The 66,438-nt window shown below is 33.8% G+C and overlaps 1 protein-coding gene across 1 annotated transcript; it reads left to right on the top strand.

The window, feature by feature from the left end:
- The first annotated feature begins 27,288 nt into the window (after positions 1-27,288).
- nAChRalpha2 (nicotinic acetylcholine receptor alpha2) lies at positions 27,289-59,824 on the top strand. The gene is made up of 8 exons (XM_068766372.1): positions 27,289-27,550; positions 38,270-38,314; positions 38,899-39,008; positions 54,057-54,237; positions 55,810-55,963; positions 58,043-58,613; positions 58,947-59,139; positions 59,627-59,824. The coding sequence occupies exons 1-8, from the start codon at positions 27,368-27,370 to the stop codon at positions 59,822-59,824; spliced, it is 1,635 nt and encodes a 544-aa protein (XP_068622473.1). The 5' UTR covers positions 27,289-27,367.
- Positions 59,825-66,438: the final 6,614 nt, after the last annotated feature.

Genomic DNA, 66,438 nt, shown 5'->3' on the forward strand with positions numbered 1-66,438 from the left:
AAAGTAATTGTTTTAAAAGTAAAACTAATACCTTATATGCATTTTGTACCAGTCATCCTGGAGTGATACAGGAATTAAAATATTTTTAATTTTAAATGATCTTAGTGTCAAAATAAGTAATATCTCATCACCGTACAATTTTAGTATTCCCCATAATAGCTAAGCATGTGAAGTATTAATAGATAAGCTAGGCTAAGAAAACATAATCACTTAATACACGTGTCAAAAAAACCTTACGAGAGGTGTCCCAAGAACAAGGTACATATAGGTTTTGATATACATTTACAATTTTTGTCACATAAAATTTGAAAGGGTGATGATAGTTGGTCTAGTGGAAGTTCTACCTAAATAAACTCTTCAAGGATTCATTTTTAAATACTTTGTAACACTAAATTTTTACGAATAGAATGTATTTCTTATACTGGTTAATACTAAATGTGACACGTCACTATGGTTTAAAAATTCTTACTACATCTAATTGTCATCATCAACGTTATCTCAGCTAAAGAACATCCACTTCTGGACATTGGCCTCTCCATAGATTTTCATAAGAACCTGTTGGAAGCGGCCTACTTCTACCTTCTTTTCAAGACCTTACCAAAGTTGTTTGGTCCACAGCCTTGACTCCAGCATCATAAGACCCCACGGACGGAGGCTCTATCCTGTCGTCTAAATAAGAAAAAAAATTTTAATTCAGCATAAGAGTTTTTATTACCACAAAGCGATCGATTCGAAAAATATCACAGAGAAGTAAACTATTTAGTCTAAAAGAATTAATTGTCTTATTCAACTACGAATATAATTAAAATAAACACTTTTGAATATAGATACAAACACACAGAAAGAAAAGATAAATCGGATCAGATAGGGCCATCATATTTTTGTAATTAAGGAAAGGACAAATATTTAGATTTAGAGTCAAGTGTTAAGTCACTCCGTGTTTGGCACTAATCGGTGTAACATAACTCCTGACGATGCTCCGTGGAGGGGTGAAACACGTGTTGAGTGATTTGACGGTGGCAGTTTTGTAATTCGCATTGTTTGCCGCATACGGATTTATCAGCGGGCTGCCGGGCGGTGCACTTTGTTGCACGACTACCAATGCATGTGCAGAAGTGGCTATATATTGGTCCTTTTCTTACTTAGGATGGACTTCCGCAAGGTAACGCCTGATACCATTAAAAACGTATTTTTGAGGTTTTACCACTATAGATTTTGTGAACAAAATCAGCAAAGTTTTAATTCTAAAAGTATAAAGACATGCACCTCTATCATACTTTCAGAAGAGACTTGTATTTTAAACAATAAGGACTAACACTCGATCAAACCTAAAGTGAAGGTCCTCTACTGCTAGACTACAATAATAACATGACTTCGTAAATGTATTGATAAGAAAATAATTAAAATGCTTTAAATCTATTAGTATATTAATTTATTTGCCAAATAATAATTTTAAACCAATACATTTCCGGGTCAACAGCTGTTGGCTTTCGTTAACGGTTGAAGTAAACTTGTTTACTTTTCTTACTTCCGGCAGTGTTTAATTTATGCGCTGTTTCAAAATACAAGTTGATATTTTAAATTTTTGATATTTCGAAATTCGAACTTTTTAAATTGTAAGCTTAGTTTATATATATTATAATGTACATTTTAAAATCATAATATTTACATTGAATGCTTATAATTTACTAAAACAATTTCCAGGTGTTCATCATCTCTATATTAACTATAAAAATATAATATGCAGACGAAGTCAATACAATTAAGTCGTAAATTAAGGCAAAAATAGAAACATTCCGGTCCACATGAGCGTAGTCGCTCCTAGGGACTTCCCCCGAAGCGATCTAAGATCTTGGCCACCTTCCAAATGGGTAAAATAGTATTATGTAGGGGCTCGAGCTAAGGCTCCCAGGGAGCCCTCGTGCGTCGCTACCTTTAAAAGGCTTAAAGCTATGCTATGTCTTCGACCTGCCACCTTTAACCCGCGGAATCTGCAAATGCGATTTGGGCAGAAGTGAGATACCGTTCGGAAAAAAAAAAAAACATTATTTACCAGTCATCATATCTTCAACCATATGGCCACTGCGTGCTTAGAGGTCTCTCCATGGATTTACGAAAAGTTTGAGCTGGTGGTATTGACATAAAGAATAGTCCCTATCCTCTCCTCCCGTGATTGTTGTGAGAAGATTAGGAAAAATTCTTCTCCACTATTAAATACCTTCTGAACATGTTATTTGACATCAAAAAACTGCACTAAAGCAACAAAAAGGCATAGACCTGTTAGACCTATTACAAATATTTTTGTCTAGAAATTTAATGTAATCATTAAAAAATACTCGAATTTAAGTACGTCTCGTAAGACGTCAAATGTAGACATAGTTTGAATCAAGACAGTATTAACCACAAATTAAAACACGTGGATATCTCAATCAAAAGCACTACGAAATGTCAAAAAAAATAAGTAATCAAAATTATCGACACATCGAATAATAACATATAAAGACACATCTGTTTGCCTGTTTCATAGAGTAGTTGTATTTATTGTTTTTGACCGTAAAATCCGGTTCACAATATAAAAAGAAATTTAAAGGCCAGCGCGTAACGCAATTGTAATGGTTAATTGAAAATTTTCGAACACGCCTCAAGTAACTCGTCTTGTAAATAAGAACTCGGAGGTGAAACATTGGAGGAAAGACAAGATGGATAACATTATATATTTTATAAATGAAGGTGTGTTTCGAGTCTTCTTCGACGGCGGCGTCTACTAAATTTTCGATATTTACTGACTGGAGAACATCACCAACGCTAATCTATAGAAACGTTTTTACGAGACCCAGATCCAAGAGTTCAAACTCTCTAAATGGAACTGGATAAGCAACATCCTCTGAAGGCTCAGGAGAAACTCCTGGGTAGACTAGAATTCCCAAGTAAAGCACAAACGTGAACTAAGCAGTCCCGGCAGTGGACCATAATTGCAGAGGCAGAATATAATGTACACTGTTCTTTAGTCGTTTGCTACAATAACATCTTCGTAGCGCAACGGTTTATTTATAACATAATGTGTCAACTTGCAGCTTGCGTTATTTATAGTACGAGATGATAGATGGAGGCAGTCAAGTAAATAAGTACATTACAATGATTAGCAGGGAATCCGTGGATTAAGTTAGTGTACAACCTCTGCCCCACCTGGGGAGACATAGGAACTAAAAAATAATTGCAAAAACTCTCGAAAATTCAGAAAAGATTATCCTGTGGGAGAAATTTAAAAAGTAAAACACCACGACGACTTGACCTTTTTAAATCTCAACTGTGACCAGTTTATTATTGCTCTAGTAAAAATCACTGGAAGAATAAAATATAGTGAAACATGAAAACAATTTACTAATGAAAAGAAGCAGTCATTTTAAACTAACCCACAGAAAATAAGTATCATAGCCATTATCATCATCATCACCGCCACCATCATCACTATCGTCATATATCAGCCACAGGGCGTACATTGCTGGATATATCCTCCTCCAAATATTATATATTTTCAATCGTTTTTTTTTTTTCACAAGGCAAATGTAAACGTGCATACGGCGCGTAAGCGGTCACTGTAGATTGCTGGAAACAACTGGCTTACTTATACGGAATTTAAATTATAGTGCTTGGATATTAAAGAGCAGTGAAATTTATTTTCTTGTATTTTTTTTTAAATTTACATTTTTAATATCTACATCACTTTTGCAATGATTTTTATTACAGTTTTAATTTTTAATATTTTTACTGTTTATATCTATATAAATAGTAGAAACTTTATGCTATACGTGATATAAAAAAATGTTCTGTACCTCTGTCAAAACTAATTATAAGATTTCATTATTTCAGCCGTAAAACATCCGCCGCTAAACATAGGCCTACCTCATAGATTTCTAATAATACCGGAAATATCAAAGATAAAAATTTTCGTATGTTTGTTATATCATTGTTTTAACGCCTTATATTTCATTTATTGGTTGCCTCATTGTTCAGCGGTAGAGAACTGAGTAGGTCGCAGATTCGATTCCTGAGATACAATCCTATGTTATTCACACTTTGTACATTATAAAGGATTGCTACTGCTCACGAAGAAGTTTTCAGAGGATGGGCAGCAGCGTCCTGTACATACCAGTACCGTAATAATATTGTGGTACTATGAACGCTAACCCGTCGGCCAAGCGTGGCGATTATGGTATATCACTCCGTAGATATCTTTGAGGGAAATCCTGTACCTTACAGAGGGCGTTATGGTCTAAAACGACGTTTGTGATCATTTATAAATAAAGAATTCGTTTTAAGATGTAATGTTAGAAATTTTCTACTTTTTAATTTTGTCTATGATTGTATATTAGCCAAAAGCTGGGTGTTTATTATCTACATTAATGATGAAACATGTACAATTGATCATCTAAGATTTTGAGCGATTAGAAATGTTCCAAATGGGCCACGGGTTCTTTAAGGTTATATGAAATACAGTAAAAAAAATGTATATGAAAATTTTAATCCATTAAAAATCAGCGAAGCTTTATAGTTAAATTCAAAGCTTGGCTAAGGGATATCTTTGAAATTTATCTACTGCTACCCGAATTTTGAAAGTACATTCTAACCTCAATTTTCTTCGGGGCAAAAAACTTGCGAATGGCATCGTTAATATTGTAAATGCCTTTTAAATTTGATTCCGAGGCCGCCCGCTGCGTCCCGCAGATTATGAAGGAATTGAATTAGTTTTATATATTGTTCTTTTAAGAACATTAACTTTTTTATTTTTTCATAACCTTAAATGCGATATAAGTGGAACAACAATTGGAGTAATGGTTGCGCAACGATAAAGGACCTATAGTCACTATCATAAGTTGCCAGTTCGATTCCCAGTGTACAATACTATGATATTTACACTCTGTGCTGTTATTATGTTATTGCCACTGCTTATAAACCAGTTGCCAGAGGATGGGCAGTAACATCCTCTGCGTACCATAACCACTTTGCGATCGCCATCCCGATTATGGTATATCTTCAATAGATATATTTAAGAGAAATGACGATAAAATAATATATATCAACACTGTTTGTTTATTTAGATATACTATGGGTCATATACTATCATTTACGCTGTGAATTAATATTTGGGTTTATTATATTATACAAAATGAACACAATGCTATTTATTTATCAATCCTTTTTACAATTTCTCTAATGACAGACTTAATGCTATATAAGCTCTGTCTGCAAGTCAACGTAGAATCGTGAAGAGGTAGAAGAATTAAAATATTTTTTACTTGTTAAGAATTAAAAAATCAAAATTAAATATTAGTTAGAACTAGCGTACAACTTCCCGAGTCGTCGATATTATATTTCATCTTCTTAATTCTTATTCATTCTCTATCGGTGAACCTAGAGTGATATAAGAATTAAATTATTTTTACTTTTAAATAATCTAATAGTCAAAATTAGTTTTAACTCACTAGCGTACATCTAGGTCTTTAGAGACATTATGTTAGCATAATGCTTGAACATCTGAAATATTGATATACCGGTATAGATAGGGGGCCGGAAAGTAATGTCGTATCTGTCGACATATTTTACTGAAAATACCGATTGATTTTTACCGCTCCCGCATTTATAATTTGTATACTAGATGGTAAAAGGTTGTTAATAACGAAAGTGAACATATTGTGAACTAAAAATAAGAAAAACTTTTTTAAAATGTAGTCGTGTGAATTTAACTTAAGAAGCGACATTACTTTCCGGTCTCCCTAACAGAAAAAGAAAGCACTATATTACAGAATACATGTGTCAAAATCAAACCATACAAAAAGCGTTCGAAGAACAAATTACGTATATCTTTTGATGTAGCTTTACAAACCTTTTTCACACAAATTTTCTGAGAAAAGCGTAGGGGTTGAAAATAGTGTAATAACGTGAAGAAGTAACATCTAAAGAAACTCAGTAATGTTTTGTTTTAAAAGTCCTTTGCAATTGAGATATTATAATTGAAACAGATTGTTTATTAATAACGATACATTCGCATGGAATATTTTTTTGAAATAAATTCGCAATATTTTTTTTTTATTGAAGAAACTAAAAGAATACATATATAACATTATAAAATAATAACATTCTACAAATATTGTAACAAGATACAATGGTTTTTTGCACAGAGAAAAGAATAAAAAATATACAGTAGTAAATACAGAAAGTCAGTTCCTGTAACTATATCTTAACGGGGAGGATCGGAGCAGGAATGAAGCTCTGTAGAACGAAAGAAAGTAACCAAGACGGCTCAGCGAATTGGCAATAGATATGCCACATAGCGCGAAGAATAGATAAGCGCAGAAGGTTTAAGTTTCTGGAACTGTTGGTTCTTCGGACTTCTCTGCATTCAACTACAGGTCAAAAATGTGAACCTTGAAAAAGTCAATCGTAATTTCAAAAGCCCAGGTATATTAGCCCAGGTTTATTAATTCTAATTTGTATTGCAAAAAAAAAATTGTAAACAAAACACTATTTTTTTCGCTTTTACTAAGCGCAGACAGTTGGGGCAGAAGTTGCCGCTATTTGACAAGGACCTTTATTCTCCCAGCTACGAGTAGAGACAGCGTTTTATTATTATTTTAAATTTTTGTTATGGATAAAGACAGTAAAAATTTATACAAATATACAATACAATTCAGAAGTTTTACTCAATTATATATGAATTGGTATATTATTTTATTTCAAGTCGCTACCCAAGACTATAGACCGTTAATTGCCTTGAGGTATAGGATAATGTACTGGGCCAACTGATCAAAAAATTCTGTCGCCCTATTTTTTCCTGATTATGATAGGCTTTTGCCCAATTGGTGTTAGGAGAACGCCATTATATGAAAACCAAAGTCTCTGCTTCTTATTATCCTATTAAAAAGAATAACTTAGTAAACGTTGCGGAATTTTATTGCTAGATTGGGAAAATCGATGGCAAAACCCTTTAACGAGACCTAATAAAAAAGATTTTATAATAAATTGGAATTATACGAATTAAGAATGAGGAAATTTATATACAAATTAATATAATCGACATAGCCTAGCTGATTAGAAAGTTGGAGTAAATGTGAGAAGCCAGATGTACTTGGATCTACAGGTTTTGGAGTGAAGACCATGAACAGCAAGAGCAGCGTATTCCTACAACAAGGACAGATGACCTTGTTAAAGCCTTAATATCTACATTATGTATTATAAAATAAGAGCTATGTATCCCACGTAAAGTATGAGAAAATATCACAGAAAATTTTCATTTCAAGTTTTCCTAGTTTATTTTTTAATAATATCTCACAAAGCCTTTCTTAAGATTAAATTAAAATCTCTATCCCTTTCCTACGAAACAGGAAAACAATTACGCGCCTCTGTCTCCAACACTCTTCAAGGTAAATGTATTACCGTATCTAATCTTTATCCAGCGTCTTAAGGTAAGCTTTAATTTCATGCACAGTTAACCCACACTATTAAAAAATCCCAGCAAACGTCAAAGCTCGCCTACAAAGAGATGATTTTTAAATTTGACTCCTAAAGATATTTTCAGGCTGAAAGAAAGTTGCTCTTAAATTTATTTTCTTCCTATGAAATTTGCTCATTTTCTGTATATGCAATTTTGAATATTGTAACTCGAAATGACTTGTTTATTAATGACTCATTGTTTTACTTCACAATGACTGGAGTAATTAAGATTTACTTGAAATTACTTTTACCAAGTGCACAAGCTGCCACATATTGCAAAAAAAAATATAAGCTATGAAGAACATATTTTAAAAGCAGAGACGTTTTACAAAGTAATTAGTTAGAGGTGTAAAAAATTTGATTGTGTGAACGCGTAGCTTATTTGTCTGCAAAACGCTTTGACACGTTTTTAACACCATTTATAAAGTAATGACTCTAAAATGTAACATTAATTTTTTATTGAAATGCGATAGGCATCTTCTGGTATTATAAAGTCTAAAGGGACAGATAGTAAACATAAAAGAACAGTCAGTTGTCAGATAATATTTCTTTAATATTTCTTTATTATTTAATATCTATTATTTAATATTATTTTAATATCTTTATTATTCGATAATATTTCGTTAATATCATATTCAAAAATGTAACTCGAGTACTGACTGTATATATTTTAATATGTAATTAATTATTTTCTTACACCATTTATTTTAGGACTGAGTATACCATATACTATTTGCCAGCAAAAAAACTATAGTTTTATCTCTCTAAAGCTCATCTATAACCAATCATTCTACCATATAAGGTATCAAATATTAGAAGATCCTTTAAATACAAGTATTGAGAATATGTTTGACAATATAATGTGATTTCTTTAAAAAAGTATTCGACCTTCTTTCATGGTTAGACCGTATTGATAGATAGATAGATCTATTATTGATTGTCCGGTTTACATAACATTTTAAAATGTAATCCTAATGTATTCATGTGTTATTAAAATTTATATATATATATATGTATCTTTATTGTATTTTCATTTTCGTAAACGAAATTGTATTTCAAGAATCTGGCTCGTGTACGACAAGTCGCGTACAGCGAATTTATAATTCACAATACAAAAACACGGTGTTCTCGCCGCAATGCAGATTTTAGAATACTAAAACTTGCTTCCAATTCCGTGTCTAGTTATCCTTTTGTCATTTGGAATAAGTAGAATGACACGAAATTTACATTTGCAACTTACAAGATTTTTATGAAACGATCATTATGTCGAATCTATAGTGATATGCTACTGTATCTGTTTAACTAAAACGACGACAATTACTTAACTAAATATAAAGTGTTAGTATTAAGTCACTATCTACACTATGCCATGACATGATAAAAAGATCCATAGACTAACGAAAATAATGAATATAGCCCAACTGATTGGCAGGTTGAAGTAGCGGTGGGTAAGACACATGGGCACAGATGAGATGGCCGTTGAAGCCTTAAGATTCTGGAGTGAAAACCACGGATCAAGAAAGCTTAGTGTATACGATCTTTGAAAGTCGTCGGAAAAGGTTGCTTCATACCAACCGATTCGAATCCGATTTGACCTATTTAAAATCAACGATACACATATCTAAGGCGCAAAATAGCAGTTTCGGTGACATTATAACATCGTTGCACAAATGAGTCTTGTTTTCTGGCAATGTCACTAACCATTTATATCTGTGTTTTAGCTTGATTTTTATGTCACTTATTTATCTTTTGATTCTCTAGGACACTCTCCGGCTTTCTCTCCGTTCCTCTTTGAAGTCTAACTATTGTAAAGGATATTTTTAATAATCTTTTGAAAATGGACACAAAATATAATCCCGCTTAGTTTGCTATAACCTCTTTTTTTAGATGAGACTGTTTTAAAGTGAAGATTGATACTAAAACAAATAATTAATGAATAAAATGATTGACGTACCTAACCTTGCTATATTGTTCACAGCACAGATGCTTAGAGTACACTTATATGTTTAAGCTCAAAAGGAGTCCCTCGTGTATCTGTGACCCAGGTACTGTCCCTTGTATGCAGGGTTTAGAGTGGCTTGTGAAATGTAAATGGGTAGAGCAATGCACACCATTTCCATTTCAAGCAATTCAAGCAATGGCTTGCGACAGCATCGCTTGCCTATTAGGGGAGAAAAAGAACCGCCACACTTTCTCGAGGTTCTTTTACAAGGTAAAAAGTGATGAAATTAAGCATAACAAAACCGTGTAACAAGAAATGTGGCGATGCTTGAATCTGATGTAAATTAATACTATAAGAATGATAGAAAATATGAAGAATGAAAGAGAAAAAAAAAGGAAATTTTAAAGAAAGAGAGAGAGAGAAAGTGACAACAGGAAGGTTTATATCGCTATCTCCAAAATTAGATTAAGGATGAGAGGCCACCGATATCATGTGCCATAAAAAATAAAAAAACCTATGCTACACTAAATTTCAAAATTGGAATCGAGGCCAAAATTAATTAAAAATATTTTCGACGGTCGTATTCGAGTGTTGTAGACTCTAGTGATCAGCGAGCAAAAGACAGTTAATGCAATCGAGAAGGCCTTAAGCGATACGGCTAAATTGCAAACGTAATAACATCGAAGCTGGTATCGTTGCAGAATCAGGGTAATTCAGTTAGGCGCAGGGCCGCACGGCGCATCAGGTGATAGAGATTTTCCTTTGCAGATGCCCGCCCATTTCATTACGTTTGAACGGTATTCTACATTTTAGCGCATGTAGATTTTTCTGGCCAAAGCACAAAGGCAGACTACGTTCTTTTTAATTTAAATTTATTGTGATTCTTGATTAATATTGCACAATTACTAGGCGAGCATCACACCATTTTCGCCATGAATTTTTATAACAACATTAACGATGACTTTAAGTTCTTAATAGACACAGAGTTATTATAAAATACCGTATTAGTAACGGCTTAATAAAATGAAAATGATATTTTATATTCATACTTATACACAAAACATTGCGAACCACACATTCATATACGTCTTGGGACTAATAATCGACTAAGCAATTAAAGTAAACATACGGATTTCTCTAAGAGATCTAATCATGGAAGAGTAGATCTTTAGACGGACGAAAGTAGCTGGTATAATTCAACGGGTTGGCAAGTATAAGTGTCAGTAAGTAAGCCTTAAGGCGTATAAACCACGGACCGGGAAACACAGCCTTAGTCGTTCATGCAGAAAGTAAACAGACAACCCTGCCAAGGTCATCATAAGAAGCAACGATCTTATCGGAAACCTTTAGGTGAGACCTAAACCAGTGGAACATCCAGCTATGTTGATGATGAAACTTAGTTCTCGTAATATCAAGCATAAATAAAACTCAGAGAAATAATTTTAGAAAAAGAACTCACTAGATAAAATAGCTTATAAAAAAATTGCCAGCGATTTATCGGCCTCCACGCTGTATTTCGAATTTCAACACTAACGTTACAGGCATAATCGATTTCGCACAATACAAAAACGTTAGCCCCCGATATACGGCCCTGAGCCGAAACGTTCAAAAGGCTCTTTACCATAATATTCGGCGATACAATCCGCCTGTCAAACAATACGCGATATTATTGAGTTCGGGGCCCCACATGTTTTATGTAACAATCTTAACATCTGCGCAAGCAACGAAACGAAGGACAGGAAAGAAATAACTTTCCATCAACAGTTCTCGTCCAAATTAATAGAGAAATGTATGTAGTATTAGGGAAAACTCTAATGAAGATTAAGGTTAGAGAGAGAACTATCCTTTTTACTCCATTTCATCACATCTGTTCAAAGGTCAAGTTTTTCCTTGGACGTTTTGATCTCCGGGTACTTATGACTATTCAATGATGAAGTCATTCAAAGTTAACTTCAAATTTAAAGCACATCGATCATCAACTTAAACTTATCTATATATCTTTCTATGTAACCTATACCTATATAAAGAAATATACAGTAATACCATAATTACCAAAGTCTTGCATTGTACGAAAAAACTTTTTTTTTTTTACAAAATCTAAATCAAAATATTTTTAATTCGAATAGTCTGTTACACGCACTTTCGAATTGTCAATCAATATAAAATGTGGGCATTATTGGCCCCAGAGAAAGCTACAGGCAATTCTGCTAAGAAAATCCAGTGCGAAACTCAATAGTTGCTCTTTACGAATATAGTTTTATAAAGGGTAGTTGACAATAATTATCTTCCTGAATGTGGATCACCAACATTAAATTCCACGCAATAACGTCAGTATAGTATTTTTGGGTAGAATAATGTACATTTTTCAGTAATTTGACGTGAATATTGGTTATAAATCTCTATTAAATTTATTTTTCATACATAATTGTTGCTATAAATGGTTTATTTAATTTTGAAGACCAAAATATGTCTAACTCTAAGCAATTATTATTAAAAGATTGAATAAATACCTAAAGTGATAAGTTTGAAAGACGCTTTATCTATTTATTTTTTGTAATAAATGGCGACCGGCCAATAATATTTGACAGTATGAAATCTTTCGAAGTAGTAGTAGTACCAAGAAATACAAAAGCAGTATTTTTTTTTAAATTTTAATATTAAAATTGAACAAATTGTTGTAAATTAGAAATTTTCAAATCTGAATCGTAACTTAATAAACTTTGAAGCTATACATTATATTTTAGTAGTCTGAAACTCGAAAAGCGTCGGCTATCAAAACTTCGTGAATTATTAAAACGACCCCCAGGTTTTTATTGTAAGAAAGTAAAATTGTATTCATGGATGCTAAGTTTCGTCATGCGATTATTGTACGCCCAAATTAAAAGACTATGACAAGAGGATTACTTGTTACTTTTTTTTTTAAATATTCAATGATTAAATATTTCGCTCTTGCAGCCGCCGCGGATATCCAAGGGTTGCAGTAATGACTCAGGAGGTCAAAAGACAGGAAGTCATCAGTCAGGATCTTTTCGGCCATGGGGCCAAGTGACGACCACGAACCTGTAGAAGCAACAAGCGTAGGCCTCCACTGGTTAGACCGACGATATGGTCAAGGTCGCGGGAAGTCGCTGGATACAGGCAGGACTATCTGCAGGTGAGGCCTATACTTTGCAGTAGGCATTTATCGTCGTTTCAGCCCATAGACTTCCACTGCAAGCCATAGGCCTCCCCCAAAGATATCTATGGGGGGACATACCATAATCCCCACGCTTAGCGGGAAGGTTGCCTATTGCAGTGTGGTAATATGGTACGCAGAGAATTCTACTGGCCATCCTCTGAAATTTTGTTTGCGAGCAGTTTTAACCCTATAAAATTAGGGCAAAAAGTTTGAAATATATAACATTGTATTTGAAAATCGAACCTTCGCCATACGATTACAGGTCTTAGTCCTCTACCGCTGGACTACCACTACTCAATCGGCTGACATGATGCTTTAAATTGAATAATAAAAGTGTGCGTAGGAGTCTGAGGTGTACTTGCCTGGGGCATGTGAACGGTTATGTAATTGCAATGGTATTTATAAAAAGGCGTTCTCTTAGAGGCCTTCCGTTTTTATTCACACAGTCAGCGTATAAAAATATCGAATCAACGGCCGATAGCCACAGTGCCCCTAAATTAAAAAACCCACCACTAGACAACAAAGTAACAGGGTTACTGTAGCAATACAAGATCATGTCCCGTTACCGGTCTCCCCTGGTTCGTTTCGTTAAATAATGAAATTATATGAAAATTTGCAAATATTTCTTTAACCAAATTAACACATATTATACTTATATTGTTAAAAGTTGAGATTTATTCTTTACGTTCATTCCTGTATAAATTAAAATAAAATAACACAGCACAATTATAATTTATGAAACAGACACTAACTACAATTAATTAATGTCAAACAAATTACGGAAATAAAACTATATTGTTCGAAGGATTATAAAATAGCCTATCTAGTAGATTATATTTTGTAATAGTCTCAGTTTTGGAATAATAAAAAAATGTCGATAGTCCCAGCGTTTTCGATTTCTCGATTGAGCTAAAGAAACCCACCGTCGGTATATTTGTCTGTAGGTCACGTTGATATTTTTTCTCGGCAACAAAAGTGTTAATGAAGCGACGGTAACGTTTAAATAAGGGCAACGTTAAATTATTCATACAACATCGAGCTTATCAAAGTACACAGTGAGCCCTGCGCTTATGTGAAATATTCAAATTTTATGCTAATAAATTGAACGGGAGCCGAAGTTCGCGCAAAGCACACAACACTGCCGCGTGTGAGAAGGTTGCGTCCCCGCCGGCGGTTCAGTTTTAAACTTTGAATAAATGTTTACGATAAACGTAATCTCTAAAGTTTTTTTTCATTTAAGAATGTAAAATTTTATTTAGTTAATGTAACAATAACACTTTGTTTCTTTTTTGCATTATGAAACTTTTTGTGATATTTTTTGATGAAATAACGGCAAACATTTATATAACAATACCGTGCATATTTAACACAAATCTAACAATGTGAAACATGTCAAATAAAATTGTGAAGTTAGAAATAGATGTATTTTTTGTTAAAGTATGGTCATATTCATTTAATTATCAAATAAGTATATAATGATTACAAGTTATTATTATATAATTATTTAATAATAACTGATATCCGCTGAGGCCAAAAGGACATTTTGCATTAGAAATAGCAATGATGAATACATTCGACTCAATTTTTTTTTAAATAACGCGCCGTGAACGCGGTGTGGGTATGCCCCCACTACCTAGAAGGACAACATAGTTAAGGTTGCGGGAAGTCGCTGAATGAAGACAGCCCAAGATCGGTCTTTAGGCTAAAAAGAAGGAGAAGAGACCACATAACGGAGGACCACAGATATCCTCTGGAAACTTAAGACTCTGAATAGAAGACCGCAAATATACAAACGCAATGTTGGATATACGTATAACGTTAGATGCAGGCCGTTTACAAACGGAAATCTATAAGGGAAGGAACGTTACTAATACACTAAAATTAAAGTTATTTTAAATAAAACGCTACGTCATATTACTGGCCATCATCATGAAAAAACAAACGAAATAATAGTGACCAGTTATATTGTTAAAAAATATGTAAAGAAAACAGGGCTGTATATACCTGGATGTTCTCCTGCAAATAATAAAACAATAAATATCATTCGCGTTAGTATATTTCAAGAGCTGTCAATAGTTCGTACAATTTAAATTTATAGCGACATTCAAAAATGTATGAAACAAAGAGTAGTAATATCAAGACTTGAATTATATAGGTGAAGGTATGTCGTAAATCAAGTCACTGTAAGTATATGTAGCATTCATGTCCTCTTTGTATTGAATGAACTTTGTAATGAATGGTCTTTTTTGACTCTTTCTTATTTAATAAACTTTATTGAAAATCTTGAAAGGTTCAACTTTAAGTTACCGCAAAGGCTGTATAACAGAACTAAATCAGTTGAGTAATATGTACGGTTTTTTCGAACCGGACAGAAACTGCTGTTCAAATGTCATTTGCAGATCCCGTGAGTTAATTTTATTTTTTTTTGGTTTATAAAGGCCCCCTTTTTGGGGACGCCTCGTTCTCTCCCTGCCTTGTATGGGTCAGGGATATTACAACTAAGTAAAGTATTATTTTCAGTTTATTCTCTTATCTCTCTTTCTCCTTTTAATTCTTCACTATCTCTTGTATTATAATTTTCTTCTGTCCTTTACAATTAATATCTTTTTACAAATTCAAATCGTTCCCTTTTGCATCAACTTCATTTCCTCGTCTTCGTTTCTAGATCACAGTATGCTACGTTATCAGTTTGCACAATATCACAGTGTTGACTCAATTTTTTGGTTTTATTTACAAATTCCATGAGTTGGAGATGATAGGGCGCAGAGGGCGCCTGGCGTAAGATCTCTTTTAAAGTAGAACACTCCAGAGCTCTTGGGAAGCCTTGGCTTGGGACACTGCGTACTACTATAATAACGGATTAGGAGGCCGCCGACCCTTTAGATTGCTTTGGTGGATGTTCTATTAATTTTAACTAAATACGTAAAGCAAGATATGTAAACTATTATAAACAAATATTTAAACCAATTTATGAAAGACAGATACGTAAAACAAATTACGTCCCCAATATGGCGACTTTATAGATAGTTTTAATAAAACTTTCCAGAAAGTAAATGTAAGAATAAGTAAAATCTTTATATTCAAATAAGCACTTCAGGTCGTCTTACAGTCACAGATTTATGTTTGTGCGCAATAATTGTCTATTATTATGATTTTAAATCAATAAGCGCGTTCAAAAATATGTTTTATTAATACAATATTTCTTGAATAGTGACAACCAATTAAATGTAGATGATACGAAATTTATCGGAATGACTAGTTTATTAAATATAATTAGCTGTGACCGCCACTTGTCTACGTGGAATTTAACAAAAACTTATTTAGTGTATATAGTTATTATTTTCGTTTAAAATAAAAATAGCTTTAGTTACTTCTTACTACATTAGCAAAACATGTCAATATAAGCCCCATCAAAATCAGTCTAGCCATTTCAGTGATTAGTCGGAACAAACACACAAACAAAAATTTTAAAAATGTATATGTTCATATGCGTTTGGTACGAAGCGGTTATTTGAATATTATAAACAGATACTCCAATTTCATTTATTTTTATGTATAGATTAATATACAGAGTGATTGTTTAAAGTTGTAAAAGTTTAAAAAGATAAATGTGTTACTCACTTGCAGTTAATTAATTTATGGTACATATGCTTTTAAAAAATAAATGATAAAAACTTTTTAAAATATTTAAAATTGTTTATTGTTTACTGTTTGTTACTATAAGCTTTGCAGTGTCTTAGAAGTTATTGGCCTGTCGCATACTAACAGAAAAAAATAATAAATTTTACTTTATTTTTATTTCAGAATAATCGCTTTATACATGGTGATTAGAAAAAGATGAAAAACTTTAGTTTTTTGCTGACATCTGACAATTAAATTATATTCATCTTTATAATTATTTACAACTAGAACCAAACATCTTGTATAATATAACTGTTTTTACAAAAGCAAGCACGCTGTTACAAATATACCTACGTAGAACCTCATAGGGCAGCCCCTACTGCTGTTAAAGACAAATCCACATTTATTTCGGAGTCCGTTCATAAATAAAACATACCCAACGAGAAACTATCACTCGTAGGGCAAGACTCTTAAGTCAACACCTCGAAGTCAACACGCATTATGATAAATAGCTTGACCCGGATGTTGCCAAGTTATATAAGCACTGTCGGATATTAACTTGGTGGTTCGTCGTGTAATAAACAAATAACTTTAGCCCGTGACTTCATTTTTATTCTTTGTCTGGCGAATCGAAATAATGTTAAGGCTGGGCCAGAAAGAAGTTTACTTTAAAAATGATATTAAAAAATCATGTGATCATTTAATGAATATATAGTTTTTTAAAGAAAAGATGTAATTAATATCTTGAAGAGTATATCATCTAGATGACTTCCAAATCTTCGTGGGCTTTTTCAACGACCAAAGATGATTAGAAACAAAGTTGCAAGTTTAAGTAATTTTATTTTGTTTATTCGAACCGCTGCCATTTATATTAATTTTTTTTGGTTTAATTCAACAAGTATTGTTAATATATAATTATAATGTTCATGAGATTTTATGATAAAAATCATAACACAGGGCCATAACACCTCCGTACTATATGACTTTTCTTGGGAAAATTATCACCATGAAAGGTTGCATACTCGGACGACAGGTGTGAGAGCCTTCAAGAGGTGAACCTTTAGGTCACCTTCTTCATATATTTATATATATATATATATATATATATATATATATATATATATATATAAATATATATACACACACATAAATTATAATAAACTAATTAAGTTATTATAAACAATGACTAATTTTTATGAATGCATGGTAACACGAATTTTAAAAAACTTTTTCCTGCTATACTTTCATTACGTTTACATTATTATTTTAAAAAAAAACAATGATTTTTAGGTAAACTATAGAGCAGTACGTTCACTCTTTTAAAGCTTTTTCACCTATTATTAATTACGTTGTTTATATATTGCCACAAACTCTCTTATCTTATCAGCTTTGCTTATAAAGCAGGCTTCTGTAAAGCTATTTTAAAAGATGCAGTAACTCAAGCTACGTGTAATTCGCGCATCTCAACCCGTACTCAAGAGCTCAGGTAAGAACAAGTTTATATAAAATATAGTTTAGGTTCCCGGCCACAGTGGAATGGCACGATATCCTCGTGCGGTGGATGCATAATTCACAAGTTGCTGTAATGAACTGAACCGTCCGCAATGCAGCCTTCCGGCAGCGGCCGTCTCCTTTCGGTTTCGTCCTGTGATGCCTTTGATTCCGTCTACTTCTCATATGAGAAACACGCTATACATATATTAAAACCTTTTTAAAATGCAACTTTGAGTTAAGCAAACTGTTTTTATATTTCTACTAACTTTGTCGGTGCACGAGTACTTAACGTACACCACGTGTCTTTTGTTATGATAGATTTAAATATGCAGTGTGTATAATGTATATGTATATATATATATATATATATATATACATATATATATATATATATATATATATATATATGTGTTTTTTTTTTTTTTTATAGAGGTTTAAAAATACGTTTACGTATCATAGGGCCTGATGTTGGTGCCCCGTATGTCGGACTCGATCTAGATCAATACCGACTAAAAACAATCCTCTCTCTTCGGTATCCCTGGTCCCCACGGCATGGCCGTTAGGCATTACTTCGCGGGGGGGATTTAGCCGCAGCTTTCTCTGATAGAGTGGCTGTTCAGGCCAACTTCCTCCGCTCTTGCTCTATTTTACGCAACTCCTTTAGCACCGTCGTACAGTACGCGCTCGTAAGTTCCCAGGCCGAAGGCGAGGATAGCATTGTAGCTATCAGAGTTTCAGGATAGATTTTGCATCCTACACCTTCTTCCCAAGACCTCCTGGCTTCGTTAAATCGGGGGCAGACGAAAAAGACATGCTCTGCATCTTCAATCATTCCGACACAATTAGGACAGTCAGGGGAATCTTCGTATTTGAACCTATGGAGATACGCTCGATAACAGCCGTGGCCGGATATCATCTGAGTCAGGTAGTAGTTCAACTCTCCATGATCTCGGTTTACCCATGACTCTAGGTTTGGTATAAGCTTACGCGTCCATTTTCCTTTCGTCGACTTATCCCAGGACGATTGCCACTGTTGCAAGCTTTTCAGTCTTCCCCGAATTCTAAGTTCAGCTGAAGTTGGGTCTGATTTGCTTTTTTTGCTACGGTACAGATCAGTTCTTTCGTCTGCAAGAAGCGCAACAGGAACCATACCTGCTATCACGCATGCTGCATCCTCCGATACTGTACGAAAGGCGCTAGCTACCCGTAGAGTGCTGACTCTATAAACAGAGGCGATTTTCCGTCGGGACTCCTGTTTGCTCAGTGCGTCGGACCATATGGGTACTCCGTACATAAGCACTGACGTAGTCACCGACGCTAATAACTTCCTTCTGTTTTGCTTGGGACCTCCGACATTAGGCATGAGTCGGCAGAGTTTAGCTGTCACCAGAGACGCTTTCGCTGCTGCTCTCTCAGCCTGATCTTTAAAGTTTAGCCTACGGTCGATCATTACTCCAAGGTACCGTATAGCTGGTTGAGTTGCGATTTCACAGCTGCCGACATTGAGTGTGATGGTCTCCGCAACTCTCCTGCCAGTAATGAGCACTGCTTCCGTCTTCTGCTCAGCCAGTTCTAGTCCGACTGACTCCACAGGGTGATTACTTGGAAGGATCTTTCAAATGCCCACTTCACTTCCTCCACGTGTTTCGCTACTATAACGACTGCTAGATCATCAGCGAATGCGACGAGTTTAGTTTCGCTGGGTAGATGTTTCTTTAGGAGTCCATCGTACATAGCGTTCCACAAAAGTGGCCCTAGTACTGACCCCTGTGGGACGCCTCCGGTGACTTTGTACTCCTCCGTCCCGATTTCCGTAGTGTATATGAGGACCCTATCAGAGAAGTAACTAGCGACTATTTTACGTAGGTATAGAGGTACATTCAGTGAGCTAAGTGCCCCCATGATGACCTCCCATTTTGCTGAGTTAAAGGCGTTTTTAATGTCCAAGGTGGCAACCAGGCAGTATTTTATCGAGCCTCTCTTCCATCTTTTCCCAGACACTGCTAGTTTTGCTATATTGACTACTTGCTCTATAGCGTCTAGCGTAGACCGGCCTTTTCTGAACCCATACTGTGAGTTAGCTAGGTGGGGTTCAACTGCTGCTTCGATCCTGCTGTGGATAATACGTTCTAGTATTTTCCCCGCAGTATCCAGCATACAGAGGGGCCGGTATGACGATGGCTCGTCTGGTGGCTTCTTACCTTTAGGGAGAAGTACCAGTCTCTGTCGTTTCCACGCGGTAGGAAAGGTGCCTTCCAGTAAGCAGCTATTGTAGGCCTCCAAGAAGACTCCTGGTGTTGCTACAATTGCTTGCTTAAGATATATATATATGTGTGTGTGTGTGTGTGTGTGTGTGTGATAAATATATATGTGTCTAAAATATATAACAGTTCATTTGTCAGGAAAAAACTGTCTTACACCAATTTCTAACCACCTGTATAAAGTGATATCTCTGAATTGTGTTATTTTTTAACCTATAACTTTTGGCAGCAATAAATAATTTTAACACGTTCACTGCGGCTTGAGGTCGATTCAGCCTCATGGTAAAATTTGCACTGGTGCGGCGCGTAAAACTCGTGTTTTCTCTCTAGTGCGGCGGCTGTTTACACTCAACCGTATGAGGTATGACAAAGACAAATATAGCTTTCTTTATGTCTGCGAAGCATTGACTCAATATTGTAAAAAAATATTGATGAACATGAGGCAGAAAAGGCCTCAACCGCACTACTAGGAAGTTCAGCTTGAGGCTGATTCGACCTCAGCCGCACCTGCTGAAAGTTCTTCAAAATTGGGCCCACAGTGAACGTGTTAATTAGAAATAAACCTAATTTTAATAATGCTTTCTGATATATATTAACATTACGCTAGCTATTATTTTTTAAACAATTAATTTCTGGATATAGCGTACCAAACATTAAATGATAGCAAATCAGCTATATATTCACCCCTTTAAAGTTTTTACACCAATACCAATCAACCTTTATACTTAATTATTTTAGAAGATAGCATTAGATCTAATCTTTAATAACCATCTTCTATCGAGATATGTATTGCGAATTCCTCCCACGTGATCTGATTACCGGTTATATTATTATTATTTATAGTGAATACTTGTGTATATTATAAGAAGACTATCTCAGAAACCTAATTTGGACAGAAATTAGAATCAAATTGATATATAATAGCATCCATATCAAATAAGTCTACGCGGGTCCAGCGTTTTTATAGCAAAAAGCGAAAACATTCATTTATTTTTGTGCATTTTCAAATGATCGATTCTCTCTTGCGCGGACGTCGATTGTGGTTGACTTTATTTTCATGGTATATAATTAAATAAATCTTATTATAGTATTCAAGAATTTTTTGTTCATCAAAATGTGTAGACCTTAGTATGTTGACTCATTAGCAGGTATGAGATTATTATGTACCATGTTTCATACAAGGTTAAATTTTAATTAAAAAAGCAACTTTCGAGTTTTCGACTGACTCTTCTCTATAGATTAACATTTCTAGCCGGTGGTAGCTCAATAATAGACTAACTACACAAGAAAGAGACCAATATTTAGCCACTTCCGCACATGTAGTGGTAGTCGTGCAAAAGAGTTCACCGCACACAGAGTCAACTTCTGTGTTTGGCACTAATCGGTGTAACATAACTCCTGAGGATGCCTCGTGGAGGGGTGAAACGCGAGTTGAGTGATTTGACGGTGGCAGTTGTGTAATTCGCATTGTTTGCCGCATACGCATTTATCAGCGGGCTGGCGGGCGGTGAACTTTTATGCACGACTACCACTGCATGTGCGGAAGTGGCTAAATATTGGTCTCTTTCTTGCTTAGGATGGACTTCCGCAAGGTAACCCCTGATTCCATTAAAGACTAACTACACTTATCTTTTTATAATGTTAAAAGTAATTCACATATATTTATTAATTAAAGTACATATACATGCTTACATAAGTATTAATATTTTTAATGTTAAGTAATAATTAAATTGTTTACAGTTAAGAGTTATAAATATAAGCAGTAGGCAATAAATTTCTCATTACATATAAAAAACCTTAATCGTAATTTCGTTTTAGTATGAAAACACTGAGTCTAGAAGAAATTATATAAGATATTATTAATAATCAAAAGATATCATGAAGAAATTCTCAAATAAGTATGCATAAAGTTAACATCAGATAAAGCGGATAGTTTCGTCTTGTTGGCGTATAGATAATGGCGACATTTACAAAATCTTTCCTACGTCCACTTCACGTATACGCGGCTCACTGTGGCTGACAAATCAGCTTCTTTGCCTCACTAAAGTGACGTCATTTCTCAGAGACACGAAGTTCCCGTGTCTAGAGCTTACGATGGAATTCTTTGCTTTATTTATGTAACAGTAAAATAGACAAATTAATTTTAAAACGTCTCGCTGCGTCTTTGTAAATATTTCTCTGTGATTCTTTGATATTATTGCGAGAGCGGCGTAACTTGAAATATTGCACCTGAGTCTAAGGTAAAGAGTAAATATTTTTTTTTAGTTTGTGCTCGAAAGTGTCGAGTAAAGCATGGCGTATAATTTATATTAAATAATATACTATTATCTTTATTGTATACACTAAGACACATTTAAAGATTTTAATAATATTAAACAAAAGAGTAGGCAGTTTTATCACACTAGGAAATCTCTTACGGACTTCCGTAGTGTGGAAATAGTAGAAGTATCAATAATAGGTAGTTAATGTGTACAAAACATACATACATACAAACATTTTTGTTTTTGTGCCCTGTACATAATTATATCTATGACTATTATACAACCATATGTTTATGTATATCTTAGCTAAATAATATTATTTTTTTTCTTAATTCACGAAATTTGATCATAATGTCCAATACATTTTTGTACTATCATTCTTAGCCATTCTCATTGCAAATGGTGATTAAGTTTAATGTTTTGAGATATAAATATAAGTAATTTTCAGCGAAAACCTTTAAAATGTGTACATCCATTTCCTTTCATCCTGTATGAAGTGATCGTTTCAACGCATAGACGCCCACTGCAAGGTATACCTGCCCAAAGATAACCATGGGGCGATATCTATAATCAACACGCTTGCCAGGCGAACGATCGCAGTTTGATATTATGTTATCAGAGCACGCAGCTGCTCATCCTCTGGAACTTTTTAAATTATTTATGCCCAAAGTGTGAATATGATAAGTTTGTATCCCGAGAATCGAATCCGCAACTTAGGATCGCAAGTATCAGTACTCTACCAATAAGCTATAACTACTATGAAGTGATGATAACTATGAATCTATTGGAATGCGATATGCCAATAATTTTTAGCTGTGCAAAGTTTTGCAGAGACTGACAGCAAACAATAATATTTTTTTTAATGTACAGTAATATACATTTTTAAACGCTTTTTCTCGCTATATCATAACGATATTCATAGTAACATGTTTACCCCTGTACTTCTGTTCAGCTTTTACATCTATCCAATCAACGTGTATATTTTCACTGAATTTTGTGGACAATGTAGATTAAATATACCTTCCTTTAGGCGCTATAAAATTAGCTGCTCTCGTGCAGACAACTATGCACTTATATAATGCGCGGCAATGTAATGTCTCTTAATCATATTAAATATTTAACAAGTGTAAATAATTTTCTGGTCGCTCGATGCGGGCAGCGCAGAACCGATCTTTGTCGCGATCTTTGGGAGAGACCTATACCTTGTAGAGTGTGTCCATCAACTGAAAAGAAAAAAAGAAGAATTAACCTAGGTAATTAACTCGTCTTACTGCTTTAATAAGTATATATATATTCTATTGAATTAACTATGTTCTATATTTAATTTAATCAGGAGTTACCTTGCGGAAGTTCATACTAAGTAAGAAAAGGACCAATATTTAGCCACTTCTGTGAACGGAACGGAAATGGCTAAATATTGGTCCTTTTCTTACTTATGTTCTATATATTATTTCACTATGTTCACATTACGTTTAATATCTCTACTTAACATATCATAAGTAAATTGAGAGCAAATGCATTCATCTCTATTAGTATGCTCATAGATTATATAAATTATATTTAAATGCTAAATATGTGCTGCCATTTAGATATAGGGGATATTCATAACCGTGAAGTAAAAATAATAAAATAAATAAATAAAACTTATATCTAATATTTATCAAAATATAAAAGCTTAAATCACTTAACTAACAGTAGTGGATTAAAGTGACAAGATTAGTCGCTCGCCGCGTCACAGAGCACGTGTAGTGTGGTCCCAACGATAATTACTTAAATAGCCAGCATAAAGGCACGAGTCAGGCTAAAATTCAGCTCGAATTCTAGAACCGCTAAAATATGCTAAGCACTAAATATTAACTCGGCTTAATGTTCTTGATAACATTTTTGACATGATTTATAAACAAAATATAAACGGATCACATGGTGAGCTTTATCTTTCTGTATAGTATTTTTTTTTCTATTGCAGTAATGTCTTCCTTCAAGCGTTCCAACGCTTTCTGAAATGTTAGTAACAGTAACAGATCAAGTCGAGCTTTTGCCCTCTTGCTTGAACTTGCCGAGGGCAGACGGACCAAGCCGATGTCCCCTAGAGGCCTTTGAGCTTAGTCACTTCATGGAGCGTCCGCCGAAGCTGCCTACAACTTGACAGCCTCCCAATCCAGTAAAATTGTAGTACGTATCGTCCCAATCCTGGGCTCCTCTAGGAACCCTGAAGCCTTGCTAACATAAAAAATGTTTTAGGCTAAGTTACTTCAGCACCCTGCACCCTCATTGCTTCTGTAAATGCCACTTGGACATTATTGTGCTGTAACTTTATTTCAGTTTCTTTCAAAGTAAGATATTTTTCTCTATTCTTCTAATGACGTACGCTATCATTACAGATCGCCTACTTCTAGATAAAGGCCTCTCCCATAAATTTTCAATAGCACCTGAAGTCAGTAAACTATATCCAGCATCTTCTTTTCAGCAATGACGTAGTAGTTTATTTTTATCTTTTATGTTCCTGAATTTTCAAGAGCTTAGTTTAACAGTAAAATCTCACTCACAGATCATATTAGTTCAAACTAACACCGATAATCCGATGTAGGTACTTAGATGAACGAAAGTAAATGATATAATCCAGAGAATTTGCAAGTTGAAGTGGCAATGAACAGGTTACGTAGCGCAGAACAGATAGCCGTTGGAGTACTATCTTTCTGCAGTAGAGACCAAGGCTGGCAAACTCAGCCAGGAACATTAGTTGTTAAAGTCCTCAGAAAACGTTTCAAGCAGGTCACTTCCAAACGGTTCTATTGAGTATTAATAGGGGAGGCCTATGCCCCGCTGTGTACGTCTTACAAATGAAATTTTTACTATTTCATTTTTAATTTTCCCATATTATATATATATGATATATATGAACCTTTTCGTAACTCAAAATAAATTTAAAAAAATATTCTAGCTATGTTTTTTAAATACTCGTAATTAATTGTAAATTATGTCATAAGATTTATAAGAGTAGTTAAACATGGTGTGGGGAGATCCCTCACTAGGACGACAGAAGACAGGTAAGATCGCGGAGAATCATTCGATGTGGACAACGAAAGAGCGGTCATTATGGCGATCTTTATACGAAACCTAAGCGTTGCAGTGACCTCTACTAGCTGACATGATGAATGATGATGAATAAGATATTAATGATTCTAAAATAAAACATTGTTTTAGTTTAGTAAGTTATTACTTACTGAATAACTTTTTAGACGATTAGCTTCCCAGCTGCATTTGAATGCTAGTTCTTATATTACGAGCGGAGAAAAAAGATGCTCCGTTAGAAGTAGAGGAATAATATAAATACATAAAAATTAAGAAAAACCGTAAAAAAGTACTGTTTTTATATCGTTAGAGAGATAATAAATTTTTCAATGAGATTTATTATAATTGTTGAAAATGTTCTCGTACAAATAAAACTCGTAAGAGAATTGTTTGAAACATTTAAAGCTGTTCCAACATTTTGGTACATAAACTACAAGTTTCCTTGAAAAAGGCAACTCAAATTTCTGAATTAAAAGTAGGATTTCGTGAGCCAGTGAATGTATAATTCACAACTCGTAATGTACTGTGCTTTCCCGCAATGCAGTCCTAAAACCCAAGCGAACATCGAACATAGCGTGCGGGCGTACCACTGTCATATTATTCTCAAAGGAATGAAATTGCATTCGAGTAAATTACCCGAATTACATATTATTCCTTCGAAATATTTTTGCCGATAATTTAAAAAAAAAATCATTCGTATCAACTGGCAGCTAACAGTGTGTTGAAAAAATACAACATATATGTCATTTTAGACAATTTTATAACATTGACATAAGCTCAATTGGCGGGAAAAGATTTTTTTTAATTCCGTTTTTGTATTCCTCACGTATTACTAATGTCTACTCCGAAAAGAAAATTACAATTTTATTTACGTAATATGAGAAGTGTTTTCGAATCTAGAATAAAATAAAATTATACAATTGTAGGATTTTCTATATAGGTTATAAAACATTGATATACAGATTAAATTTTTAGTTTAATACTGGTAAATTCAGCATTTTTCCTGTTCTTAATAGCAAGTCTCATATAAAGCATAAGATATTTATTTATATAATATTTTCGTGTTTCCACGTATTTCTCAAACAAATCGCTTTGAAAATTTTAGTTTACGAGATGTGGTAGTAAAAAATACTTTTTTTTATTAAATATAGGGGTAATGTTTTTGCGTACCCGGTTTAGCGAGGTGCAACGTCATGTTATGTTGTATTTGCACTGTCTATGCTCCCTTCGATGTTCCTCCATCACCGCTGCAAAGTGAGATCACGAAAATTCCCCTACTGCAATTAAACTTACTAAAACGGCTAAATAAACTATATGAATATCAAAAACAAACGGAATTATTTAATTATTCATTAATTATCTAGATTTTAGACTAGACACAAAATTCAAACCACATACCGAAATAATTATTTTTGTTGCAAATATCTTGTAAATGCGGTAAATTCTAACGCCATCTCTTTATCATAAATGACACTATCTTACGAAATTGTTGAATGAACGCGCATGCGCTTTAAAAATCGATCCAGGTTAACTGTACGTAAATAATGTAATAAGATAATAAAAATCGGCATCTCTTCGTAGATTTTATTCAAATTAAGTATGCTAGTAATTTTATGTAAGTAATTATTAATTAATTTGTGTATTTTATATTAAAAACTCATCATTTACTTCAATTTTTATTTATAGTGAAAATAATAAAAACTGTTTTTAGTATTGATTTAAATAAAAAGAACAATATTCTTTATATATTTATATATGTAATGAGGTATTATAAAACAAAATTTCAGTTTCGTAACAAGCGTAATAATAAAATTATTCTGATTCGGCGCAATACAACTCGACGTGTTACGTTTTCCCGCCAGTCGCGGCGCTACTGTCGCCGCGTTGTCCCGGGCGTATCTGTCAAAAATTGACGAAGAATTCTTTTGATCAACACAATCTTAAATAAACTGTTCGTTGTTACAAATGTAGGCATAAATTATTTACAACAAGTTAAATTTGCATACATGCATATTATTTGTGCGAGTTAATATTTTTGTAGTGAAACATGATCTCAATCGTTGTTTTTGCATTGTTAGCAACATGTGACGTTAGTGTAGGCAATCCCGATGCGAAGAGACTTTACGACGATTTGTTAAGTAATTATAACAGACTTATTCGGCCGGTCGACAAAAACAATAACACGGTGCTAGTGAAACTGGGTCTGCGGCTGTCACAACTAATTGACTTAGTAAGTTCATTAAATAATTTTTATCTTATAATTTAAGCACCAAAAAATTTATCAATAAATTTCTTAATAAGTCGGTTAATAATTAATTCTTTTATATTTAGATATCTGTATATAACACTGCTAATTATCTGTAAAACCATTTCTTTAATATATTGTAAGTATTGGTAAACGAGAAAATATAGATAATATTAATAAAATAGGCAGAAACCATAGTTTAAAAAAATACAAATTGCCTATACAAAAAATAAATGTTAATTTTTCCATTCAATCTATTAAATATGCCACAATTACGTATTTTTATTGTTTTATTGTTAAATAAGTGACATATATAGATAAATGTATATATATATCAAGTATATATATAAACTTTTACTAAGGTAAACGTGTATGGTATTAATATAACAGTGATATATGAAGTTCGTCAAGATGGACTGAAAATTAATTATAAAAATTTCGTTCTAATTAACACCACATGGCATCAAGGAGGCCACTGCAACACACGACTGTGTTATTTGGGGAAGCGTCGTAAGTTCATATAATCTCCAGTATTTTTTTTTCATAGTCAAGTCAAAATCTATTTTGGCGATCAGTGGGAATCCAATTATAGCCTGCATCGTCATTAAAAAATAACATTATTAAGTTGACTTTAAATATCTGTAAAAATTTAGATTTATCGAAGGAATTAAATGTCGTTAAAAAGCGAAATGTTTATAAAACAACGTTTTAAATGTACATCTAATTGTTAGACAAACCGAATAACAAATAAAATATTAGCGAAAATTTAAACTACTAGATGTCAGATGTAGATGATGATTAGTGTCACAACGACCACGAACCCGCAAGTAATTTTTTATCATTCTTTTCAAAGTTACAGTGGACGATTTGTCGATACAACATTTCAGCTGTAACGTCCACTGCTATACATAGACTTCCTCATAGATTCCCAATAGGTCTGGTTGAATCGGCCTACACCACGTAGCGATAACAAATTCTTCGTAGCAACGTGCCTACGCTCGTAGTCTATCTCGTAGGACTAGTAATTGAAATAGCTACGGCAATTTTCTAAACAGAAGTCAATGCTAGTTTTATATATTTCTTTGATAGTATAAATACCACATATCATCATCATCATTTAAACTCTTCCCTAGAGATTTTTAATGACATTAGTAGGAAGCAGCCTGCATCTATCACCTTCCGATGAATTCAACATGGGTCATCTGTCAACCTTATCGGTAGATCTATTAGACTGTGCTTCATGGTTTCCTCTTCGGAAACGCATACGAAATAGCTTTATTTCAAAAGGCATGTACCCGTCTTGTCGTTAAGCTTCTTATTTTCTACCTAGGATGAATGACATGACACCTAATAAGTATATTGTTTTGAAAAGAGAAAGTTTGAGAATTGACGTCAACATAAATACATCTGTAGATGACAGATGTCACATTACATAATCAAAGTAGTCTTATCGCTAAAAGCGATCTCTCCCAGACTATGTTATCTGTATATGTATATGTTAAGTAAAACGTCGTCGTTTCAGCCAATAGATGCAAAGCATTATACTCCCCTAAAGGTATCTATGGGAGGATGTACCCTAATTCTCACGTTTGGTAGGTAGGTTAGCGATCGCAATGTGGTGTAATAGTTCGTCTTCATTAATAACGACAATAATTATATTTTAACAGAATATCTAACCATTGTAACGTTGCAAGTTAACGTCCCATAAATCTTAGTTAAAATTTTAACCAAAAAAATATTATCATGAGAAAAAAACGTCTCATAAATCGCAATACCTTAGCGGGTAACGGTACGTCTCAAGTGGCGAGGGGTCGTGGGAGCATGCTATCGGTTTAACGGATCTTTGTTTTTATAACAAAAATTCCTATGCGCCCGCGCACCAGCTACAGCAGTTGATTTTGCCAGGCAGAAGGATCCTGGCCTCGGTCGCGTTCACTAGCTAGGTGTCGTCTCACGCACCGACGCACACTCATTGTGTCGGTTGCGTACACCAGCTATGTGTCTTCACACGTGCCGGGGCCAATTAGAATTTACGTTATAAATTCACGCCTTGGTCCTATTCATTCTCTGGGCATCATTTAGTTCACGCCACAACCTTTACACCGTCTCGCACCCCAAAGGGGTAAGTGTTGAACAAATATTATAAAGACATCATTATTAAGTAGCGTTTATCTATAAGTTAGAGCTCAACATTTTGTCAGTGTCCATAGTTCCATCATTATGTATTCATTATTACTTTTCAATTTGTTTATTTGTTTATCTCTCCTATTCTTATTTTACATGCTTTACATTTTGTAACTCCGTTCTGACAGTAAACAATCACATCAACTGCTTTCGGTTTCTGCCCTTCCATCATCGCAAGCCATCTCCGGGTTTACTGTCAGCGGAGCAAATTGTACACATATTTATATATGTATATCATAACTGTGACATTAATTCACAGGTGCAAGTTTTAGACTGCGACTTTTAGACTGCAAGTTTTACACTGCAAGTTTTACACTGTTGAAATTCATATCAACTTTCACCGGAACCATCACATCTTGCTACCTTTACACTGCGAGTTTTAGACTGCGACTTTTATGCTGCAAGTTTTATGCTGCAAGCCTTATGCTGCGACATTTACACTGTTGAAATTCATATCAACTTTCATCGGAACCATCACATCCTGCTACCTACCGGCGCTCCCTGCTCTCGACTTGCTGCCGCCTTACCAGTCCTGGGAGATCGTGCAGCTGGCTACCACCACCATCAGGGGAGTACCGAACTGCGGTGCAAAATTAGACCAGGCCTTCTGCCCACTACCCTTAATTAATTAAATACATATATATTTTTCTTTGTGTGCCCTTTTTATTGCCAACATTACTACCTATTTTTATTAAATATATACGAGTATATTTTTCTTCTTAAAAACGGCACACCATGTGATAAAGAAATGCGATGTGCTATAACAAGGACGTCGTTGTTTCAGCAATGCACAGGCCTATTTCAAAAATATTTAAAAAGGGAATATACAATAATCGCTCGCTTGGTGAGCAGTTTGGCGATCGCAGTGTGGTGTTATGGTACGCAGAAGAGGCTGCTTTCGATCTTCTGGAAACTTTTTCGTGAGCAGTGGCAATTATATGTAATTAATGCACAAAGTGTGAACTGAAAATCGTATTCCGGTTATCAAACGCGCGACGAACGCTCACAAGTGTCAGTTCTTTAATGCTCTACCACTACGCAATAACTTAATCGTAGTGATTGTTAGTTTACCTCATGAAAAACATTGCTAAGTTTCTCTATAATGGCAATATTCAACTTAAAATAAGGCAATCAATAAAATGGATCCTTATGTGCCCTAGACTGGGCAGAACCGTTTATTGAGTCTGTTTTTTAGTGAGTATTTTATGAAAATATTATTAGGAATTATACGAAATCATAAAAAAATAAGACTGCTAACATAAACGTGTTTAAGAAAAAAAAAAGAAAATATTTATGAAATAGCAAAACGTATTAGCATTTTTTATTATACTTCTTCACATTCAATTACTATTAACTAATATCTCTATTTTTATATTTTGCTAATTTATAATTAATAAAATAAAACAAAACATAAAAATCTGTAGAGAATATTATAGAATAACTAGAAACACAAAAGTTTAACTCGAGAAAAGCCTGATCTATAAAAACTTACGAAACCGAACTGAGATCTGAACGTTGACGATTCTGGATTATCGGAAAATTGACGTCCAAGAACTGTGGCGGAGACGGATGCTCAGAATTCCGTGGACGGTGCACCGAACCAAATTTTCGATGTCGAATGATCTCAACATAAAGGAGAGGTTATCGACGAGTGTGTAAATACGGATTCTCAAGTTATTTGAACATTTTATCCGTAATTTAGACTCAGTGGAACGTTTAGTGGTGCAAAGCAAATAGGAAGGTAAGTGATCTCATGTACTCTTTCCATCGAGATGGAAAGACCTTAATAAAACTGCAACTAAAAACTAAAGCAAGAGAACTGGAAGCGCCAGCAGGAAGTGACGGATGAACGCTTCATCGAACGTGCACGCTTCTTCAATTATCTTAATTTTAATTCTATATTGTAATCAATACCTGTTCGCATACTTTGTATTTTTGTGTATAACTATTGCTATATTTTTTGTTACATCCATTTGCATCATATGTATCGGATCTACGTGTGTATTCGACATATAAATGCATATAGTATCTTGTTTTATTCCGAATGTATATTAGATAGAAAAAATAACCACAAATAAAAGACTGAAGATGCTATTGACTTCGGATGGACTGGCTAAATTTAGACGTAATTATAAACATTACATAGAATATAAATGATGTTTTTATTTAATACTTTATATACGTATAAAAATAAGCATGCAATTATATTTAAGTGTTGAATTTAATAAACAAGTAACACCTACAAAGTAACAAGCAATGACCGCTGATTAAATTTAGTATTCACAGAGTCCTCTGTGAATTCACAACTCGCGAACTCTTCTCTAATTAAACCTTGTTTGTGTTAAACCTTCTAACGAGGCGACAGACGCTTTACGCTTTAAAGCGCTGACATGCTTTACTTGTTGTTTAAACGTTATGATTTTTTAAGCGCTTTAATTAATTTTATAGTTGGCTACCTATTGTACTTTACCTTCTATTGCTTCTTACTCCATCTTATAAATCTGTAATCAGATTTATTTTAACCAAACAAATTATAATACTATTTCACAAGGTCTTCTTTTATAGTTCATGCGCCATACGTAAAAGATAAGGCCAATTAAGTTTATTACTGTTAAATATATTTTTCACAATTTATAGCGACCGCATAAAAACCTTACTAATAGCTTTGAAAAATGTTTTCGTAATACAACTAAAAAGATTTTTATGCGATTCCTATTCACGGCAACTTTTCATAAAGTAATTCAAAATATCACGAAATAACTAGTAATTGCTAAAACCTATAATTATTAGTCTAAAAATACGCTTACTTGTAGTGAACTAGTTTGAGATGGGTTTCGTCTGTTGCGCTATAATATACCGGTAGCCAGATATACATGATCCTACCTACAAACTTTTTTATTGATAAAGTTACATTACTGTTTGACATACATAGGCATAAGCTACCAGCGTCCTCACAACGCACACACAAACCTGTACGGAGACCAAACCAGACATCACACTATGTACAAACTGATGCGTGTCCTCGCGGAGACGAGGTTGATCAGAAGTGGGATCAGTATCCTACCTTGGGTTCCAGAGTCCTCGCTGATCTTCAAACCGTACACAGGTCACGGAACCGTTACATGAACTCTGTTCCGATGAACCTGTAAAAGCCTCCGTGACTAACAGCACTAACTCTATCGGAAAAAAATGGTAGAGACAAATATAGACCTGTAAATGTGTACGAGGTAGTTTTTGGTTTATAAAAATGATCGATATCGACAAATAGATTCCGCTTTAAAATGTCGCCGTCAGCACAAGAGCGCGCGTCGTGACCATTCTCCGGAGAATGGCATTACTCTACTGGAAATGGTGCCTTCGGAAACTTCGATACTTAAACTCCACCTCGCCTTAGCGGCTGAGGCAAACGATGGATCAAAATGATCTTAAACTATCGTGATACTTGAGGGTTTCAGTAGAAGCGTGAACAACGCATATCGCGAGTCAGTGTAAATAATAAAAATAAGCTGTGAATTTAGATATAGGAATCCCTCATAACCCTGTTCTCCCCCCAGGGGCAGAGTATCTTGAACATCCCGAAGAATTCTCTTCTGAACCCATAGAAGAGTCCTCATCTTTACCACGAAAAGGCAGGTACTAATTCAAAAGACGTCTATTAGACCTAACACAAGTAAAAGTTTCATAAATTCAAGTACACTCGTTATCACACCCTTCGCATTATCATTTACGTTAAAACTTTACGGTTACGAATTCCGTACGCATCACCGCAAAGGTTTTGGTCGCTGTCGGAACGCTAAACACGTGGCGAAAGGGGTTAAAATTCGCAACTGGACTGTGTATTTTAATCGTTACCCGTAAAGCCTCCTATAAGAGACTCGAGTTAAAGTTTGTTTATGTTTTATTCACCGTAAAATGAGCTTCAACTGTCCAATTTCACCACTAGAAATGTAAGTAATAAACTTATTTCGTAGATAACGAAGGATGTACCAATAATTATAATATTGCGACAATGTTTCTTTTTTCTAAATGCGAGCTTATATCAACTTTGGCGTCACGTGGCTGAATATTCGTAAGTCTTGTTGCTGTAACAACCAACTGACGGTACAAAGAAGAGTCAGTTGTTGCTTGAACCGCTTCATCAGTTTTATAATATATGTATATGTACATTATTTATACACACACACATATATATATATAAAAATAAATGTAAAGTGTGAATTTGGTATTCATTTTTCTTATTGCGTTTTTTTCTTACATTAGTGCAATGGTAAGATTTTTTTGTCGATCATTTCTTTCGTAATTTAGATAGTGTCGGGGGAGAGTTACAAAAAAGAGGTAAACACACGTCGCTACATTTTAAATACCGCTACTCACAAACTGTAGTTTAATCTTTTTGGAATTCAGACTTTCCTGTTTTGTACTAAATGTGTTCTCCAGCTAAATGCAATTAGTGTATTTAGAAGAGACATTTAAAGATTTCTGCTGATAAATTTGTCTGAGATATATTGTACCCTTTTTTAGTAGAGGTTATAAAAATAAAGTTATATTTAACCAGTATATCTTGTTAGTTTTATTGTTGTTTACTTTCAACTATTTTCCGGAATATTTCAGAAGAAAACAAGTAACAAATTTGTCAGTTTTTACATGAAAACGTATATTAGAAAAAGTACAATGTAACCTCATTATCAAAAGACATAAATATGGGTAGACGCGGTGTAGGTAGGCTACCCATTAGGTAACCCATGACATAGATAAGGTCGCGGAAAGTCGCTGAATGCGGACAGCGCAGGCCATCGCGGTGACATTTGGAAAAGCCTTCCAGGGACGTCTATTGGGTGAAAAGAGGGAGAAGGAGAATACTAATACAGTTATTCTCAGACTAATTATGACTTATAGATGGTAATAAAAAAAATTGAAACACATTTTTATTCGCAAAATATTAATTTCAATTCTATAAGTAAATTCTACTTTAGTCATTATAAACTTTTGGAGTAATGTTAGTTTTTTTAAAGATTCGTGCTTTTATTTTATTCATAAAACATTACCAATAAAATTAAAAATTCATTTTGAAAAGTACAGGATTAAGTGCAATTTCAATGACAGTCAACACGCGCCAGATAAACAAATAAATTAATATTGGAAAATGAAAATCAGAGCAACAGTAAATCGATTAAAAAAGGTTATTATTTAATTATTATTCTTTAATTAACTATTTATTCGTGTACGTTCGGAAGGGACCCATTGTGTTACAATATTGAATACTACTTAAATTATGTTCAAATCTAAACGTATACCAAAAACTTTATCTAGGATTACAGCTACATTAACTCAAGCTTACTTGACATTTATTTCCTTGTATATAGTCATAGATGTAAAAGCGTTTTCATAGTTGCTTTAGGTGGTAAATACTATGTTGTCTCGTATTTGGCGCGGAACGAACAGGTTGCCAGTTTCGGCTGCACCAAAGGATTTAGGAAGGAAACATCGCCACGCTAGTGAACAACGGGGAGAATCGCCGGACGTTCTCAGAATTCTGCAAGAAGTTCACAGGAGAAATTATCAGAAGGAATAAATTAGAAATATAATGTTAAAAATGCGGTCACTAAATAGTAAAAGAAAGATTCATTACAAAATTGTAATATAGGATTAAAAAGTAAATAAGAAAGTTAAATTAAATGTAAAGTAAAAGCAAAGTAAAACCAAAATGTAAAGAAATAAAAACAAAATAAATCAAAATTGTAACATGTAGTATTTTGGAGGGAACGCCACGGAAGAGAGTCGATGCATGAAGGAAATAAAGTACGAAAAGTTATTCAAGAGTTTGTGATGAATAAAATAAGGAATAATATGTAACATTAAAACTGATAAGGGTTAAAATACAAATCGAATTTGAAAAAACATATTACTCCCAAAAACTGTCCCTGCCCACCCATGATAGGGGAAATACAAAAGGTCCCTTAAAAAAGAGGGCCATGACAAAAGTACTATGTTGAACTGACAGCAGGTTTGTGGGCTGGTAATAATTCTTTTGTTTTTTCGCACTACTTTAATAATTATAATTACTATCCACATGCTTACAGTCTTTTGTTTGGTTTATTATTTTCCAACCTGTTATAATAATACATGCATGTCTTTCTTTTACACAATAAGTGACATTTAGCATACAGCACCCGGCAATAAATATTAACCTTTGGAAAGAGACAATCGGTTAATTTCGGCTTCGTAAAATACTATCCCACACTACCTATGTGACGTTTTGTCAGTTGTTGTATTTCGTGCGACAGAGATAAAGCTCTACGAAGCCGAAATTAGCCGATTGTCTCTTTCCAAAGGTCGATGTGCAATATATCGCCGAAACTGTACTATGTTAGCTTTTCCTTACCACGTTGTTTATAATATGTTAGCACGTATGATATATACTTACAACTATGTCTCAACTGTATTTATAGTGTTACCTGAATATATTTACACAGTCTAAGGTACTGTTAGGCAGGGTTTTGTTTAATTTTATGCACTATCATACATCTTTTTGCTCAACAGTATAATAATTCAACATGGATAGTGTAGTACAACGTGTTTCATACTATTTCAGTACAACCATAGTCACAAAACGCCAATGAAAACGTATAAAAAATTAACAAGCCGCCCCTGGTTCTCTTAATTGCAATGCAGTTGCCACGTAAGCTATTTTAAATGTTCGCAAACGCTCCACGCCTGAATTGCACGGACTGGCTCGATTTTATTATTGTCCCCCGCGCCATGCTGTTTTTACTACACTGTGACCCCACTTAATGTAGGAAGTGAATCGTAAACAACGACATAAGATTTCGCTTTTATCCCTATTGGGGTAGACAGACCCCGTAATTGCTTCACTCATTAACTTGTCACAATTTCGATGTGTAATACTCTACATATATATACTTAAAAACACACTAATCTTTACTTACCTTCTTTTTCAGAATTAATTATTTATATTTTATCACACCGTCAAGAAAAAAAAACAATTGCTTTCATAACTATAAAGTTAAAGAAATTAAATTAAATGTGCAATAACTATACCTTTTATATGCAAATATAATTGAGAGGTGTCAAATTTATTTTTAATGAAATGACTATTATATGTTACAGTTTTACGTTTATTTTTTATTTACAAACCTGAAAAATTTGAATTTTTCTTAACAGAGGAAAATTCTTATATTTTATATTTTATCTGTCCATTGGGGCCATAAGGATCTAGAGTGGGGACCACAAACTGTTAAAAGCAGCAAAGAACTTTCACCTACAACGTGCACTATAGACCAGCAGTAGGCATCCTAAGTTTAAAATAATGATGATAATATTTGCTACAATTGTTAAAAAGAATCTATATGATTTATATTTTTCAAGGAAAAATTGAGTGTAAGCAATAAATAAAAAATATAAAATCCTTATCTGTCAAACAATTTGAGTTTCGAACAGCGGTTACAACGTATAGACTCACAAGTTTTGTACAACATAAACATAGCTCAAAAAACGGAGAAAGTATTTTCTAAAACCAAAAAATTCCGAAGGTTCTGCTTTTGGTTCTAAACACTTAAAATTGTCTTAAATCTTTAACTTAAAGGTATATCGACTTTAATAATTAACTAATGTCTCTCTATACTTAGAAATGGGAGCATACGCTCTTAGCAGAAGCCAACTTATGAATGGCTGAGCCGGACTTACTTATCTTGAAACGCTCGAATCTTTTTTCTTTTGTGACCCCAATTTTTTTTGGAGTTCTCTTGTTATCCTTACTTAGTGTGGGGCAGGAATGTTACAATATCGGATTAATTTTTTTTTTTCAGTATGTTTATTTATCTTTCTCCTTTCATTCTTCACAATTTGATCTTTCACACTTCACCTTATTACAGTCTCTCTTTTATTTTATTTTCTTTATTAACAATTTTTATTTGTAATTTTACTTTTTTCTTTATTAATTAAATTACATCGATAATTGACTTGATATTTTATAACATTTGTGTTCATGAGGTCGAGCGTTACCCGGCCCTTTATTTAGTTCTTGCTTTTGATTTTCATGCGGACCTTTAAAGGTGCAAACTTTAAGGAACTACATGAAGCTCGCTTTTTGGACATATCTAAGCTCCTTTAGTAGTCTAGACACCAGCAGTGAAAACGCTATAAGGCAAAAAATCAGGCAAAAAATAGTAAAAAAAACTGTCTAGAAATATGTATAATATCGATAAAGTTACCTCAAAATAAACTTGAAATAAGAATAATTTTTGTCACAATACATCCCCTAGTCGTATATTTTTATTCACCCCTATTATACGACCTAATAAAAGCGTTTTGATATTCTACGTACGTGACACTATTTACGATGGGTACATTCGTTTTGATGAGTAAGGAGAAGCTCTTGGCTTTCGTCCAAGAGACAAGAATCGATGGTCCTGCGTTGGGGGATGTTCGAGAAAGTTCCCCAAAAGTGACAGTTAGTGTTGCTCGGAATGAATTTTAATGTTGTTTTTTTCTTTGTTTCAGAATCTTAAAGATCAGATATTGACCACAAACGTTTGGTTGGAACATGTAAGTTGATAAAAACTATTACAATTTTTGGCAGAAAACGTGATTTTAATGTTTTACTTTATAAATACTTTTATCTTCATCTATCTTATAGAATTCAAAAGAGTAATGCAAATTTTTAACAAAAAAGAACAGAACTAAAATAAATCCATATAATATATAAATTCGAACTTATTCAAAATGAAATTCACAAATTGTTTATTCAAAATGCGATAGACCATATCTTCTCAATAGAAGATATAGTCTATCGCATTTTGAATAAACACACAACGTCAATACGTTGATACTGTCATCTGTTCGGATTATAAATGCTGCATGCTTTTGCAGGATAGATGAACAAAACTCAATAGTTCTACGAATTTTATTAAAAAAATAAATAAATGGGTATTTGATAAATATTGAAATAGCCCAGAGCTGAGCACATAATTGTCAAGTTTTGCCGGCTTCCATTTAGACATTTACAGTATAATAACCTTTCGTGTATAAGCGTTCTTTATAATTTTATTCTAATTATAGCTATAAAATATTTTTGAACATTTTCTAGGATATTAAAATAAAAGCGAAATATACATTACATCATGTTTTAGGAATGGGAGGATCATAAGTTCAAGTGGGATCCCAACGAGTATGGTGGCGTTAAGGAGTTGTACGTACCTTCTGAACACATATGGTTGCCCGATATAGTATTGTACAACAAGTAAGTATATTTCTAACATATATTCACTTGTATTTAGACTTAGCCCTGCTATAAATATATTTCTTTTTTCGGTACGGTTGTAAGGACTATATGGATATATATCACTATAGGAACATGTTGACATAATAGTTGCAAAACTTCACAGGCACTGCCTCCGTTTACTTCGTGCCTATCCTTCGGGTATTTTTCTCTATTTTTTTTTTGTTTTTTTATACACATGGTATGCCAAGGATATCTAGGTATAGAAACATCCCAAATGAGTGGCACGGCACACGGCTAATTGTCTCGACCGATAGCATTGTCGTACCGGATGCACATAATTTAAAACGTGCTCTAGACAACATGCCCGAGTGTCTCGCGGTAAGTTAAATCAACCAAGCTAATCTAAGTTGGCCACCGATGATGTCATCGTGAGAATGTAAACATAAGTTAGATCGTTATCAGTTGAAGCCTAAAGAGCTTTAGTGAGCCCATAGCCAGTTGCCTGGGTATATTAATTGTTTATTTCTAAAATTTTAAAAGTAAGTACACCATAAATTATTTAATTATGTAATATAATTATGTATTTATTTTATTTTTCACTAAGAAATATTATAAGTAAAGTAACGTTAAATTTAAAATACAAGTTAATCTACAAAATTTCCACACGCAGCCTGAAGAGAAGCCACGACAAACTCAGTTGTTTTTTATCACTCTGACAAACTTTCTTTTTAACAGTAAAGCAAATAATTTCTAAGTTATAACTTAATTTATTACCCTATACAGATATTTTTTAAGAAAAAATCAATATTCGAATTTAACTCGACAACGTTCGGGAAACTACGAAACATTTTCTTGTCCGATATCTATCAGTGTCTTTAGACTAAGGTTTACGACCAATGTGTGTTACCAGTAATAACTTACGGCACTGAAGGCGGTTTGTCACTTCAAGCCTCATTAGCAAGCTCATAGTCGTCCAACGAACCATGAAGACGGTGCCCGGAAATTTTCTACCTGATAGAATTAGGGATGTAAAAATCCGTAGACGAACGAATGTAATCGACATGGCTCAGCGAAATGTTTAGATGAAAAAAAAAAACTAATTCCATTGAGTTTTTTATTTGTTCTTCTTAGTAGGTGGCGAGTTATGATATAACGTATACTTAGTTTTAAATTGACGAATGATCTCGTATAACAAAGCTGTTTTGCCTTTGACTTTAGAGTGGCAGAGGGCAGCCACATAGCGCACCCTAAGACGTCCACTCACATGAAGGACAGACGAACTCGTTAAAATCGTTGGAAGACCCTCGATGAAGACTCTTTCCAACCAGTCCTTGTAGAAATTCATAGAGTAGGCTTACGTCCAGCTGTAGATGTACCATGGCTGAAATATTTTTGATTTTATTACAAGAGTAGAACGTTCACTCACAAATTGGACAGATAGCCTTATTAGATTCTTGAAAGACGCTGGATGTAGACCGCTTCCAAACGGTTCTGTTAGAAATTTATGGCATAGGCCTAGTTCCAGCTGCAAAGGTCCCTGGGCTGAAACGATGAAGATAAAATCCTTTTTTAATACTTCTTAATTTTGAAGCGTTACAAGGAATTGTAATATAATAGCGCACGCAATTACCTGCAAAGGTTTACTAATTTTATGGAGCCTTAAGAAAGGTACGCTTGTGTTGTTTCAAGTGCTAATATCGTGTACACCAATATTAATAAGACGTAAAGGTTATAATACTATTACCAAAAAGTAACGTGTGTTTGTTAAAAATAAGTAAATTCTTCCAAATCATTTACAATCTCTTCATATCAAATCACACGGAGCCACATCAGACGAATACGTTGGTTGCGGAACGATATCAGTCGAGTGTTAAGCAAAAAATTGCGAAGAACCAATACAATATGACATCGACCAATATAACATCCTTCAGAATGGATTGAAGGATGTTATGTGTATTCAAATGATATGCCAACGTTTTTCAAACAGACGCTCGGCAAAATTTATAGATATTCCTACCAACCTAGAAAAAATATATCTTCCTAATGCTAGAGAGTTTTAAATGCCGATTTCACCTTTTTTATCACAGAGTATATATTAATGTTTTAAATATGCAAGAAATCCATTGCTCTCGTTGGGCTCGAAACCTGCAATGCGCTTTGACGTTGATGGATTCACGCCACATAACTACCAGAATTCGGTCGTAAATTAACAGAGCAGTTCACTTTACGTTAAATGATTCCTGCGCTTTATACTTACGTGACGTTTTAACACCGTGTACTATAAAATTGTAGTGTAATAACTTCAATATTCCACAGTAATATATAAACATAAGTCACACATATATACAAACGCATTAACGTATAATTAAAAATTTTACTTCCGCACGTGGTAATACGATTTTAATTTGATTTTATTTGTTTTTTGTATGTATTTGAATGTTGTAAGTAAGTAATAGTACCCCAGCGGTGAAGGACTGAGACTTAAGATCGTAATTCGCGGGTTTGATACTGGTATTAGTCTTCTATATAATTCATATTTTGTGCATTAAATATATAGGATTGCCACTGCTCACAAACAAGTTTCCAGACGATGGGTAGCAGCGACCTATACGTACTATAATACCACACTGCGATCGCTAACACGCCTGCCAAGCGTGTTGATTGTGGTATATTCACTCATAGACGTCTTTGGGCGAGACCTATGCCTTGCAGTTGACGTCTGTGGCGAAACGATAATATTTGAATGTCTTATATAATAATGTAATCATTTAATTATTTATATCTTATAGAGTAAGATGGTGACGGCTATAACAAAGTTAATAAACAGTACATATGCCAACTAGTACATACTAAAATTACGTATCGTGTGTTTAAATAATAGATGCTATTGGAAATAAATCGATATTTCCCCTATGGCGTCAGAATGATTACCAATTTCATTCATATTTTTTTATATGTACTTCCTAATAATTCGTCTAGCTCATGAAAAAAATAAATACTTTTAAAAAACTTTTAAGTTAAACGGTTTTTTGATACCCATATTGTGGTGGTTGTGGAAAAATATGTACCTAGTCCGCCATATTAGAACGGCGTCCATATTGAATTTTAAATTTTGACATAATCATGGTGTTTTACTAGCCCTATCATATGATACCCATATTGAGGGGGTTAAGGAAAAATATGTTATCCGACATTTTGTGTCGGCGGCCATCTTAGATTTATAATGTTATTGATTTTATTATATTGTATTGTCATCTAAATTAAACGTGTGTACCAAATTTCAGATCAATCCGACAACGGGAAGGTGCTTAAATTTCAATTTCTAATTTTGACTCAAATAAACAAATTCTGTACGGGTCGAACTAAATACGAGGGCCAAACTGAAAGTTTTTAGAACTGGCAACTTAAAAGCATTATATTAAAAAAATAAGTTTAAATTTTGAAAATAGAACTCTTTACCAATAATATTGAGTATACATTTCATTCATTTGTCATTTGTTTTACGATTTGGCGGCAAATTGAAAATTGTCTGTGCACGTCAGAATGAATTTAAGCCGAGAAAATTTTCGTGCAATGATTTTTTATGACTTTCGATGTCATATAAGTCGACAAGAAAGTTATGATAGACTTCGATTGGCTTTTCACGATGAAGCCCCATCTCGTGCCACAGTTTACAACTGGTTTAATGAATTCAAACGTGGTCGAACTAATCTCACCGATGATTTGCGTGAGGGACGGCCTTCTACAGCGACGACTGAAGACAATATCAGTGTTGTGCGGCGTATGATAGAGACTGACAAAAGAGTGACCTATCAGCAGATTCGGACAAGTCTAGGCATAGGTATGAGTCAAGTGCACAAAATCCTCCATGAACATTTAGCGGTCAGGAAGCTTTGTGCCCGCTGGATACCGCATAATTTGACCGAGGCTCAAAAATTCCGCCGTGTTGATTGGTGCCGAGAAATGATCCAAAAATTTAACGGAGGTGACTCAAATGCTGTGTTCGACATACTAACGGGTGACGAAAGCTGGATTTACTGTTATGATCCGGAAACCAAAAGACAGTCTGCTCAGTGGGTGTTTCCTTCCGAAGAGTTGCCAACTAAAGTGAAGAGAGGTCGAAGTGTTGGAAAAAAGATGGTGGCCTCGTTCTTCGGAAAGACAGGTCATTACGCGACAGTTGTCTTAGAGGATCAGAAAACGGTTAATGCAGAGTGGTACACTAACAACTATTTGCCACTTGTCTTGGAAAAAGTTCGAGAGAAACGACCTCGCAGCAGGATCCTCCTTCATCACGACAATGCCTCGACGCACACCGCCAGGCAAACGATCGACTATTTGGCGACCTCAGACGTGGAATTACTGGGTCACCCGCCGTATAGCCCCTACCTCGCACCCTGCGATTTTTATTTATTCCCGAAAATAAAAGAAAAACTTCGAGGAAAACATTTTATGGACGCCGAAGAAGCAGTGGCTGCGTTTCAAAACGCCGTCGAAGAGACCCCTAAGGCCGAGTGGGCAAGGTGCTTTTCTCAATGGTTCCATCGAATGCAGCGATGTATTGATGTAAATGGACGCTATTTTGAATAGTTATAATAAAACTAATAACTTGCTAGAATGCTTATTTTTTGATTTTCTAAGAACTTTCAGTTTGACCCTCGTAAAACCGTTTAAAAAAAGACAGTTGCATACAAAATTTAAAAATCTCATTAAATATTATAACTATTGACAGTTTGCGCATTTGACAGTTCGCTATTATCTTTGCGCGTTTGACAGTTCGCTTTGAAATACGAATTGATAATTTATAACTAAAACGGGCGAACACCGGCCAGGTCAAAATAAAATCATTAAATATCTTGAAAAATTTACAGTTCATTGTTGGAGACCCACTATGGTGGTATTTTTGTCCTATTATTAGATTAATAAATTACTTAATTTTTTTAATTAACGTTAGAAAAAAAATAACGTAGCCTTGGTATTACATTTTAATTATTATATCAAATCAAAAAAACATACTCAGGCCAAATTTTTTTTTGGAATCATGTCATTTGGGCATTTCTAAAAGTTTTAAGTCGAGGTAACCAAATAACGTGTACTTTTTCGAAAAAAGTTATTGTTCATACATGTGTAAAAGCTTTAATAAGTATAATGTTAAGCTCATTTACCAACAAAAAGTTTTAAAACATATTTCCAATAATCTCTCTATAAATTGGTCATTCTGAAAAATTTTAAAAAGTTTTTTCTTTTTAAAAACGCGACTGGCCAATACTTTCTTGCGGTAAAATGCAGGAACAAATACTGAACAATGATTAATTTTGATTTGTAGGAATCCGAACTTTAAAAACAAAAATGTTATTTATAATTTTTATGAAACCATTGATTTTTGGATACGATATAAAAGCCATTTAATTACCCTTTTAAAGTTTTTACAATTATCTTTGTATGTAACACATTAAGATGACACTACAGTAGAAATGCCACCGATATTTCATACTTTAACAATTTCAGCTCGCCTCCATACGTTCATATGAAGCTCCTGTAGTTCTCTAACAACTTTGCCTAAACAATGCAATTTGCCAGCAGACAATGTGCTAATGAACGGAACTAGAGTAAGTCGGCCGGCGGAGTATGCGCCAATTAGTCGTCTCTCATAAGACTAATTTCTGAACGGATGTGCTGTATGGGCGGCTATATTGAACGTTTCTAGGGCATTCATCAACCGGTGTCTATTTCATAAACTAGTTATCCCTCCCGACTATGTTTTAGTAATTAAAATTTAGTCTTTTTTCGTAACACCGTCATTGTAAACCAGTAACATGTTTATTTCATCTATTTATCTATGATTTTATAATATCTATCGTTATATATCGATCCTTTGACAACTTTTAATAATTTTTATTATACATTTGCTTGTCGTCGTCGTCATCATATTAGCATATACACGCCCACTGTAAGATACAGGCCTCCTTCAATGTTATCTAATAGATTCAGGCGTTACTTTGCGGAAGTCCATCCTCAGGAGTAAAATTACACCGACCCCGTGGATGCCCCGTGGAGGGGTGAAACACGTGTTGAGTGAATTAACGGTGGTAGTTGTGTAATTTGCATTGTTTGCCGCATGCGCATTTATCAGCGGGCTGGCGGGCGGTGTACTTCATTGCACGACTACTGGTACATAGCGGAAGTAGCTATATATTAGTCCCTTTCTCCCTCAATGATGTCTACGAGGTATATTATAATGCCCACGCTTGGTAGACAGTTTGACGATCACAGTACGTTTAACGACACATAATACCACATTATGGTATACAGAGGACGTTTTAGCCCAACCACAGTGCGTTGTATAAGATTACATCCCGGGAAACGAACCTGCGACCTAGGATCCCAAATCTCAGTCCTCTACCGCTGCTTATACCAGTTATTTATTATTATTGGCATTCTGTTTAATTTAAGATCTATATTCTTGATGAAATTATCTGACTTTTAATGTATGGATATAATAAATATTGTAAATTATCCAACATTATAAATTAGAAAATATTATTTTTATGCATTGCTAGTACACGTTTGTATATTTACGTTGTATTCAGTTATTTCAACTACCATCATTAATTTAACTCTGCATTGTCGAAACGATTAACTGGTAGACAATCCATTGATGTCTTAGGAATTTTGACCGCCATTATAATATTTTAATACTTTTTTTATATGAAAATAATCTGCGGCACTTAAAGAACATGATTTTGAGTTTGATAAAATAAGATACCTGCTCGGTGTCAACATGACTTGTACTAAAGTATCTAATAAAATAATGTATGTAGTTTAGTCACTCTCTTACAACATAAGAAGTATTTATATGAATTAATAAAGACATATATTAAACAAGCTATTACTTTTTTTAAGGATAAATGTAATGGCAAAATGAAAAAGACACCGAGCAGTTAATATTTTTAATCCTCTATTTTAACATAGCTTGCAAAATGTGAATTTGCTATATATAATTTTGTAGCTTTGTAATAAATAGTTTTATAGCTTATATTATTTTAAAAATGAATAATACGAAAAGAAATCAACCGAAAAATATAGACTGTGCAAATGATATTTATTATCTACATTTAAAAATACTTCTCGTGTTCATTCCCTTTGTTTCTCCACGTAGTAAAGATAACGCTATGAGTTTGTTGCATGTCTGGCTACACTCCGTCACGAGTACTAACCTTATTCCAGGAAATAAAACCTAGATAATCCTAAACTAATGGTTTTAAGGCTACACACTAAAGTTTTGCGACTCGGAAAAAATTGTAGCAGTGTATACACGGTTTTCCATATAATAAAAAAAATTGTTAAAATAAATTTTTAATAATTCGTAAATAGGAAGAGCAGTAATAGTACGGCAGTTGATGACTGACTTCCTGTCATAGGTCGTGGATTCGATTCCCGGAAAACAGTCTTAAGTAATTTATACTTTGTGCATTAATTAAATAGAATTGCCAATGCTTGCCACCAAGTTTCCACAAGAGAATGGGCAGTCAGCGTTCTTACTTACCAGAAATGAAGACATCCGCCGAAGAACCAAGATCATCGGTGTAGTTTGAAGAATTGCACGTCTGAAGTGGCAGGGGGCGTAGCACAGCGCACGTGCAATTGAAGGCTGTTGGGGCCGAAAGGTTCTAGAGTGACGACCATAAGCTGGCGTGTGACGTGTCTACGCGCAATGCTGGTCATAGTGGCGATCTTTGGATGAGGCTCACGCCTTCAAGTAGGCCTCTATCGGCTGATATGATGATGACTATAACGAGAAGAGAACTGAATTAAGCACCACTATGGCTTTTTTCAGCCTTAAGCTAAAGCTTTCTAAAGGCTTCTCCTGAAAAGAGTTTACGACTAACTCGTGGTTTTTTTTTTGGGATCACTTTCACAAATATCTTTTATACAATAGTTAGAGTAATATATCCCAATCTTTTATTACTTATAAATCGTTTATGTTATAATAAGATTTTTTTTGCAAGATTTTAAACATCTCTATATAGAAACATAACTTTGAAGTATATTGCTAACCTATACACAGTTGTCTATAAAATATGAAGCCTAAAGAATAGTTAATGTTTACAATAATAAACAAAGCTTACTTACAAAAATAAGTTATTTTATTAGTAACATAGCAAGATTTAAGTAATAATGTGATTAAGTAAAGGTAATCTTTACATGTTCTTTTTATTATTTTGAATGACGTCATCATTATACACAGCTGACAAGATGATGATAATGATTTGATAGTAGGGGCTGACGTAATCATTTAATGTGTAGTTAGTATAAAAGAAGTTTCCACCCTATGAATCTTCCTCGTAGATAGAGTAGCAATTCTCAAATTTCAGCTTAGCATCGAATCCCGCAATTCATTTTTTCATCAAAAATCGAATTTAATTACAATGAGTAAAATATTTCTGCATTACACAATTTCGTGAATGAGGAAAAAATATACAAAATATAAAGTAGTGTCAGGACGGCTGCACAGCAAAAGTTAATTGACAGGGCACATCGATAAGAAAGCGTCGGCGAATGATACATCATGTTGTGTCAAAACAGCCCGACCAACTATTAATCATAGGCAGGGAGCGAGAAGATGACTCACGTGCTACTAATCTTACGCCGAGCCGAGCGTGTTAGGATGGCCCAAGTTATAGAAGTTTTCATAGCTACGCTTCTCCAACATACAACGCATACCCTGGTACCAAGTTACAGAAGTTTTCACAGTTACACTACTTCAACATATAACGCATACCCTGGTACCAAGTTACAGAAGTTTTCATAGCTACGCTTCTCCAACATATAACGCATACCCTGGTACCAAGTTACAGAAGTTTTCACAGCTACGCTACTCCAACATACAACGCATACCCTGGTACCAAGTTCCTCTGGCATCTTATTTGTCAGCAGTTGCATGCCTATATAAATAATGCACAAAATGTGAATTATATGAGATTCCGAGAAACGAATTCGCAACCTACAATCGCAAGTCTCAGTCCTGTACATTTGGGCTATCACTGCCCAAACTGTCTAAATACATTATTATCATTATTTCAGTCGGAGAACGTTAACTAATAGACATACATATGACCGATCCTACTTGCTGGCATTAGCTGTGTTACAAGTAGCCAGGTACAGCTGGAACCTAGTTGTCGTTTCAGCCCATAGACGACTATTGGAGACATCTATGGGAGGATATATAATAATCGACACGCTTGGCAGACGGGTTGGCGATCGCAGTATGATGTTGTACCCAGAAGACGCTGTCGTTCATCTGGAAACTTGTTTGTGAATTATATAAAATAGTATTCCGGGAATCAAACCCGCGACCAACCCTCGCAAGTATCGGTCCTGTGCCGCTAGGCTACCATTGCTCAATATGCTATCGATGCATTTATGTGGTCGACAGATATTTGATTTCTCAAAACCGTCGTATATTTGGAGATTTCGAATTGAACAAGTTGGATGCCTGTCGCTTTGTTGATATTAGCTAATTGCTTGTTTAGCAAATTTACACTGTTACATAAACTGATAGCATGAATAATTTATAGTAGCGTCCTCTAATAGTAAATTATCTAAATTATAAATCTCTGACATCGACTTTTTGTAAGACAAGAATTTATAATAGGATGAATTTCTTACGAATTGTTTTATCTCTGTAACATATGGCCTAGTTATTTTGAATTGTGGCATGTATATTCGACATACTTATACGATAATAGTGCTTATGATAACAATCCAACGAATATATGTGTATGTATGTTATAATATATATATATATATATGTATGTATGTGTATATATATATATATTATACATTTGTTTTTCATCTATTCCTACTTATAGTATAAAATCTGGTATATTGATATATAATTATATTATGTAGTAGCTATTATCATATTTATATGTGTTTAATGTGATGATCTTCCTTCTCAATTTGATTTTACTTTTTTATTCACCTACTTTATTCATTTATATTTGCACTGCCCAAACGGTTAACTGGCAGAAAATGCCTTAGGCATTAAGTTCGCCGTTATACGAAAATGTATAAAAAAAATTAAATTAATATTTAAATCGTATAATTGTAAGTTGTAGTTTATAATCTATCAATCCATTGTTTGTTTACTTAAATAAATGTATATGTAGTTATTAGTTCACACGTTTAGAGTTATTTACTAGTTTATTTATGTATTTCGTCATTATTAATAAGTGGACATACATTTGGCAGTTTTCCATATGACCAATTGTATGTTGTACTCGTATATGTAAATGGAACTAGCAATGTTATGTATCAAAAACTAATACAATTAAAAGTTTATTTTTAAATTACCTTTCGTATTTAATAATGTTTGAGTTATTATTTATAACTAGGACAGGACATATGTAAGTTAGCTAGTCTAAAATAAATTAGTAAAGGTAAACATAGTGCCTACATCGACATATCGTAAGATCTATTCACATATGAATGGAATATTTAATTAAATAATGTACTACCGAAAAAACACTATATATTTAGTTTAAAGATTTAAAAAACAAACACACATTATTTTACAACACAACTGGCCACCGAACAACAAATATCATTTGAAAAAGACTTCTGCCCAACCCTGCATTATAAAAGTAAAATTAATTCATTTAGCATAAGTTAATAAAATTCAAATAGAAATCAGTAAGATAAATAATAATCAATATCGATGTGCCCACGACTGCGTCCGTGTGGAATTCGATCAAAAATATTATTTAATTCATTTAAATTTTTTTCGTTTTCCTTAAGAAATTTTCTAAACTAAGACGTAGTAGAGACGAGAAGTAATCTAAATTACTCTTTATTACATCAGCTACCTGTCAGTACAAGTCTCGTTAAACTCGGTCCAGCCATTTCAGAGATTAGCCAGAACAAACAGACAGAGAAAAATTATAAAAATATTATTTTGTTATAAGTACCATATATATGGTAATTATATCAAAATAATATATATATATATATATATATATATATATATATCTTTATATATATATATATCTTTATATATATATATATATTTATAAGCACGTAGACACCCATATTTTATTCATTTGTATAGAATTATTGCAAATATTAAGTAGATCTAATCTGTTACTAAATACGCCTTGGTAAAATTTATGCAGCAAGGCAGTTAAAGTAAGATAAATTTTCTATTTATCGCATTTTCTGGTATTTAAAATAAAAATATGTCAACCCGCCGTATCCTATGCGGTGTGCCATGTAGTCTTCGGACCGTACGAACGCCCCTTTACGACTGAGTTGCCATTTGACGAGAATATAGTAACTGTCGCAAACGAGGTGTACGCTTCTATAACCGCTCAGAAATTCGAGTAAGGGACGGTTGGGTAAATTGTGTAATATACTCAATAAGAAAAATCTATTGGCTAGCGTTAAGCTCGGACTAGCTTTGCTATAAAAATTCTCTAGTCCTTTTTAACCGTGGCCCTCGCAATTGGGGACCTCTCCTTCCACCCCTATTTGTGTAGGAACAGGGATTATACTTTTCTTTTATTAATTTTTTAACATTAAATTTTTTATTACCATACCCTTCTTCCATGCATCACATTATCTATCTTTTCGTACTGTCACTCTACAATTCTATTTATCTTTCTCTTCTATTCTATCACATTCATCCATCCCCATCGCTGCAGTTTGTTCTTTTTTGATACAGGTTATCACAAACTTTTTGTTTATGAATTCTAAAAGAGTAATATAGGCCCGAATACTTATATCGCATCGCTTCACATTTCTACATATGTATTTCTTTAATTTGTGGAAATGAACTTTTGTTGATGTATTTTTTTTATTACATATTCTCTATTGTACACGTTAAGATACATTTAATAAGTTTTACAATAATATACAAAAAAGTACAATGGGCGGTCTTATCACACAAGGCATATATCTTACAGACAACCATAGTATGGGAAAGGTAAAAGTGTAATGGTATAAAGGTGGTAATAAAAAAGGTAAAACGGGTAGTTTACGTTTACAAAAAATACATATTTTCAAACAAACGAAAATAAACATACATAGACATATATACGTAAACATACATACATACGTATATAACATATATACTTATAATAAATAAGGTTTAATACATATTATAAATATTATACAATAATAAATAAAAACATCTAACTGACTTCGATCAGTGTTGGTTCGATCGCACTTGCCTCAGAAAGAAACATATGTATTACTAATTAATTTTATTATGAAGCAATTTGGTATTGGTGTAAAAGCTTTAAGGGGGTGAATGTGTAACTCAATTATCTGCAAAAATCTTAACAGCTGTTACACCTATTTCAAATCACCTTGTACAAAAAGTCACTCCTAAATATGTGAATTTAATTTATTTTATGTTATTCGTGTAGTCTGAACTGTTGAAATTATATACAAATAATCATTAATTAATATACATATACCGCCATCTATTGGAACATAGATTGTATAGTGTTCCTACCGTCATTGTTATAAAGTGAAATGTAGGTATGTTTCTGAACGTAAATAAAAAGTTAGTTCTGTTCGAATCTCACAACCGGCGTTTTATTATAGGTTATGGGCCCAGTCGAGTTATAAAATAAACTGTTTTTCTCGCGAAAAGACTTGCACAAGCGTGCCGATTAATCTACGCAGATTGAGAACTATACGTTTTGTGAACTGTGAGTTGTGATATATAGTTAAAAATTAAAAATGGCAAATAGCTATATCGTGAACGTGCCTAAGCTGAAAGGTCGGGAGAACTACACAGAGTGGGCTTTCGCAGCGGAGAATTTTCTCGTGTTGGAGGGAACTTTTGATTACATCAAAGTTACTAAACCCGAAGAAGCCGCAGCCGACTTAAAAACTAAGGCGAAACTGATTTTAACTATTGATCCATCTCTTTATGTACATATAAAAGAACCTAAGACTACTAAAGAGTTATGGGAGATACTCAAAAATTTGTTTGATGATTCGGGTTTCACCAGAAGAATCAGTCTGTTGAGGACTTTGATTTCTATACGTCTAGAAAATTCTACATCCATGACTTCGTATGTCACTCAAATAATTGAAACTAGTCAAAAATTAAGTGGATCTGGTTTTAAAATCAACGATGAATGGGTCGGATCGCTACTTCTAGCAGGATTATCCGAAAAATATTCACCGATGATAATGGCGATTGAACATTCAGGGATTTCGATTACCGCGGACGCCATTAAAACTAAGTTATTGGATTTGGAGGAAGACAGTGGCGACGTGAGTGGAGCATTTGCGAGTTTCCGTAAAAGCCTTGTCAAAAAGGGGCAAGTGTCAAATTCAAATGTGTCAAAGTCAAAATTGAAGGTTATAAAATGCTACAAGTGTAAACAAACGGGACATTATCGCAATCAGTGCACCAGTTCCGATAAAGATTCAGAAAATAACAAGTCTTGTGAACGTAAACAATCAAACGCATTTAGTGCTGTGTTTTTAAATGGTGCTTTCTCCAAAATTGACTGGTATATTGACTCCGGAGCGAGTGCACATTTAACCGCCAATGAACACTGGCTCACAAATGTTTGTGTTCTAAAAGGCATCACACTTTTATGAATGTATTAGGTATAGTTGTAAAATAGATCCAAGTTCAGTTAACATATTGTCATTATGTGATTATTTGATATAGTGGGGGTGTTGAAATTATATACAAATAATCATTAATTAATATACATATACCGCCATCTATTGGAACATAGATTGTATAGTGTTCCTACCGTCATTGTTATAAAGTGAAATGTAGGTATGTTTCTGAACGTAAATAAAAAGTTAGTTCTGTTCGAATCTCACAACCGGCGTTTTATTATATGAACACACTAAACAATAGTTAATTTTAATATGTGGTAATAATTTAGTAGCTGTTTAGGGATTTGAAAATTGTAAATCGAATTTTGAAAACGCTTTTTCTTTCTTTTTTATCATTGCGTAATTTATTATATCTAACACCAATGATGTACGGATAGCGTGAACCATACATTATTTGACAGGAAATAAAAATAAAATCTTCACATTGATCGTCGACCTCGTTTCAGCCCATAAACATCTACATCAAGGCATAACCATACCCCAAAGATATCTATGGAAATAGACCATAATCGCCACGCTGGGCAGGCGAGTTTGCGATCGCAGTTTAGTATTATAGTACGCAGGCGATGCTGCTGCCCATTTTCTGGAAATTTATTTGTGAGCAGTTGCAATCCTGTGTATCTATTTATTTTTATTTAATATTCTTCATTATACACGCTAGGATACACTTAAATAGCTTCATAATTATTAACAAAAAGTGCAATGGGCCGTCTTATCACACAAGGCAATCTCTTACAGACAACCACAGTATGGAGATGGTAGAAGTACAAGTAATGAGTAGTTAACGTGTACAGAACATACATACATAAACATACACAGACTTATTTAAATATTTATATACTTGTAAAATATATAACACATATTATAAATGTAATACAATAATAAATAAAAACATCAACCTGCTTTGTATCGCACTTGCCTCAGAAAAAACGAAAAAACAGAAAAAGAAATTAATTAACGGATAAATAATCATAGGTCTAGTAAATAGTTCTAAAACATTTTCTTAAAAATAGATAATGAGTTAGAACGTCTTATATTCAGCGGTAAATCATTCGACAATCCAACGGCCTGTTTGATAAAAGATTTGGTCATGATCGAAGAAAAATGCGCCGGCGTTTTTTTTTTATTATATATAATGCGTAAAATGTGAATTATTTATGAGACTATCGCGAAATCAAACCTGCGACTTAAGATCGCAAGTCTCTATCACACGGCTACCACTGCTAACAATCTTCACATTCACCCATTTAAAACTTTTACATGTATCACCAATTGTCTTGTGGATAACATACAATTATTTTATAAATATTGAAGAAATTACAGAAGTTTTTGTCTTTGATAAATAATTTTGTACCGTGTGATTAAATAGATAAGGGTTAAAAAAAATGTTACTAATGAAATAAATATCGGCAGCGCTGATGGAGAGTACGTAGTGACAACAATGACGAAGGCGGTCTTGCATCACACCGGCAAAGTTCTGTGGACTCCTCCGGCTATATTTAAATCTTCATGCGAGATAGACGTGCGATACTTCCCATTCGACCAGCAAACTTGCTTCTTGAAGTTCGGTTCGTGGAGTTACGATGGTGATCAGGTGAGTATAAAATTAATTGTCCAGCTGTGGACATCTGACGGTGGGAATAATGATGAAAATATAATAATATAAAATACGAAAGTAACACCATTGTATTATAGGAAAAGGGACCAGGTACGCTATCTCTGTTTAAAGAGGCCCCCTTCAAATGCATTGGAGTAGATCTTTACCTATCAGACCTACCTTACTACCTAATTATATTTTAAATGATTTTACTAATACTGCTGAAGAAGCTTGTTCAAACCGATGTTAGCTATGGACAGATTTTAAATTTAATAAGACTAAGACTTTTTTTATTTATTAGACTTTGAACAGGTTATATAGGGATTTATTATTTTCTATACACCTCTCACTGATAACTACACGGCATATATATACTCACTATAGTAATATTTATAGTAAAGGAGGTGTGGTATTTTTTTTACTTCATTGACTGCTGTAGTACCTTTTCACCTTACTTGTGTGGTCGTAAGCCTTTATATCTCAGTAGAAAGTTCTGATTCGTATAAAAGAAGTGAAGAAGCAACCAAACATTCCCCGTTCACTAATTTAAATGAAAAGATTGGGAATTTTAATATTTATTTTGGTTATTTATTCATTTTACTATCCACTTAGAAATAGTGTCTACTTGTGTGCGTCGTAAGAAAATATTCTACAAGAGTTCAACTTGACATCGTTTAACTTAACATCAATACCGTAGCAACTATCGTGTCTCTATTCAAAAAGGCATGCATTTATTTGCGCTTTTGAAACAGCGATTACTTTGACATTATAAGCAACAAATACCGTCTCCGAACACTGATCGGTTGATCAGAGCCCGCCAGAAACTTAACAGTTGCTCTTTTAAATGAAATTTAATAATTTATATAAAACTATAATATAAATAATATAAATATATCAACTAACCTAGTTCCACACATTTCAATCAACTAAAGACACTTGTATGCTTTAATGTTCTATTTATTAATAAACTTTTAATTTTAGATGTAGAACTATAAAACGAGAAATCTAAGATACATTGAGGAACTTATTATACATACACCCAGACTCACGAAGGATTTGTTTAAAGACGAAATTTAGACGTTACAAGTTCATTTTTGTTTCTTGTATTTATCATGTGTGTGTGACTATTTTTCATATGACTATTTAAATTAAGGCAATGAATATTTTGTTATTAAAATTAATTAAACATTTTAAGCACTATTTTTTATTGATTTGAGATGAATGACAAAAGAGTCTAATGTTATAGAAACTATAATGAACTTTAACTCTAATATAACCATATATTTCAATATAATATATACCATGAATATCGAAGGTTCTAAACGGGCCATGATCTGAAACGTCCGCAACAAACTCAGTCCGGTTTTCTTGTTTTTCTTTCAAAAACACCCTTAATTTAGATATTCCAAGTGCCTCCCTTGGGAACTCCTATAAACAGCAGTGAGCATCTTACGTAAAAAATGATAATGATGAGATACTTTAATTAAGTGAAATATTGATTATAAAAAATATTGCTGGTTTGTTAAATGTGTTTATTTGATTTGCTGTGAATAATTCAAGTCCTTTTAGATTGACCTGAAGCATATAAATCAAAAGAAAGGGGACATGGTGGAGGTGGGGATCGATCTTCGCGAATATTATCCTTCCGTTGAATGGGATATCCTTGGCGTGCCAGCAGAGAGGCACGAGCGATACTATCCTTGTTGCCAGGAACCTTACCCAGGTAAATATATATTAAATTGTCTTAATTTTACCAAAAATATGAAAAAAACGATTTTTTTTGTCTATAACTATTTATTTAAAAATCTATGATGATAATGATAGCATTTAATATCGTCATTTCTACATACATTTTTTAACTCACTAGTTTTCTTATTTTATCTCGACAGTACTTTTGTACATATGGTATTCAGCCCTCTAGGAGAGAAAAGATTTTTATGAGGCCTTTTTACTTCTTTGTTAAACCTCAGTACTTCGAAGGAGGTCAAAGATATCCTACTGAACATGTATGATCATATGATACTTTGATATTTACTCGGGCAAAACGCGCTAACACACATGCGGGCACATACACACGCACGCGTACATACACAAACACACACACACACACAAACGCTCTAATTTGATTATTCTAATTAATTTAATTGTCCATACTTAGTCTAGGTTAGATATCATTAGTACTTAAAATATAGTTCGTTGTTTTATTTTCATCCTACGTTTTTGTACGAATTTTTAATACTTTTTTTTATATTTAAATTACTTTGTCTCACTTCGAATCTTTTGCGAACTTTATGTAATTTAATTAGTATGTTACACGTTTCATATATATCATCATGTGTAGCATATTATTTACTGATTTAGATTAATTAGTTGAATAGCAACGAGCCGCAGTTTAAAAGTAAATAAATCACGCAAACAACACCCGACATCGGTATTCACGGCGCACCCTCAAGTGTTCGGTGTAAGCATTAGCAAAACAAGCGTTTAACCTGTTCGAGTCGGCAGTAAAACGCAGTAATTTAGCATAGATAAGCGTCGACGACGCGAGCTACGTAATTTACAGCCTCCGTGGAGATTAGCGTAGACGCCGGTGGTGGCCCGCTAATGTATGGCGCGAGAAAAAGTACGGGCTACGGATAAAATTATAGCTTATTTCTGATAGAGCGGAAAATGAAATATAAAATGTAATATTTATTTCTACATTCGCTGCAATTTTAATGCGAACGTAGGTTAGTTATTTTTTAAGTAATGTTAATTTAAATACTTTTATTTATATAAAAACTATTTAAATTATAAAAGAAAGCCTATAAAATTCATAACTATCAATATGATTAGACACTACTACATTATGGTAATTAGTTATAAGTGTAAAAGCTATAAGTGGTGAATGTCTAGTTCATTTGTCATGATCGTGATCTTTTTAAAATTAGATTTACTACATATTATAATTAATTTTAATTCCAAACTGTGTACGATAGGCACTTCATGATACTCGTATCAAGCCATCGTACGTAGATATCATGACACGAGGGCCCGACAGACAAGAGCAATTACTAATTACTGTGCCGGATTTTATTCCCGATATCATAATTTTCATAAATTCTTTTTTTAAATGTTCATCATTCGTACCAATCTTTTCACAGTGGGTTTCGATTTCGTCAACTCTTTTCTCAACTTCCCTGACATCGCGCTTGACCAAACCCACATGTGACTTCAGCTGGTCTTTCTGGGCCAAGAACAGATAACTCACTGTCGATGCAGAATATGAGCTTCTGTTGCTGTCACTACTGTTCTTTAAGTTGCCGTTAGAGCTCTTCTTGTTGTTGCCTTTCGTAATCTTTTTAAAATTAGAATCATTACATATAAAATTTATTATTATTTACTATCCATCCCTAACTTTGTACTGTTAGAATTTATGTGCCTGTGATATTGCAATAGAAAAATAAATTAATATATTTCCAAATTATCACTTTATAAAGAGAGATTAAAAAAGTGTAAAATCTTAAAAGCTTTTTGCTTAAAAATGTGTTAAAGACCCCTAAATTCTTTTTTGACAAATAGTTAACAATAATTTAATATGCGGTAATCTAAATTTTAAAAATGCTTTTTAGGTCTGTATTACCACTATGTCATTTATTATTTCAAAAACCATTGATTTTTGGACAAGGTCAATTTATTATTTGGCGGTAAATGAGCTCTGAACTCTTTTATAGCCTTTACTTTACATTTACAAACACCCTGTAAAGTCTTCTATTTATATGAGTGCATATTTGTGATGATGAAATATTTACCATTGTTTCAGATATTTTCTTTAATATAACACTGAGAAGGAAAACTTTATTCTACACCGTAAATCTCATAGTGCCGTGTGTCGGGATATCGTATCTGTCGGTCCTTGTTTTCTACCTGCCGGCGGACTCTGGAGAGAAAATAGCATTAAGCATTTCAATTCTGCTCTCACAGACCATGTTCTTTTTACTTATCTCCGAGATTATACCCTCAACATCCCTAGCATTGCCACTTTTAGGGAAATACTTGCTATTTACAATGCTACTAGTCGGCCTTTCTGTAGTAATCACAATAATAATACTAAACGTTCATTATCGGAAGCCCAGTACCCACAAAATGGCGCCGTGGGTCAGAAAATTCTTTATAACCAAGCTCCCAAAATTGCTACTCATGAGAGTACCGAAAGATCTGTTAAGAGATCTAGCAGCACAGAAAATAGCTGGTAGAAGCATGAAGAAGAATAAATTCAAGAACGCTCTAGCGGCTGTTGAACAGACTAATTCTAACGCATCGAGTCCGGATTCGCTACGTCACAATATGCCAGGAGGCTGTAATGGGCTACACTCTACTACGGCCACCAACAGGTAAAAATTTTGCCAAAACATAATTCTTCCGACTACTGTCACTTACGTAGCTCAAAGAATTATCTGAAGTAACAGCCGGCTGAGCACATCTCATTGTTGGCACCGAAAATTTCTCGAGTGACGACAGCGAACCGGTAGACACGGGGTGGGTAGACCAGGCCTCCCACTGTGTGAACCGGCGATGTAGTCAAGGCTGTGGGGAGGTCGCTGAATGAAAGCATCACAAGATCGCCATCTTTGGGAGAACTCTGTGCCTTGGAGTTGGCGGCTTTTTTCTAACATGATGGTGATGATAATAAATACCGTAAATACATTTTGATCATCTGCCAACAGGTTCAGTGGTTTGGTCGGGGCTCTTGGAAGTCTTGGAGCTGGATACAATGGACTGCCTTCGGTAATGTCCGGCTTGGACGATTCCCTTAGCGACGTCGCACCGCGCAAGAAGTACCCGTTCGAGCTGGAGAAGGCTATCCACAACGTCATGTTCATACAGCATCACATGCAGAGACAGGACGAATTTAATGCGGTGAGCCATGTCATCAACATATTTATTTCCTAAAGACATTTTATAATTGCTTTTTGAGATCCCAAATGAGATTTAAAATGGAAATATATGTAGACGATTGATAGTAGCCGATATAGTGCAGCACATTGGATAATTGACGTGGCAGCGAGCAGGACGCATAGCGCGGACAAAAATGGCCGCTTGGGTTTTAAGTTCGATCAGTATAGGCGCGGACCTACAAGTGTAATGTACTACGTTCACCCACAAGGAGTACAGAGGAGAGGACCTTGTTAAGGCTGTCCATCTCGAACCTGTCCATTGGAAACCTATGAGGGCGACGAGAAAAACGATAATATTACTTGACAACGAAAACTTTGGTCAGCTGAATTGATACACTAATTTTTTTTTTCATCTTATCAACTTTACAAACATCACTCATTTATATTTATGTATGTGCGAAATATATCGAAAATAAATCACCGGGATTTTGTTGTCATCTATTTCACAGGAGGACCAAGACTGGGGCTTCGTGGCCATGGTGTTGGACCGGCTGTTCCTGTGGATTTTCACCATCGCTTCCATTGTCGGCACATTCGCTATACTCTGCGAGGCGCCATCCCTTTACGATGACACGAAGCCAATAGACATGGTGCTCTCTTCCGTAGCTCAACAACAGTTCCTCCCTGTGGACAGCGGCGACTCGTAATTTTTAAGTTTTTTTGTAATTTTCAATTCACAAAAATCTTTGAGATCAAAATGACATGAAAATCATCATTGTCAAAAATCTCTAACCTAGCCACATCTAGTATCTGATCAAATCATTCTAAATTAGTCTTTAGGTCTGAAAGTATGCCCCCAGCTGACTAGTATTTAAGTAAAAAAAAAACATTAGGATTATTACTATTATTTGATATCTTAGTGAGGGTTCAGTCAGGATAGTTAATTTTCTTATGTATCTTTTTTTTATTCAACCAAAACTATTAAATAGCTCATTTGTGTATTCCACGTGTCAATATGCATATATTTCAAATAATGATTAATGTAACAAACAACTTTTTAATTTATTTTTATTCATACTATTCACTTAGAAATATTGACACATGCAATACTTATGGAAGTTTATATTGACAGAAATTTGAATCAGGTTGAGCTGCTCTATTAGCATCTTTCAACTCAAAATTACGAGGGTGCCAAACACGTGTTCTGAGAAGAGAGCCCACACTTATACGTGCCTCTTTTGTGGTCACATTACAATATCCAGTATAATATTTAAAATTTGTTTGTTTTTACTATTCCGTTATAACATGTTTTACATTTAGATTTAATATTAATTGATCTTTGTATGTTTGTTAAAGTTATGTGTTAAAATATTTTGTCGTTCTTTAAACGAGTGAAGGTGATCAGATAATGCACAACGTTGTATTTATATGTGCACATTTTTGTCCTAAACTTTGTCTAAAATAATTAGTATTTTTTTAGGTATACTTAGACTCTAGATTTGTTTATCATCATTATCATCATCAAGTCAGCTAATGGACTCCCACTGCGGGGCATAATCTTCCCAAAGATCACCACGATGGTATTTCACCCGCATTCAAAGACTTCGCGCGTCATTGACAATGTTGTTGACCTACTTAGTGAAGATGTTAACCGCGCTCCGTCAAACCGAATCGTAATATACCATAGAACCTATATTTGTTCATACATAGTGTCTTTCACATTTCAAACCCAAATCAATTCTGCATAAATAAAAAAGTAATACGATTTTATAGTGATTTTAATATTTTAAGCATCTATTACTATATTTATGCTAATATTACATGCACTGAAACTAAAGAATATAAGAAATTAAAACGCCAAAACAGGCTGTGAATTTACAGTGATGTATATATTTATAAAGTAAATAGAGTCAATATACTGGATATAATACATTCAAACCTGTTATTGTGCGGTGAATAGGAACCGCATAGACAACTTTCAAGCAGAAAATAACTTAAAACCTTTAAAAAAATTCAAAATAACTTAGATGCCTGGCAATGCGCGAACTTAGTTGTGGTAAACTGGTTCAAATCCTACCTATCAGATACTACCTCTACATCTCAATAAGAGTTTTTTTTAGTGACATGTAGCCGGTAATTAGTTTTGGAGAACTTTGATGCAGTAGACGCTACGTCGACTATTTTCCAATTTTAATATATATCACATAAAGAACGCACAAAACAGGTTTCAGTGTACTTTAGTAAAACTGATAGATGTTATATATTATTCGGGTACCTATTTAGCTAAAGATGAAGTGTCGGCTTATTATAGAAAGAACTTTTACATTCCAAGACAAATCGAGATGCTCATGTGTGAGTGATACGAAATATTACACATACTTAAGCGTAGAGTGACTTAATTGTTTTTTTAAAGTTATCTATTAATGAATCATGTAAGTCTATTCCATTGTTTCTTAGCTTTAAAATTAGATATATTAATTTTTAAAAATTTTAGATAAATATGTATTTCAATGTTGTATAGTCGGTTTTTCTTACTATATATATTTATATATATATATATATATAAACGCTTTGTCATATTCTATTTTAAGTGCAGCATTTTGTCTTTGGTTTAATTGTTTTCAATGTGTTATTGTGGCTTGAGCTATATGTCTATCTTATAGTTTTGCGTCGGATTGTACATGAAAACAAAAACAAAACTGATTTTGAACAGATGTCTTTGTAACTTCAATGAAATTAATATTCATTAGCTTCTTTTAAGTTTTTTCTTAAGAAGCTCCTGTAAAACTTAGATTATCGAGTTGTATTCATTTCGACTTGTTACCTACTTCGGCTTTTACTTATACATCTTGACATACTTTTTGAATACATAACTCTGTCAACTATAATCTATACTAAAAATGTAAATTAATTTTCAATATTTGCATAAATAATTAAGATAAAAATATCGAAAATGATCCGTTTTTGCGACGAGATAATGTGTCTCGCAAGTTTTGAAGATAGAAGTGTTAGTTGGCTTATCCTGTCTTACTCAAATTTGAAATTTAGACACTTCCATTATAAGCCAGAGTGTCGGGAATAAAAATTTTGATAAAAGTAGTAATATTGTAATCGAAAAGTAAAATTAATTTGTTTATGAAGTGTGAATTATTTATTTGTTCTTCTAAATCAATTTAATCCGCTCATAGTAATTTTCGTCTAACAAAATGGACTTTTATTCAACGCTTCCTCTACTATTCGAAGCGGGGGAATAGTCCTTTTCCGCTATAGACTTCAAGACCTTTCTCGAATCGGTTTTTATCTCCCCAATGTCGCAAAACGGCGCCCCCACGTTGGATCTTCACGTTTGTTGAATAGCCAGAAATCGCACGGAGCCAAATCATGCGAATACAGTGGTTGCTGTAGGATACGAGTTCGGTTTTTTCACCAAAAACCAAATTTAGCACCAATCGATGCTTGACGCGTTTGAGATACAAAACATCCTTGAAGTGGGGCCTCACGATATTCCAAGTTTTATAAACAGACGTTTGGCAAATGTTATAGACAGTCCTACCAACCTAAGAAAAAATATTACCTGCTATCCCGGGAGTTTTAAATGACAATTTCAACTTACTTTTTGATCACAGAGTATAACTAAACTGTGAGAACATTTTAATAAAGAAAAACTATATCATGAAATCCTGTCATTGTTTTCTACTTCTTTTTATTTTCAGCCGATAGATGCCCACTACATGGTATGCCATGTCCCAAGTATCGTCACGATGACCGGTCTTGCGCTACCCACATCCATCTACTTTCCGCGATCTTTATTTTCAAAGTAACAATACAATATCAATTAAATGACTAAAGTGCAGGACAAAAGTCTATGGAGTCGTTATTCATTTGAAATAATCTCGTGTTCTTACGAATTAAACATGTTCGAAAATTTGTGACAATTTATTTTACAATGCGATAAATTAAACTTTTTTTCAACCTGGATTAACACTGTTATCTTATTAACATTTATAGCCTCTCTTCCTCGTTTGCCGTCTACGATAAATTAACATTTGAAGACCTATATATATATATATATATATATATATATATATATATATATATATATATACACATTCATTTATAATATTTAATTTAAGTAAAAACATATACAGGTTGGTTATAGGAATACAAGCTTTAAATAAATGAATGTACAATACATTATCAGCAAAAACTTTTAAAGCTTTTGTACCTATTTCCAATCCTGTATAAATTGGCCACTTTGAAATATTAATTAGTTTTATCTGTTGTAAGAGTGAATTAGGAAAAAGTGACTTTGTATTGCCAGACGTTAATATTGGCGACTGACTGGGTCACTTAAAACCTTGTTATATATTATTTTTATTCCTTTTACATGTTCGTTTGTTCTGTCAGTCTGTTGTTACGTATTATTTTACCTTTACCTAGTTTTTAAAGTTATAATTGAATTACCAGCATCGTTTTCATTTATTTAATCCATTTATGCAGTGCACACGCTCGTGAACACTTTTGTCTTTCGCATTCCAATAGTGTCACGTTATAAAGGATGATTAAAAGTTGGTGTAGAAGGTTTCAAGCTTTTTGTTGGCGAATAAGCTACGAGTTTAAACTTTTAAAGCTTTTACACCTGTAATCAATCACCCTGTGAATACAATAAGAAATAAACGTATTAGATTGGATAGAATTGAATGAACACCATTAAATGATAGCATGTAAGTTTTTCAGTCGATAAGTAATGGCTGTGTTAGTGTGTAATGATAGGACTTTTCTCTTAGCGTATTTAAATGTTTTTGGTCTATTAAAGTAAGTTGAGAAGCCAAATTACGAAATAACTAAGTCTGATCTTAAAATTGTTACGATTTGCTCAGTACGCTAAAGCTCATGTCACATAGCTGAATGCGAGCAGGCTGCAAGGCAGAAGTGAGCGATATATTTTCACAAATAACCGGAAGATTAAATACTGCCTCTATAATTCGTTACATCTGTGTTATACAAGCCTTATTCTTGTTTCTAAGCATGATAATGACTCATATGCAGTACATTAGAGATGTTACAACTGTTTTAGAATATACATTATTAATGTTTATTCATAATTTAACTTATTTTAGAATGCATTTTCTAAATCTTAAAGTAAGTTCACCTATATCTACAGAGGTGTATAGCACTGTTGTGGACAGGCCGTAAAAATTACAAAGCGAATGCTCGTACCGTTGTGTAGTTTATATATAAAAATAGAGCACTTATGTACTCAAGTGTACCCAGCGTATGTAATATGTGTAATAGAAATGTTAAACTCATATCAACGTTTTAAAGTACTTTCATGATCTTAATAAATATACAGAATAATGTATTTGTTTTATTTATTTATACCTCACCTTACATTAAGTACACATTTGTATAGATATTGAAAAATAAAGATATAACATTTTAATTACGAAACTCAAACCACATCATCGGCCAAGATTGGTCCTAAGATACATGTTTCCTTGCAACGTTTTCCTTCCGATTTTGAGTACTTTTAATTAATATAATATTATTATATTAGCTATTTTAGCGCCTGCTACGAATCAAATTCGCCATTGACGTAAGAATTATTATAATTATTTCTCAATAACTATATATTCATAGTACCTGTAATTAAACATTTGTAAAATTTCTATTCAAAAGATAAACGTTTGACTTCTTTTAACTTTAGTAAAAAATGCTATTTGTTTCTCTTTTTGGTTTAACGCAAAGTTAGTTTTATCTGTAGGATTTACATCATAATTCCATTCAATTTTCATTCCACGCCATTCACCGCTGGTCGCTTGCAACCGGTACTATTTGAAATTTATGGGGGAAGCTTATATACACAGCAGTGAATGTCGAACAACATAAATGATGGTGACGAAATAGCATATATATATAATGAATTATTATAAGTCTGTCTGTACTCAATAGATTCAAAAACCATACATCAAATCACCGTGAAAATTTTCTTAATTATGAGGTACATCTCCGAGAAACTATTTGAAAAATAGTTTTTTTTATTATTAGTTTAAGTTTAAATAAAAACTTCTGTTTTGTAACTGAGTTTTAATTAAAATGCACCTATAGATATTGATGTTACATTCTTAACTTTTAAGAGTTTTTTAACAATAGATAGAACAGCTGACTCTCGTAGCTATGTTCTATTAACAAGTTCTACAAGCAAATACATAATAGTTATTGTATGTAAGTATGTATATGTATGTAAGAAAATTTCGTAACTATCCAAATCAGTGCAATAAGAAATTAAAAGAAAAAATAAACTATTTTTAATTTTAATATACGAAAGTCTATAAATGAAATTGCTTACGAAACAGTGCACCGAATAAGATATGTGCTTCGTGTATTTTTTTGTATTCTTGCAATACCGTATTCATTACAAAGAGGCTATTATAAAAAAGTTAATTAATTTTTTATGGCCATTGATTAATAAATCGTACAAAAAGGTCGGTTCTTTGGCCGCATCTTTTGACAAATGCAACTGCAGTGGAATTAAAAGCTGTCACATTCTCGCAGGCAAAACCTGAATAGTCACGGTCCGAGCGATTTGGATGTTTGCCAATCGCGTGTACGCCGCGACCGGAGCCGCAGTGTGTGCTCTAAATCATGATTCCGTTCTCGACGAGTGGCTGCGCACAGAAAGAGACAACTAACTTCACACTCGCCATGTTCATTTGTATGGCAAGCTTGCTTACTATAGCTGATTATTGATTGTAAATAAATAGTAAATAACTTCATCTTGTTAGCCCATAGACGCTTACTGCAAGGTATAGGCTTCCCCAAAGATCACTATGATGCCTGATCTTGCTCTGCCTGCATTCAGCAACTTCCCCCGACCTTGACTAAGTCTTCGTCTACCTAGTGTGCCTCTGACTTCTTACTTGAAAATGTGTCAATTTTTTTTAATAAATACATTTTTAATTAATTGCTCTAACGACTTACTGTATTAATTTCTTTTCATATAGTGATCATATGCTATGTTCCAATTTGAATATGGGATCATATCAAAAATGTCGTTTATAGACTAATTTAATTAACCTACATAGCCTAACAATTGGCAAGCATAACTGGCAGTAGGCAAGCCATATAAAGTGCAGAATAGGTGGCGACTGGGGCCGTATGGTGTCCAGAGGTTTGACAAGCACAAAGTAAATCCTCCCATAAGATTGAAAGATCTTGTTAGGATCGTTAAAAAACGCAGGATGCGGGCCACTTACAACAGGCCGTACTGGCAACTTGTGGGGGAGTCCAGAAGTGGAATGCCCAACAAATATAGTGATGT

Source organism: Battus philenor, unplaced genomic scaffold (assembly GCF_028537555.1).
Source record: "Battus philenor isolate CCGP_79_NKW_IND1 unplaced genomic scaffold, ilBatPhil1.0.hap1 SCAF_21, whole genome shotgun sequence".
Classification (NCBI taxonomy): domain Eukaryota; kingdom Metazoa; phylum Arthropoda; class Insecta; order Lepidoptera; family Papilionidae; genus Battus; species Battus philenor.

Excerpts from the sequence above, each read along its gene's own strand:
- nAChRalpha2 (XM_068766372.1), top strand. The coding sequence starts at position 27,368 with ATGATCTCAATCGTTGTTTTTGCATTGTTAGCAACATGTGACGTTAGT. Across the intron at positions 38,315-38,898 it reads CAAACGTTTGGTTGGAACAT|GAATGGGAGGATCATAAGTT; the intron begins GTAAGTTGATAA and ends ATCATGTTTTAG. Across the intron at positions 55,964-58,042 it reads TTGCCAGGAACCTTACCCAG|ATATTTTCTTTAATATAACA; the intron begins GTAAATATATAT and ends CCATTGTTTCAG.